The sequence below is a fragment of the Pinus tabuliformis genome, chromosome 1_2 (assembly GCF_031772625.1).
Source record: "Pinus tabuliformis cultivar Carrire ecotype Pingquan chromosome 1_2, CPIR1, whole genome shotgun sequence".
Lineage (NCBI taxonomy): Eukaryota > Viridiplantae > Streptophyta > Pinopsida > Pinales > Pinaceae > Pinus > Pinus tabuliformis.
This window is the reverse complement of record NC_142298.1, coordinates 959,607,521-959,679,609: the sequence shown is the minus strand read 5'-3', so window position 1 is coordinate 959,679,609 and position 72,089 is coordinate 959,607,521. Positions and strand designations below refer to the sequence as shown.

Genomic DNA, 72,089 nt, shown 5'->3' with positions numbered 1-72,089 from the left:
TCTCTTAATAGAAATAAGCAAGCCGATATGATCATGCAGCTTGACCTAGCAAAAGCTTATGATAAACTAAGTTGGTCTTACATCATGGCAGTGCTAAGAGCTTATGGCTTCGACCACAACTGGATAAGATGGGTTATGGCCCTTGTATCCATGGCTAGCTTCTCCATTTTGCTTAACAACTCTCCCTCTAGAACCTTTATGCCTTCTACGGGTCTCAGACAACGGGATCCACTCTCCCCCTTCCTCTTTGTTCTTACGATGGAAGGGCTAGGCAGAGCGATCAATATGGCAAATGTTGAAGGAAGAATCCAGGGTCTGAAACCTACCTCCGATGGTGCTTCTTCTACTCATCAACAATTTTTTGATGACACAATGATGCAGGGCATTCCTACGGTCAAGGAAGCTAGAGCGTTCAAACAAATCCTGAACGACTTTTATTTGGTTTCTAGTACATATGTAAGCCTTGACAAATCAAAGATGTTCTTTTTTAACACTAACATTGCTATTTAGAGGAACCTCACCAGAATTCTCGGGTTTCAAAGGGATCGATTACCTTCCAAGTACCTTGGAATGCCTCTTTACTAAGAAACCTCTAAGCGAGTGAGTGTGGGAGTCGGTAACTAATAAACTTCAGGACAAAGTCAGGAAATGGACCTACAGGTCTTTTCATTTGGCGGGGCATCTTGTGCTTACAAAGGTTGTCCTACAAGCTATACCCATTTTCATGCTTTTAGCTCTTCCTACTCCTAAAGGAGTTATGCAACAAATAATGAGTATACAACGAGATTTTCTTTGGAGCAAAGGGGAAGAGAAAAAGAAGTTGGCTTTGGTAGCTTGGGACAAGCTCTACAAACCTAAGGCCCATGGTGGTTTGGGACTTCATGACCCTGAAAGCCTCAACAGATTTTTGGGAGCCAAACTTTGGTGGAGGTGGATCAAGGAATCGGAAACCCCTTGGGCCAAGCTTTTGAAGCATAAATATGAAAATAATTGGCAGGAGAGAGATCATATCCGAATTTCATGGCCCATCAAGGGCTCCCACATTTGGAACCTTGCTTGGGAGAATAGAGCCATTGTCCAACAACATAGTTTTTAGGAGATTCGAGCTGGGAACCTTTCACGGTTTTGGGAGGATAACTAGCAGCAGTAAGAAAAATTGTTTAGAGAAGAACTAACCGCTCCCAAGAATGACACTTGTTGAGATTGTAACAAGATGATGGAGCTTAGTGAAAAGAGTCGCCTTCACTAAGTGGGCCCGCAGGCTATTTTTGGCGCAAGTCTATTTTTTAGACTATGTCTATTTTTAGACATATGGATCATGTCTCTGGATTGCAGGTTGTTGTTTATGGATGATTGATCAAGTTGGGAAAAAATAGATGGACTTCTATTTTTGATGAAAGTGTGATTGATCACAGTGTGAGTGATCAAAGTCTATTTTTAGACTGGCTGTCAAAAATAGAAAAGTCAAATATTATTATCTCACAATAATATTTGGACTATAAACTTGATCTTATTCTCTTGGAGCACTTCAGGATGAGCTACGGATGTGGTACATGCAGATCCTAGAGGGAAATACGTGGTTACCTATGGGATGACTAATATTTGCATGCAGGACTTCAGTTAGAACTCAAGTGAGTTGAGTTTAGTGGACTGGAGGTGTAGTTGATGGAGTTGTGTTCAGTTTAGCTTTGTTAAACTAGTTGTATTTAGTCTAACTGATCAATAGACTAGAGATGAGTTGGGTGAATTAGTTATTAATTAATTCACAAGTTATTAACTCATAATACAACTAATGAATACATCAGTTAACTCAGTTGCATGTCAGTGCATGTTCAGTTCAACAGGGACAGGTGGTAGAGAATCAGATTGCTATCAGTTGTGACTATAGTTGTGCACCAGATGTTGCACAATCAAGGGATTGAGTATGCCAATGAGTTTGCTCACGTATTTTCCCACATTATAGCTTGTGCTCACATCCAACAAGGTGTGAGTGACTATTTTGCAGGTGAAAAACGAGTTTGGTGAGCCATTCTCATCAGTTCTTGAGCAGGTATTGAGCAGTGGAGGCAGGCAAGCAGTGGAAGAGATTTGGAGATCGGATCTGAGCTGTATTGTGTGTAACAGAGGTGGAGATACTTGTGAGAAGTATTATTCTGTGTAATGTTACATGACTCAATCATTAATATACAGATAGTTGGGGTTTTTAGCGAGATGCTTTCCCCGGGATACATACTGTTTTAATGTGTGAATGCTCTTGATGTTTTATTGTTATTGATGCTTCTATATTGATGATCAACATAGAGGAGCTTATGTATTGTGTATGTTTTCCGCAATAGTACATGATCAGGATAATCTCCATTGAATATGTGTTAAATTATTCAAAATTTCTACATGGTATCAGAGCTAGATGATTTGTAGAAAAAGTTTCTACATGGTATCAGAGCTGCTTGATTTGTAGAAGAGATTTTTACATGCTATCAAGCGAGGATTGACCATCGGATCTATTATTCAGAAAGTGTTTACATTTTATTTCTTCAGGCAGAGTCTGTAATCGGGCCAAGTAGCCTCTGGATTCATCCTTCTTTTGGAAGGTGAGATATCCAGTGAATGCCCATACAGTCGATCTCTGTACAAGAAATACTTTGTTCTCACGAATTTTAGATCGGAAGCGGTTGAGTTTTGAGCTAGTGGAATTCGAATTTAATTCCAAAGCAAGAGATAAAACTCAGAAAAATTCAGTGTGAGAATGGAGACAGTGGGCTCCAGTATCTCACGAAGTTCATCCAATGCCGGGATGAGCTGGGAAGAGTGGGGGTGACTGTCGGATGAGGATGGTGAGTCTAGGACTCCTTGACCTTCCTAAGAGTTGGCATAGCTACCAGGACTCGGTGAATGGAAGGGAGAAACTGCCAAATTGGGAACGACTATGGTCGGATTTGATGCAGGAGGAGATTAGACGGCACAAAAGAGACAGTTCTCCATCCATGCAGGATGAGGAGAATTGTGCCTTAGCGATTAAGGCGAGGAAGGGGAAGGGGAAGGTTTCTCTTTCCAAATCCAGTTCTTCCAGTGATGGGAAGAAGGTTGACAAGTCGAAGGTGAGATGCTTTCGTTGTCATGAGATTGGTTCACGGGTCAGGAACCTGTATGCTCTTGAGGATCAAGATGCATGCAAAGCCTTGAGCAGCGAGGCAATTGATGGAGACTTGGTGGTTGAGAGGGAGCGTATATTACTTCTCAACATGCAGAGCCAGAAGAAGTCTCAGACGATTGTGCAGGAGCCACGATTGGTGCAGCAGCTTCAGGAGGTTGTGGAGGAGCCACAACAGGGGAAGCTGAGAGGAGATCGAGTAGAGACATCTACTCATCCAGAGACCTCCAGTAGGGGGAAACTTCGAGCCAGGTGGGCTGAGGAATCGCATGCAGCCATACCTCCAGGTAGGAGGTGGGGTGATGTGGATTGATTGTCCCAAGGAGGAGGGGCAGGATCCTTGAGGTAACCAACCTCTTGGATGAGACCTTGCTACGGGAGCCTCGATGTGTAGTAGCAGGAACTGACTGATTGGGTAGAGACAGATGCGGATGGAGCGGCAGAGAGAGCGACAATGCAAGGAACCTTTATCAGTTGCATGTAGATGGATGCGCAGCAATGGCAGGCAAGGCAGAAGGATTGGTGAGCCAGGATGATGGCGAGTTGTGGCACAGGAGATTGGGTCACCTTCACCATGGATCCTTGAAGATACTGCAGCAGATCACTACAGGGCTTCATAAAGGCACACTTGCACAGTCAGATCAATGCAAGGGGTGTACTTTGGGGAAGTTTGTGAAAGCCACCTTTCACGAGAAGGATAGTCGCGCCATGAAGATCCTTGAGAGAATTCACACAGACGTGTGTGGACCTTTCTCAGTTGCTTCGACAACAAAACACAGGAATTATGTGATTTTTGTTGATGATTTCTCTCGTAAGTGCTGGATCTTCTTCATGCAGAAGAAGAGCGAGACATATTCAAAGTTCTGTGAATTCAAAGCACTGGTCGAGAAGGAGTCGGGGAAGAAGGTGAAGGCTCTTAGGAGCGATAATGGTGGTGAATACATCTCGGATGAGTTCAAGGATTTCTGCAAGACAGAAGGGATTCGTAGAGAGCTCATAGCTCCCCATAACCAACAGCAGAACGGGGTAGCTGAGCGGAAGAACAAAACGATTGTGGGTGCTGCACGGGAAATGTTGCATGATCAGGGCCTACCCCTTCACTTGTGGGTGGAAGCATGCAATACAACAGTTTATGTGCAGAACCGTTGTCCTCATAGGATACTTGGCATGAGTACACCTGAGGAGACTTATTCTGGTAAGAAGCTTGATCTTTCTCATTTGAGGATTTTTGGTGCTAAAGTTTACATGCATGTGACGAAGGATGCCAGGAAGAAGTTGGAGCCGACCGCAGAGGTTGGGATATTTGTGGGGTACACTGATACGCCCCACAACTATCGTGTGTATTTGCCAGACAGTGGTAAAACTGTTGTGCGACAGGATATAAAATTTCAGGAGGAGAAAGCCATGAAGTGTTCGCTTGAGAGGGAGCTACACTTGCATGCAGATGAGGAGCTATTAGTTCCTAAGGATGAGCTTCAGGACGTGGATCAGCCACAGGACGAGGTTCATGGAGTGGAAGAGACCACTCATGCAGCGCCAACCATCAGAGGGTGAAAGCTCTTGACAGAAGCTGAGCGACTAGCTCAAGATGCAGAGAAAGTTGTAGGACCACCTACAGCCCAACGTAGGCAGAGACAGTCACCTGATCGGTACACTGGATACATGGCTCTTATGAGCAAGTGTGTTGTGACTGAGCCATCCTCTTTCGAGGAAGTTGTGGGGGATCCCGCATGGGTAGACACCATGGTGGAAGATTATGATTCTATTGTCAGAAACAGTGCATGGGAGATTGTTCCTAGACCGGAAGGGAAATCAGTGGTGGGTTCGAGATGGATCTACAAAGTTAAGCAGGCAGCTGACGGGAGTGTGGAGAAGTACAAGGCAAGATTTGTTGCCCGAGGCTTTTCACAGATTGAGGGGATCGATTATGAGGAGACCTTTGCACCTGTCGCAAGGTATTCTTCCATACGGACGATTCTTGATCTCTCAGCGCAGATGGGATGGCACATTCATCAGATGGATGTGAAGACTGCATTCCTCAACGGAGTCATTGAGGAGGAGGTGTACATTGAGGAACCCGAAGGCTTTGAAGTTTTCAGCAGCGAGTCGCATGTGTGTAGGCTCAAGAGAGCGTTGTATGGGTTGAAGCAAGCACCACGTGCTTGGTACACACGGATAGACAGCTATTTCACAGGACTTGGATTCTCCAAGAGCGAGGCGGATCCAAACCTATACCAAATTGTGGTGGAGGGTAAGTTGCTTATCATTGTACTGTATGTTGATGATTTGATTCTAACGGGTGATGAGCTGTTGATACTATCATGCAAGAAGGATATTGTTACAGAGTTTGAGATGAAGGACTTGGCCCTCCTTCACTATTTCCTAGGATTGGAAATATGGCAGCGCAGTGGTGGACTGTTTGTTTCTCAGGGCAAGTATGCTCGGGAGATACTGGAGAAGTTCAACATGCATGGCTGCAAGACTGTTGATACTCCTCTTCCTGGAGGTTGGAGGAAGGAGGATGCCACTTAGGGAGAAGAAGTGGATGCCACTGTTTATCGACAGTTGGTGGGGTCGCTGATGTATTTGGTCAATACATGACCTGATATATGCTATGCAGTTAACCAGCTTTCACAAGCTATGGTTAAGCCTACCAAGCTCTTCTGGAAGGCGGGCAAGCATGTATTGCGCTAATTGAGAGGCACATCGGGATATGGTTTGTGGTACAGATAGGAGGATGAGGTGAAGCTATGTGGCTTCATAGATGCAGATTGGGCAGGGAGCCCAACAGACAAAAAGAGCACATCAGGAGGGGTCTTCAGTATTGGATCGACAGCAGTTTCTTGGTACAGCAGGAAACAGAGATCCGTGGCACTCAATTTAGTGGAGGCCGAGTATATGGCAGCAAGTTTGGCTGCATGCGAGGCTATATGGATGAGGAAGATCCTAGTTGATTTGTTCAGTTCTCATTTGGATCCTACTGTGATTTACTGTGATAACCAGAGTTGCATTAAACTCTCGGCTAATCCTGTATTTCATGATAGATCTAAACATATTGACATCAGGTACCATCATATCAGAGATTGTGTGCAGCGGAGGATCATGTTACTTTTGTACATTCCAACGGAGGATCAGGATGCTGATATTCTGACGAAGGCTCTCACCAGGAGCAAATTCGAGTACCACCGAGGCAGGATAGGGGTTGCTGATAATCCATATCTTGTCGAGAGGGAGTGTTGAGATTGCAACAAGATGATGGAGCTTAGTGAAAAGAGTCGCCTTCACTAAGTGGGCCCGTAGGCTATTTTTGGCGCAAGTCTATTTTTTAGACTATGTCTATTTTTAGACATATGGATCATGTCTATGGATTGCAGGTTGCTGTTTATGGATGATTGGTCAAGTTGGGAAAAAATAGATGGACTTCTATTTTTTATCAAAGTGTGAGTGATCACAGTTTGAGTGATCAAAGTCTATTTTTAGACTGGCTGTCAAAAATAGAAAAGTCAAATATTATTATCTCACAATAATATTTGGACTATAAACTTGATCTTATTCTCTTGGAGCACTTCAGGATGAGCTACAGATGTGGTACATGCAGATCCTAGAGGGAAATACGTGGTTACCTATGGATGACTAATATTTGCATGCAAGACTTTAGTTAGAACTCAAGTGAGTGAGTTTAGTGGACTGGAGGTGCAGTTGATGGAGTTGTGTTCAGTTTAGCTTTGTTAAACTAGTTGTATTTAGTCTAACTGATCAATAGACTAGAGATGAGTTGGGTGAATTAGTTATTAATTAATTCACAAGTTATTAACTCATAATACAACTAATGAATACATCAGTTAACTCAGTTTCATGTCAGTGCATGTTTAGTTCAACAAGGAGAGGTGGTAGAGAATCAGATTGCTATCAGTTGTGACTATAGTTGTGCACCAGATCTTGCACAATCAAGGGATTGAGTATGCCAATGAGTTTGCTCACGTATTTGCCCACATTATAGCTTGTGCTCACGTCCAACAAAGTGTGAGTGACTATTTTGCAGGTGAAAAACGAGTTTGGTGAGCCATTCTCATCAGTTCTTGAGCAGGTATTGAGCAGTGGAGGCAGGCAAGTAGTGGAAGAGATTTGGAGATCAGATCTGAACTGTATTGTGTGTTACAGAGGTGGATATACTTGTGATAAGTATTATGTTGTGTAATGTTACATGACTCAATCATTAATATACAGATAGTTGGGGTTTTTAGCGAGATGCTTTCCCCGGGATACATACTGTGTTAATGTGTGAATGCTCTTGATGTTTTATTGTTATTGATGTTGCTATATTGATGATCAACGTAGAGGACCTTATGTATTGTGTATGTTTTCCGCAATAGTACATGATCAGGATAATCTCCATTGAATATGTGTTAAATTATTCAAAATTTCTACAACGCTGACAACAAAGGTTTACTTATGGTAAGTGACTTCTGGGATCAGGCAAGGGGAAACAGTAAATGGAGAATGTGGAAGGATCTTGGTTATAGTGAAGAGAGTCCTTTGAAGGCCCAGGCAGATTCTCTTGCTCTGGACTTGGAACAGAGGAAGATTTTGGTGTCATCCTTGTCTGACCAACTGAGATGGGGTCAAACAACCGAAGGCACCTTTAACCTCAAAGAATCTAAACAAATAGCCCTAGGTTTTGACTATCCAAACTGATCAGGTTTGGAATGAACTTTGGCAAAATTTGCAAGGGATGATAATCAAGTTGTTTATGTAGTTGGTTTACCAAAATAAAATTATCACATGGGAGAATCTTCTGGAAAGGGGATTTGTTGGCCCATCCAAATGCCATCTATGTGGATTACAGGAGGAGACGATGGAGCATTTACTAAACCTATGCCCCTTCACCTCTACCTTGTGGGATTTGGCAACCTCAGTCTTTAGGCGAACTTACAGGGACATACTCAACATCACCAACACTTTGAAGAATTGGAGGAAAGACTTCTTAGGCAATGACATCATTAACAAAGCTTGGACTCTGGTTCCAGGATTTATTATCTGGGATGTCTGGAAAGAATGCAATAGTAGGATTTTCAAGAACAAAACAGGCTTGACCCAGAACATCATCGTCCAAATTTTACGACAGCTCAAATATATAGTAGGAGCCCTTATGTGGAAAATTCCTAAGAACCCTCCTTCGCCCCAGGATGCTCACATACTACTACAGTTGGGTCTCCATTCTCTGGTTCCCCAAGGCACTGACAAGGGTGTGTGCAAAACAATTGCTGGTAAAGATATCTGGCAGCCTCTTCCTCATGGTTTTTTGAAAATCAATATAGATGGAGCCTCTAAGGGAAACCCAGGGATGGCTGGATTTGGCGGTGTCATAAGAGATGAGTAGGGGCGCATAAAGGATATCTTTCACAGTCATTTGGGGACTGCCACTAATAACATGGTGGAGCTCATGGCCTTAGAGTAGTGCCTGGAAATCCTGTTCGAGTCAAATTTACATAATGCCATCACTGAAGCTGACTCTGAATTGGTCATTAATGCGGCCAAGAAAATTTGCAATGGAATGGAACCTAGAAAAGTGTCAAAACATTGGAGCATATCCCAAGTCTTTCAGCGTATTCATTCCCACTTGCAAACCCTGAGAACCGTTAGCTTCGTTCATGTACGAAGAAAATCCAATATGTTAGTTGATCATCCGGCGAATGTAGGAGTGCTATGTAAGGAAAGCTATATTCGGTACGATTGGGATTGTATACCCTCTAGTAAACTGCGTGATGATTGTCAACGACAAGCAGTCAAAGATATGGAGTACTTCCAAATCATGAATAATGAGCAGGAGGAAGACTAGCGAAAGTAGGAGAGAATGGAAGTAGGAGAGTGCCGTAGTAAATCCTAACCGCCAATCCCACTGTAAATGCCAAATCATAGCTATCTACGGGAGATGAGTATATGGTAAACTTGTGCTAGTTGAAGGGCCACAGGCCATAGGTTTTGATGGCCTTCGTTATCGAATGGCTATTGGGTTTGAAAATGGGCGAAGGTTAAGTCTACGAGAGGACCCAAATATTTATAGATCAATCGTTTATAATATTTATTGACTCCGTAAAGCGGGTAAATGGCGTGCACGTTTCCGATCCGATATCATGGAGGACCGTCGGATCAAAAGGGGCTTGATTGAATGGATCTCGGGTTTTAAAAATGATCGGAGGTTAAGTCTTAAAGCGGATCCAAATTTTTATAGACCAATGGCTTATAATCTTTATCAGATCCATGAAGCGGGTAAGTGTCATGCATGTTTCCAATGCGATATCTTTGAGGATTGTCGGATCATTTGGGTTCTTGATCGAAAGGATATCGGGTTTGAAAATGGTCGGAGGTTAAGTCCAAGAGTGGACCCGAAGTTTTATACACCATTGGTTTTTTTCTCTGTAGGCTTCGTGAAGCGAGTAAGGGCCGCACAAGTTTCCGATGTGATTTCCTTGAGGACCGTCAGATCAATGGGGCTCTTATCAAATGGCTATTAGGTTTTAAAATGGTCGGAGGTTTTATGTGTGAGGTTTTGGGTTTTGTTGATCATGTTGACCGTTAATCATCAACGAGTCTGTCTTTTGTTAGTCTTTACAATTGTAAAGATATGTACCATATGTAATCTTTTTTTCGGTTAATTGAAGGCTCCACTCTTACTTGACCAAACAAAAAAAAAACTGTTAATAACATCTAAATACAAAATAAATAAAGTAATACATTTACCAAACTAGCATAACTTACAATCGTATAATATTACAAATTGTAATTAATAAACAATAAATATCCATTTAAAATTTATATACTCACAATACAAATAGAATAAAATATTCTTACTTTTCTTAGTTTGAAGAAATTTAAAAATTATGTTTAAACATATTAATGTTAGTCACTTTAAAATATAGACTATTAAATTTTTCAATGTTAAAAATAGTTTGTGTCAGACATTTTGATTATCAAAATTTAATTTCTAAAACAAACTAAAAACACAATTTTATTTAATTAGTCAATATTTAATAACATTTTCAATTAGACATATGACCAGACAATCTCGAAGGACCACATGAAACTGCAAACTTTGTCGTTGGGTCAGTTGAATAAAATATTAATATTTATAGTCGTGTAGAATCACAAGGAGCCTCATGTTTTAAGTTTTAAATATGTCGTTTTATTAGACACATTGATGATGATGGTGGTGGTGGTGGTGGTTAACGTCCACTGAGACCAGACTTTGGTCTATCGAACCTAAAGAAACAGATGATTTAGTTTGATTTAAGATTTTATTCCTATGCTCAAAAAGCTCGGAGAGAAGCCTCCAGAGCTCACTATAATTTTGACAACGTAAAAGGCTAGGAAGGTCAGTATTGCAACAAAGATTTTGAAACTGAGATCTAATGTGGATGTACGCAGGGCACTCTAAAAGTAAGTTATTTTCATTCTCAATGTTTGTATTCTCATAGAGATGGCATAACCTTTCCATCCATGGTGTTTTAGGCACTGCCCAATGACCCGTTTCACTATGGAGCTCATGAGAGTTCGTTCTAATCTTGGCTATATTAATTTTCTTCTTTGAGCTAGTTAAAACAGAGAGATACTTTTGATCTTCTGGGCTGTGGTTGATGACCTCCTTATAATATCTTAATTTTCTTTTAGCTGCTAAATCTTTCTCACACCACATTTTTTCTTTGAACATAGAAGTAACAATATTTTTAATGTTATTAATGTCTTGCAATGCAACATTCTCGTCGATCTCCCAATGGTTTAACCAGGCTCTGGTGTCTTCATACCAACCTCGTTTGAGCCTTAGGTGGTTTTGACTGCAATTTAAAGATAGCTTAGGAAGTCTATGGTCTCCTATGTTATTGAGTTTGTGCTTGTACAACATAAGCCTAGTCATAGCTAGGCTCTCGATAGGGGAAAGACCCACTTCTATAAGGAGAATAGGATAGGGTCTGTTGCTTTTAATTTTGAGGTTATATGTTATAAAACACTTCTAGATTTGCTCAATCTTCCTCCAGGATTCTCTAGAGATGCTACAACCCCAAACCTCACATCCATATAAGATAATCGGAGTGACTGAAGTTTCAAAGAGGAACTTCTTTCTATCCCACATTATGAGGTTTGCCATTCTACAATTATTTTCAAGACCAAAATAAGCTTTCCATCCCCCATTAATCCTTTTCTCAATGCTATAGTTCCAGTTGAGCTTATGATGAATATCAATTCCTAGGTACTTGTAGGAAGACACTTCCTCCAAGTTACTATTGTCATACATAAAATTAGCGTAAGTGTCCTTCTTGGATTTGATAATCATAGCTTTTGTTTTGTCAGTGTTAACAATCATACCCATGGTAGAGCAGAAATCCTTAAGAAGTATAAGTTTCTTATCAAGATTAGATGGGAACCTTGCGAGAAGAACAATATCGTCAGCATAGAGAAGAAGGATGATGACTATCCCAGCTAAGATTGTGTCAACACATCCTGCTTCATCTAAACAACCTTCTAGCTTGTCAATGTAAATGCCAAATAGGGTAGGGGAGAGGGGATAACCTTGTTTAAATCCAATATTACACTTAATATCTTTCGACCACCCCTCATTGCTCTTTAACTTAGCAATTACATTCTCGTATAACCTTATAGCGGAAACTCTCAACTCAAAAGGAACCTTTAGCTCTTCTAATATGTTCCAAAGGTTGTTTCTAGGAACCTTTCTAAAGTCCACAAAGCAACAAAAGAGATTGGATTTATCATTGTGCCATTCCTCCACAATGATCCTAAGCGTAATGAAGTGGTTTGTTGTTGAGTGTTGTTTTCTAAAACCCACTTATCCTTTAGCCCACTTACCTTCACTTTCAAGCCATAATAAAAAAATTATGGAATAATTTTATTTAATATATTTAATATTTTCTTTTTATATAAACAATATTTTATTTAATTAATAATACTTAATAACATTTTGAATTAGACATAGGACCAGATAGTTTGCGAAGGACCACATGAAAATGCAAACTTTGTTGTTGGGTGGGTGGAATAAAATATTAATATTTATAGTTCATCTCATGTTTTAAGTTTTAAATATGTCATTTTATTAGATATATTAATTGTTTTATATATTTTTGGAATATTTTTATTTAATATATTTAATATTTTTTTGTATAAATAATATTTTCAAACAAAATTATTTTTACCTAGTTTTTTTATATTTAATTTATTATTATTATTAATTATCATTTAAATTTCATTTATTGTTTGGAAATAGTTGAAAATTTTAAAAACCATATACTAAATATATTTGGTATTTGGCTATTGAACAAATAAAAAAATTTAAGCTGATACTTACTATTATTCCATTTAAACATTGTAGATTTAATCTAGACTCTCAAATTTACATATTTATAGGTTATTTTAATAATATCCATATCACCCAAATTATTACGGCTTAGCTGCTATTATAGAAAAATTTGTCTATTTTAATTTAACTAATTAAACTAAATAACAAGTACTAACTACTATATAACACTTCTCTCTTCCATATCCTCATTTAAACTAATATTTCATAAACTTTTCTATATTTTTATTTTTTATCATACTAATTGTTACAAATTATTTATGTAGTTTTCCTTTTAAACTAACTTTTCATAATATTTTCATTTTTTTTTATCATACTAATCATTACACATTCTTGTGTACTTTTCCTTTTCTATTAGGAAAACATTTCCCTTTTACTTTAAAAAAAAATAAAAATTTCCTTATTTAACAATTTCAATTACTTTTTCTGAATCTAATCTTTATTTAACATTTTCGATTACTCTTTCTGAATCTGGGAAAATATATTAATTTTCATGATAATTTGGTTTTAATATAAAGTTTCTAAATTTTATATTTTTCTTACATTTTTTTAACTTTACCCTTAACTATATTTTACCAAAAATTGAGCATATGAAAACATTTTTAACTCATTTCTATTCAAATTCTCTACTAAACACATTGTTCTCTTTCGTTCTACCAAATAATCCATTACTCTTCCGTATTTAATTCAACAAATATATCTAAACGTCTCAATAAACTGAAATGTAATAAAAATAAATCCATTATATAAAATAGTAAATAATAATTTTTGAATATACTCTTACACTTAATATAGCTATTTCTTTTAAATATATATATATATATATAATTACGTTATTTTAATTATAATAATAATGAAAATAATAATAATAATATACTTTGGTATATTATTATCATCAAATAACATAAATAATTATAAATAAAAATAATAAAGAGTGATATAAGGATCAAGTGAGTACTGATTATATTATTAGGCTGTTATATTTATTAGGTGAACTATTCATATGTATATACGTAATTATAAATATTATTATTATTATATATATATATATATATATATATATATATATATAATATCATTATTAAATGTAATATATACTATAAAATATTATTATTAAAGATAATATATAGTATTGTCTAATAATGTTTATATATTAAAATAATAATAATAAATTAATTACGTATAAAATTTTTAAAATATATTTAATATGATTTTTCAATTAAAAATATATTATTGAAATTGAATTATATTGTTTTGGAAAATATATAAAAATACAATTTTTTATATTAAAAAAAAAAATAGTTATAAATTTTTGAATATGTTTTTTTTTTTTAAATTAATTTTAAATATACTAAAATAAGATTGCTTTTTCTTTAGGATTTTTTTTATTATTATTAAAAATTTGAATAAAGATGTTATGGTTTAAAAATTATAATTTTTTAGTCATTAGAAATTCACTACAACATTTTGTATGTTTATAATTGTAGTAAGTTAAAAGTTTCATAGATTAAATCGATGTAATTTTTAAAACACTTGTAAAAATGTCATATTTAAAAAAAATTAAAAAAAAATGGCATTTACTGCTTTGTTGTCATTATCATCAGACAAAAATTAAAGAAAAAAGAAATTGTCATTATCATCAGAAAAAAATTAAAGAAAAAAAAAACTATAACATGATATCCATAGACTCAGAGACTTTGCCATGAATCAATGTCTCTAAGCCCAAGGACCCTAGAGGGAGAAAAATAGCTTCTTTAGAGAGCTCATTAGTTTAAATGCTCACTTTCATGTAAATATGCCTAAATGAGAGCCAATCAAAAGACCTAATATAGTCATGGATCGTCTAAAGCAATGAACCAAAAGGCAAGTTATCAATCAATGTGCTTTTGTTGGACCATTTTATGACTAATTAAGGATAATCGATGACCTGCAACTTCTTAATGCCTTTGTCTTTCATCACCTTCAGAAAAGTCCAAAGGTTTGGAAACCCAACATCATTGAATGCCTTTGTCTTTCATCACCTTTAGCAAAGTCCAAAGGTTTCGAATTCCACGTCATTGTGTGACCTCCTTCTAAGAACAACTCCTACATGATAGAGAGAGGGATCACCATCCCTATGGGATATCGCTCTCTAGATCAAGCATAACCAAGAACTTTAGTTTCTTAAATTTTGGCTTCATTCTATATTCCTTTCCCATTCTCAAAACAAAACCATTATAACTTCTTATTAGATGGAAAAACTAAAATTCACAACAAACCTTCAAAGTGAGAACATCTTTACACCATTTCCTCATACATTTACTTAAAATTTAAAAAAAAAATGTAAATTTTAATAAATTTTAGTAGTTATTAAAAAAATATTATTTTATAAATAGAAAGCATTATACACCAATTTAATATCTAACTTAACTTTATTAATTTTTTTTTACAATTTACCAATAAAATCTCTTTTATAATTTTTTTATTATATATATATATGTTTATTTATATTTATTTATTCTTGCTATTTATCAGTAAAACATCTTTTATGATTGTCTATAATCTAAACACATTTAAATTAAGAAATCAAATCAAAAACTTCTTAAAATATTAAGTAATATATAAATATATTTTACATAATATAAATATAATATATGACCCCTCACAAATGCATTTCTAAAACATCTTATTTGAAATATAATATATATCGCATCGCATAGAGACAGTGCATTCTTTAAAAAGATGCCATATGCTCGCTAATAATTAATAATAAAATTAAAATAATAAAGTAAGAGTAGTTGAAATTTTGTGTAAAGGAATAAAATAAAAATGGTTGGTATTTGTAGATAGAGTGTCAACCTCCTGTGTTACGTGTTGAACAGTCAAGTACGATAGCTTTTGTTCCATTTTAAATATAGAGATTGATTTCTACATCAATGGGTATCAATATAATAAAAATTAAATCAATGGGTATCAATATAATAAAAATTAATATGTAATTTAAGTATTTTATATTTTAATGTTGAATAGTGAGGTATAGTAGATTTATGTTGAATAGGGAGGTATAGTAGATTTTTACTTTTATAAATATAAAAATTGATTTGTACATAAATTATTATGGAGTTTAAGTGTTTTATATTTTAATGTTGTTATTTTTTTATATACAATTTTATAAAAAAAATTATGTCAAGTGGTCTTATAAAATTTTGTATGAGTAGATGTTGTTACATGATATGAGATTTAAAAATTAAAAAAAATAGAATTTTACATTAACAAAATAAAGAATATCTACCATAAATAAAAGGTTTAGTTTAATTTATAGACTAAATAGAATTTTTTTGTTAGAATTTAAAGATATAATTTCAAGTAAGAATGAGATTTTTGTTATTCAAAATAGTATAATTTCAAGTAAGAATGTGATTTTTTGTTATTCAAAATAGGTTTAGTTTAACTTATGGACTAAATAACTTTTTTGATCAGAATCCAAAGATACAATTTCAACTAAGAATGAGATTTTTTTGTTATTCAAAATACGTTTTTGAATGCATAAATGGAATCCAAAGATATATTTTCAAGCAAGAATGTGATTTTTTTGTTATTCAAAATACATTTTTGAATGCATAAATGGAATCCAAAGATATATTTTCAAGCAAGAATGTGATTTTTTTGTTATTCAAAATACATTTTTGAATGCATAAATGGATTAGCACCATGGAAAAACCCTTGGGCACTCTAATTGTACAAATTAAACAACTTAAAATTCTCTATCATATTTTAGTTAAAATTAACCAAATAAAATATCGTGAAAAATGGCCATTTGGTCTATAAATTAGACTATGCCTAAATAAAACACTTCAATTTACACCTTAAATATAAATCAACTTTATATAAAGATATAAACTAATTAAAAGTTTAACAAAAATTAATAATTTATTTTTAGTATGAGAGAGATATGTAATTTCTTCACTGCTTAATATGGAATTGACAAGTAACATGTAAAAATAAGAGTTGAAAGATGACATGTAAAAATAATATTATATGATGTGTAATTTTTTTTTTATGTTTAATGGACATGTAATATCTAAAACAAAAATATATTAATAACAAAAATTAATGTTAGTCTTAAATTAAACGATATAAATAAAAAAATTTATATATATATATATATATATATATATATATATATATATATATATATATATATATATATATCTATCTATATCTATATCTATATATCTATATCTATATATATATATATATATATATATATATATATAACAAAAAATGTGAGTCATAAATCAAATATTTCAATATGCATGTTGGGTAAAGGATTTTAACATTAAATATGGGCAGGGAGAGAAAGAGGAAGAGAATTCTTTCTAATTCAAAGTACGAAGGAGTTTTGTAGTTCCTTTGATGATATGTAACATTTAAAAAAATATTAATAACAAAAGTAATTCAATGTGTGTCTATATCTTTTTGTGTGTAGACAAAGAGACACATAACATTTAAAAAAATATTAATAGAAAAAATAATTCAATATGTGCATGTGTTTGTCTATATATGAGAGATGTTTTCTATTTCCAAATATTAGGGGGTGTATTAACATTTTAATGTGGAGATTAAAATATTTTAGTGTGAACCATGTATATGTAAGACAATCAAATTATAAACCAAAATAAATTGTATATTAATTGATGTCTTCAATCAATGATGTACAATGTGTACATATTAATACGTACATGAAACAATTAAATTAGTTTCCGGGTGTTCTTGGACTCTAATAACTACCCAAACTGACCCAGTCTTAATCCTGGGATTAGTTGTCTAACATTTCCCCCTTAGTCTGAAGAGATGTACCAAAGTCCAAGAAAGAGAGCTCAAAATGAAAAAAATGCATGTCAACCAAGAGCTGAATATCTCTCAAGAAATGGATTTTAAGGATGACCAAAAACCAATATGGGAGAACTCAAGATCTCAATCAACACCAACTCTGAATCCTTCATAACAGTTCTCAAAACATCCAAAAATGTGGTTTTAAGGTGACTACAAACTCTGGAACTATCATAATGGTTTCTTAAACAATTCCAAATATGGAAGTGCTCAATCAACTCAACTCTGACTCAGGCTCGCTTGACATCTCGAACTCGAACCTATAGCAAACTATAAACAATTCACCCCTTGTCGGATACAGGGTGAGAAGTATTCTTCATCACTACAAGGGTGGTCATCACTCTCGAATATATCCTTCGACATGACTTGTAAATATTCTTGAATGTTTCCGTCCAATTCCAAGAAGAAATCCATCTGAAATTTAGCGCTCTCTTGCAATAGTCTTCTTTTTGGAACATCTATTTGTATGGTGATTGTGCTTTCTGCAATGCTCATATTGGGTGAAGATCAAAACATTGATCTTTCACATGTCCAACTCTATTACACTATTGGAATTTATCAACTTGTTCTCGAACAACACCATCCAGAAATCCAGCACTTCAGAATTGTATAGGTTTAGCAAAATCTGGAATGTGAAAAGATACATCCAGAATATCCTTGATGTAACCCAAACCAGTTTTGTGTTTATTATGTCTAATCTCTTTCCATGGTCTTATAAATTTTTTGGTAAGAATAGGATTCACGTCTGTATGAAAATGAATCTTGCATACACTTGCCTGAACACGACTTTCTGTTGCACCCAAATTTTCTCTTGAAATGGCTTCATTACTCTAATTTGATTAATGATCAGGCTCAAACAAATTATTGTTATGAACAAGAACATATTTAGAATTCTTCTTTTGTAATTCATGTAGTTCATCTTGTTGACACTGGGACTCCAGCTCCAAGAATTCAGTTGTGTTTTTAGCATTTTGAAAACATGATTGGATGTCAAAGAGCGTGTCCTTGTTGACTTGGACACTGTTATGAATAGTATACGAAATTAAAGTGCTTAAAAATTGTAACAAATTATCATCTCGGGCCATCTTCTCTAGTTCACTATTGGAAACTCTTCTAATAAATTTTGAAAAACGTGTCAACTACCACCAAAAATGCACCTTTTACAATGAAAATTCAAAAATAAAAAGATTAATAATGTTATATAGTTGCAACTACACAATTAAGAACTTTTATATTTGGTCCATACAATGAACACCATGAAAACTCAAGTTTATTGTGAGTTATGTCTAATATGTCTGAGTTGAAAATTTATCAAATAGTGACATTCTCAAAGTCGCCAACCCATGGAAACTGAAATCATGTTCACAAACTGTTGGGTTGTGTTATATTCTTTACATGTAGTTAATAGGGGGCTTGAAGGGCACCCGTAACCCCACTTTATGGGGTCCGGGGCAGCGCCCCGGAAAATTTTGGTTTTGGACCATATGTTAGGTTGGGCGGACCCACCTATGGTTTTGTGCATGATTTTTGCACATGTTTTTTGGACGCGATGGTTTTCGGTCCATGGTATTGGACACGATGGTTTTCGGTCCATGGTATTGGATGCTTCAGCATGTATAAATATGTATTGTAACATTGAAAGGAACATAATGAAAAATCAAGCTGGTAGTCTCGGTTTTGGGATCCAGGGAAAAATCTCTGTGCATATGTGTTTTATGGGTTATGCTCTTGCATTGTTTATTTTCTTTGTTTAAGAATTCGTATGCAGGTAATTTCTGTATAGGGTTAAAACCTACATTTGGTATCAGAGCTGTTTTGGCTTCAAGGGGACACCTTTGTTGCTGAGGGGTTTCACTCGGGCCTATGGTAGACCCTATCCAGTGGGAGATCTACGAGATCGATTCTAGTGGTGAAAGAAGATGGCGAGCAGTGGAAAGATAGAGATTGAGAAGTTCAATGGTCAGAATTTTGAGTTGTGGAAACTCAAGATGGAGGATCTGTTGGTGGATAAAGATCAGTGGATCGCGGTAGATCAGGGTACTAAACCATCGGGAGTGACTGATGAAGAATGGAAGAAGTTGGATCGAAAGGCAAAGAGCACAATACGATTGTGTGTCTCAGATTCAGTATTGCTGAATGTATCAGGGGAAGCTACGACAAAGGCTTTGTGGGTCAAGTTAGGGACTTTGTACCAATCTAAGTCTCTGGTGAATAAACTGTTCCTATGAATGCGTTTAATACTGTGGTAAGTCAGTTATTATCTGTTGATATTAAAATTTCAGATGAAGATAAGTGCATCAGTCTGTTGTGTTATCTACCAGATTCGTGGGATAGTTTGGTTATTGCAATAGGTAGCAATGCAACTGCTTTGCAGTTTGATGAAATAGTCTCAGCCTTGCTGACGGAGGAGATGAGACGGAAAAATATGGACAACCAGAATGGTGATGCCTTGTCTATACGAGGACGGTCCCAGAACAGAAACAAAAATAAGTCATCGAGTGGGAGATCTAAATCTAGAGGGAGATCTAACTCTCCAGGAAAACCTACAAAGGTGGTGTGCTGGAAATGCGGAAAGGAAGGGCACTTCAGAAGGGATTATAAATCTAAAGCTCCTGATAAAGGAAAGGGATCTGATGATGCTCCTTCTGTAGAGGCGAAAACCACCTCAGATGAAGGTGGGGATGTGTACATGGCTTCTTCAAGTACACATGTAGATCATGAGGCATGGTTGATTGACTCAGGTGCATCCTTTCACTTCACTCCCCATAGAGAGTGGTTCTGCGAGTATGAGAAATACGATGGTGGTGATGTCTTCTTAGGAGATGATAGGAAGGCTAGAATCATTGGTCGGTGAAAAGTAAAGTTGAAGTTGCAAGGTGGAAGGGTTAGAACACTTCCGGGTGTTCTACATATTCCTGCATTAGCCAGAAATCTGATTTCTGTAAGCAAGTTGGATGATGCAGGTGTAAAGACAGTGTTCGAGAAATATACCTGCAAGATGGTTCGAGGAGGACTGATATTAATGCGAGGAGTTCAGATTGGAACTCTGTACAAGCTGCAAGGTAGCACTGTCGTTGATGGGTGCAATAGTTCTATGGTTCCTGAAAATGGAGTAGAGAATCTAGTGGTCTCTAGAGAGAAGACCATGTTGTGGCATCAAAGGCTTGGACATATTGGAGAGAAGGGCCTTCGAATACTTCATGGTAAAGGTATGGTAGAAGGTATGAATAATAGCTCTCTGGATTTTGATTTCTGTGAAAATTGTGTATATGGGAAGCAGAATCGGGTGAGTTTCCCCTCTGGTGGTAAGAGGACGAAACAGATATTAGAGCTTGTGCACATTGATGTGTTTGGACCTGTGAAGGTTCCATCACTGGGTAAGTTTGTGTACTATGTATCATTCATAGATGACTTCTCAAGGAATACATGGATATATTTTCTTAAGAAGAAATCTGAACTCTTTGACAGGTTTAAAGAATTTAAGGCTCTGGTGGAAAATCAGACAGAGAAGAAGATAAAGGTGCTGAGGACAGATAATGGTGGAGAATTTTGCAGCAAGGAATTTGAAGAATTTTGTAAGAAGTGTGGTATAGCATGGCAGAAGACTACTCCATATACACCTCAACAAAATGGAGTTGTAGAAAGAATGAACAAGACGTTGATGGAAAGGGCAAGAAGCATGCTCAGTGGTGCTGGGTTAGGACAGGAATTCTGGGCAGAGGCGGTGGATATTGCATGTTACCTAATCAACAGATCACCTTCATCAGCGTTGGAGGATAAGACTCCAAAAGAAGTATGGACTGGTAAGAAACCCTCTCTTTCACATCTAAGGGTATTTGGATGTGATGCATATGTACATGTTCCAAAGGAGAAACGAACCAAGTTGGATAGTAAATCTGAAAAGTGCATCTTTATTGGGTATAAGGATGGTTTAAAGAGTTATAAGCTTTGGAACCCAGTCACACAGAAGGTTGTGTACAGCCGAGATGTGTTGTTCAGAGAGGTAAAAGATGTTATTCAACATGAAGTCCAACCAAAGGAACCTGAGAAGATAGTTTTTGAGCCAAAGGAGGAAGAATCAGACTCTGCAGCAGAGGAGGAATCAGAAGATGAAGAGCCACAAACTCCGGCTGTGAGAAGATCAGTTCGAGAAAGAAGGCAGCCAGAAAGGTATAGTCCATCTGTTTTCAGTTCAAATTTTGCTTTGTCTGTTACTGATAATGATCCCAGAACTGTGAAGGAAGCAGTGGATTTAGAGGATGGAAAACTTTGGAAAGAGGCCATGGTCGATGAAATGGCATCTTTGCACAAAAATGAGGCTTGGGATCTAGTGGAGTTTCCGGCTGGAAGGAAACCCATTGGCAGCAAATGGGTGTTCAAGAAGAAGACAAATGTAGAAGGAAAGGTGGAGAAATACAAAGCTCGGTTGGTAGCAAAAGGTTATTCCCAGGTGCCGGGAATTGATTTTGGTGATATTTTTTCTCCTGTTGCCAAGGTAACTTCTATTAGATTACTTTTATCTGTTGTTGCTGCTTTTGATTTTGAGGTAGAACAGATGGATGTGAAGACAACATTTCTTCACGGGGATTTGGAAGAGGAAATCTACATGAAGCAACCTGAAGGCTTTGCGGTGAAGGGTAAGAAAGAACTAGTATGCAAGTTAAAGAAGTCTCTGTATGGGTTAAAATAGTCACCAAGGATGTGGTATCAGAAATTTGATACATTTATACGGGGACTTGGCTTCACCAGAAGCAAAGCAGATCATTGTGTGTATTTTAAATTAATTGGTGACCGTATTATTTATCTGGTCTTGTATGTGGATGATATGTTGCTGGTTGGAAATGACAAAGAAATTATGCAGGATTTGAAGACCCAATTGTCCTCCAAATTCGACATGGAAGATCTTGGTGCTGCAAACTATATTTTGGGCATGGAAAATAAAAGAGATCGATCAAAGAGGAAGCTCTAGTTAAACCATAGGAAGTATGTCGAGACAATAATCCAGAGGTTTAATATGCAGGATAGTAAACCAGTGAAGGTTCCTATTCATGTAGGTGTGAGGTTATCTACTGAACAGTGTCCCAAGACACAAGAAGAGGAAGAGGACATGTCCCGTGTTCCATATGCAAGTGCAGTGGGTAGCCTGATGTATGCAATGGTCTGTACTAGACCAGACATTGCACATGCAGTGGGAGTATTGAGCAGGTTTATGTCAAAACCTGGGAAGGAGCACTGGACAGCAGTGAAGTGGGTTTTCAGGTATTTGCGTGGCACTAGTGATTATGGTTTGTACTACCAAGGAAGACCAGGATTGGACAGAGTGTTGGATATTCATGGCTTTGTTGATGCAGACCGGGCTGGAGATCTGGATCAGAGAAGATCTACAAGTGGGTATGTGTTTAACCTATTTGGAGGTGCAGTTAGCTGGATGAGTAAGAAGCAATCTGTAGTGGCACTATCAACTACAGAGGCAGAATACATGGCAGCCACTCATGCAAGCAAGGAAGCAGTTTGGTTGCAGAGATTGTGTTCAAGTATGGGGTTAGTACAGGGAGCTATAAGAATAGACTGTGACAACCAAAGTGCAATTTTCTTGGCAAAGAACCCTGCTTATCATTCAAAGACAAAGCACATTGATGTTCAATATCACTTTGTGAGGGATATGATAGAAGACAGAAAGGTGTTGCTGGTAAAGGTGGACACTTTGAATAATATTGCAGATGCATTGACAAAATCTGTGAGCTATGAGAAGTTCTCTTGGTGTAGAGAAGCAATGGGAATCTCAGGGCTGAAAAAATGACTAAGCTCTCCTGTGGCCCCCTGTGGAAAGAAAACAACAAGTGGGAGATTGTTGGGTTGTGTTATATTCTTTCCACGTAGTTAATAGGGGGCTTGAAGGGCACCCGTAACCCCACTTTATGGGGTCCGGGGCAGCGCCCCGGAAAATTTTGGTTTTGGACCATATGTTAGGTTGGGCGGACCCACCTATGGTTTTGTACATGATTTTCACACATGTTTTTTGGACGCGATGGTTTTCGGTCCATGGTATTGGACGCGATGGTTTTCGGTACATGGTATTGGATGCTTCAACATGTATAAATATGTATTGTAACATTGAAAGGAACATAATGAAAAATCAAGCTGGTAGTCCCGGTTTTGGGATCCAGGGAAAAATCTCTGTGCATATGTGTTTTATGGGTTATGCTCTCGCATTGTTTATTTTCTTTGTTTAAGAATTCGTATGCAGGTAATTTCTGTACAGGGTTAAAACCTACACAAACTCCATAAAATATTTCCGAAAATTACCTTTACAAGGTTTTGAACTATTGACCTCTGCCACACTGTGTAACTTTATGAGCTTGGCTAACCACAATGTCCTTTTCCATTTTACATTCATAAATGCTATAATTTGATCTTAATAAAATCCAAATCAAAGCTGAATGAATATTTTGATGCTAACTTCTTAGTTATCAGAGCATTCTAATCCTGACATGAAAGACAAAATTCTAGACATTTTTACCTAGTGCATGGTGCGGTATTTTCTCCACCAGCCCTCTGACATTTCCCATGATTTCAACGACAGTTCTCCTAAAACTTTACTTTCTTCCATGGTTTGTAATCAACGTGTGAACAGGAGTGGGATGCATGTGGTTTTGACAAATTCTCCAATGGTGGATTTACACACAACAAATGTTATCTATTTTTTTGGTCATGGGTTTGACTGCAACATTGCCTTTGCATTCCAATCCGTGCGAAATCGACCTCATAGTCTCAAATGACGCCCGCTCTGCTACCATAACACCAATCTTTGCCTTCACCTTAACCTTTAACAAGTTATTTCAATCAATGTTATTCGGTACACTTTGATCGATGCGTTTAATTAAACTGGCAACGATAGTTATAAGTACTTTGGCTCCTCCAATATTCAAATTGACATTATTCACCTTGTCACAATTTTCCCCCATGAGCACAGATATACATGATCACAAAATTATTGACTCACTCCATTTCCACAGAACAGATAAACTGTGCTCTGATACCACTATAAGACAATCAAACTGGAAACCAAAATAAATTGTATATTAATTAATGTCTTCAATCAATGATGTACAATGTGTACATATTAATACATACATGAAACAATTGAATTAGTTTTCGGGTGTTCTTGGACTCCAATAACTACCCAAAATGACCCAATCTTAATCTCGAGAATTAGCTATCTAACAATATATATTATATAAAATTACTGAAAATAAATAATTTCTTATAGCTATAATATTTTATTAGTTTTTTTCCTCAACCTAACATAGATCCATCATAAGTTCAAATCTATCAAAAATCAAATATATTGAGATGCAAATTTTTCCTCGAGATTTACACTTGTATTTTAAGAAATTTAATCTTTATCAATAATTAGTAAATCCAAAATTAAAATTAATTTACACTGATATAATTTATATAAATAAATATATTAAAAAAAATTCAAAACTTAAATTTATTTATTCACTTAAAAAAACTTGAAATCTAAATTGTAAAGCTTAAATTGGATGTATACACTTTAAAATTTTTGAAATCTAAAACTTAAAAATTGTCATATTCAATTGTGCCATGAATTTTTCATAGCGTTGTTTAATTATTATACTTTAATTTAATTTTTTTTTATACTAAAATCCAATAAAACAATTTTTACATTAGTTAACTATTTAATAATGTAAAAACAGTTAAACGAATAAAATAAAAACGGCTGGAATTTGTTCTATTTTAAATATAAAGATTCTTTTCTACATGAATAGAGTATTAAGGTATGATAAATTAATATGTAATTTAAGTATTTTATGTTTTAATGTTGTGATAGATGTTGAATAGTTAAATATGATAGAGAAACATTTAAGTATTTTATGTTTTAATATTGTTATGGATGTTGAATACTTAGGTGTCATAGGATTTTCTCTATTATAAATATAGAAATTGATTTGTATAAGTATGATACATTAAATTAGAACTAGTATGTAGTTTAAGTGTTTTATATTTTATTTTATAAGTACTTTTGTTTAAAATTTAATACATTTTATAAAAAGTTTAAATTTGAATTTTATAATTTAAAAATACAAATTTATTTATATTTTTTAAAAATGGAAAATCTAGAAAAAATAAAAAAAAATATAATATAAATATAATATACAACTATGCTATTAATTTCTCACTAAGTCGTCTTACTATTATACATTTTAAAAATTCACAATTAATTTTAAGAAATCCCTGTCTGACTCTGAACAAATTACACCCAAAATATATATATATGTCAGACTCTGATACCTGGAAAAACTCATAGTAGGTAAACTCCTGCATTTCTGTCGTTCCAAAATTTGTAATAATTAAACTGCGACCCAAATTAGTTTAGGTGCCACGGGAAAAAACAAAATACATAACGTGTATAGATTCCACTTCCGGAAATTATCTGGTGGGTCCCAGCATAGTCCACGGAAAAGCTGGTGGGTGTCGGCAAACCCACGTGGCCAAAGTTGGCGTGATCAAAAATTTTCACCGTAAATTATGTGGTGGGTGTCTGCAGACGAACGTGGTCAAACTTGGCGTGGTCAAGAATTTGACTGCCCAACTCGAGGTGTATAATTGAGGTTCAGAGTTCATGCAGCCCCATAGTTTTGAGTCAATCGATGGCGCAACTCAGGAAGGTGATCGATTGGTGGGCATTCATTCTTATAATTTCATTGCAGGCCTATCTTTGCTCAGCTGCATGTCCGCCCCCACCTGTTCAAATCGTTTCCAAGGGCTTCCAACTCACAAACTATCGCGGGATATGGGAGGGTGAAACTACCTGCAAGGTTGCAAAGGCCGTTTTCCCCAAGACTGAGGATGAACTCCTCCGAGAAGTTGCAGATGCAGTAAAGAAAGGGAGAAAGATGAAAGTTATAAGTGTTGGAGCTCATTCCCTCAATCGTTTTGCCTGCCCAGGGGGAGATGGAGGGGTTGTTATCAGTAGTCGGGACTACAATTCTCGTATCATGGTGGACGAGGAATCGATGACAGTGACTGTTGATGCCGGGGTAGAGTTGAGGGTACTTATAGATACGCTTGCGTCAAAGGGTCTTGCATTTCCTCAAGCAACCGACTGGGATTTTATTTCAGTGGCCGGCATCGTTAGCACTGCAGCCCACGGGAGTGGATTGTGGGGTAAGGGCGGTGGAATCCACGAATATGTGGTGGGCATGAGCCTCGTTGTTCCTGCGCCTGCGAATAAAGGATATGCAAGACTCCTCCATTTGACAAACAATGACGAGGATCTGAAGGCAGCGAGAGTGTCTCTGGGAGTGCTGGGGGCCATCTCACAGTTGACGTTTCAGGTGGAGAAAATGTTCAAGCGATCCGTCACTTTGGATCTGAAAGACGACTCGGATCTAGAAGAATCGTTCGTGAAGTTCGCTGAAGCCCATGAATTTGTAAATGTGTTAGAAAACCTGCACAGATGAATCTAGCTAGTAAAGGTTGAACACACAGCTTTGCAGAGCAAAAGCACTAAAAGAAAATCGAAAGAAGAAAAGAATGATTCAATCGAAAATTATGTTACAATGCTCATGATATAGCATTACTGGGTGAAGATCCCAAGGTAATGACTATAGTGGTGATCAATGAGAAGACTCAACACCTACAACAAGTTCCAGAGATAACTAGTCAGTTGCGGAGTTAAAGAAGGAGCAAATCAAGGAGTAAATCATGCAAAAGGAATTTTGCATGCAATCCCATGCTCTAACTAAAAGTCCGCATGTAGATGTGTAGTAGTTCCAACATGCAAAAGGAATCTTGCATGCAGTCACATGCTCTAACTAAGAGTCTACATGTAGGTGTGTAGTAGTTCCAACACCCCCCCTGAACACCACTATGTGGAAAAATAGAAAATGGGCCCTGGCAACTAAGGCAAAAGGTCACCCAAAATACAATGCAACTTGTACTAAAATGGAGGAAAGAGGGAAAACCTCGTGGGAAAACCCCCCCCTCAAAATACAATGTAATCAAAAGAGAAGAGGAAGAAAAATACAATTGCTAAGCAATCGTGTCCTTCACTCCAAGACGATCACGCAAAGAGCGAAACTTCTGCTCAACGAATGTCTTGGTGAAGATGTCTGCAGTCTGTTCTGCTGAAGGACAGAACTGCAAATCAATGACCCGATCATGTACTAAGTCTCTGATGTAGTGCATATGGATCTCTATGTGCTTTGTCCGCTGCCGCTGTACTGGATCCCTGCAAAATTTGAGAGTGCTCTGGTTGTCACACCAGATGACAATGGGCTGGTGGAACTGGACGCCCAACTCAGTGAGGAAGTGTTGTAGCCACAGAGCCTGAATGGTGATGTTGACTACTCCTCGGTACTCAGCCTCAGCTGAAGAGAGAGCAATAGCAGCCTGCTTCTTGCTCGACCAACAGATAGGGCCAGATCCTAGACTGAGTGAATATCCGGAGGTGGACTTGCGATCAATGCTGTCTCCCACCCAATCAGAATCTGTGAAGCCAAGGAGATTCAATGCAGTGCCTGCTGCATAGTGAATCCCGAAGGTGATGGTGCCCTGCACATATCGGAGGATGCGCTTGGCAGCATTCCAGTGTAGCTCATGCGGCTCCTGCATGTATCTGGAAACTGCCCCTACTGCATATGAGAGATCTGGTCTGGAGTGGGTGAGGTACAATAAGCTCCCCACTAGTTGTCGGTAGAGAGTGCTATCAACTAATGGAGTGTCACCTCCATCCTCAAGGTGGACCCCAGACAGAAAAGGAGTCGGTGCTGGCTTGCAGTCAGTCATGCGAAATCTCTCGAGGAGATCCCGTGCATACTTAGCCTGAGAGAGTTTGATGCCTGTGGCATTCTGGCTAATCTCAAGACCAAGAAAGAAGTGTAATGGACCCATGTCCGTCATCAAGAACCTATCATGCAAGGCCCTCTTGACTGTAGCAATGGCTGAAGCCGAGCTGCCAGTGATTAGGAGATCATCTACATACAAAACTAAGATAAGAAGAGAATCATGTGTCCTAAGCATGTAAACATTCGGATCAGACTTACATCTTTCAAAGTTTTGTGATAAGAGAAAAGAATCCATCTTCGCATACCAAGCTCTCGGGGCTTGCTTAAGGCCGTAGAGAGATTTCTTCAGTCTGCAGACCAAAGATGAATCCTGAATGAAACCATGTGGTTGCTCCATGTAGATCTCCTCAGATAGGTCTCCGTGAAGAAAGGCATTCTTCACATCCATCTGATGTACTTCCCACCGCTGGGCAGCCGCAATGGCAAGTGTAAGGCGTATGGAATCCATCTTTGCTACTGGAGCAAAGGTCTCGTCATAATCAATGCCATGCACTTGTTGGAAGCCTTTGGCTACTAGCCTTGCTTTCCGTCTGGTGATTTGCCCATCTGCAGCACTCTTGGTCCTGTAGACCCATTTGCATCGGACAAGTTTCCTTCCTGAAGGAAGGGGGACCAGATCCCAAGTCTGGTTCTCGAGGAGGGAGTTATACTCCTCCTCCATGGCGGACTCCCAAGATGGATGCCCAGTAGCCTCAGCATAAGACTGTGGATCAGAAGATTGAACCAAATGACAATGCCAGGAGGGCGATGGTTCAGCGGCAGTGAGGACAAGAGGAGGATCAATAAACTCTGAGCTAGTCCTCTGTAGATCAGAATTGTCCCCCACAAGACCATTTCTAGCAGCTGGTTGGTCTTGTGCATATATCTCACGTAAGCTCCTTGTTCTCTGATTTATGACAGGGGAATATGATTCACTGCTGGAAGCCCGATTTGGGCTTGGATGTGGATCATCATTTGCATGCATTAGATTTGTATCTGAAGACTCTGTCTTTGCATCTGCATGCTCTTCCTCGGTATCTGAATGTACTGAGTCATCATCTCGAACATGAGGTAGATAAAAAGTGTCTGCATGCGGCGCTTGAGGTGCATGCGAGAGACTTTCCTCAAATTTGACACTTCGCTCAATGATGAGCTTGTCCGTAGAGGGAATCAAGAGTCGATATCCCTTCACACCATCAGGGTATCCAACAAAGATGCACTCAATGCTCTGTGGATCAAGAGCTTTCCTCTTTTCAGAGGGGATCCGGGCCCATGCTCGAGAGCCGAAAACACGGAGGTGAGTGACCTCTGGTTTAGTGCCGCTCCAAGCCTCAAAGGGGGTCTGGTCCTTGACAGACCTATGAGGAGATCTGTTCTGGATGTAGTTAGCACAATTAAGTGCTTCGGCCCAAAGCTTATGAGGCAGTGACTTGGCATGCAACATGCAGGAAGCCATCTCTTTGAGAGATCGGTTCTTTCTCTCAGCAACTCCATTCTGCTGCGGAGTGTATGGAACTGTGTACTGCAACTGTATGCCGGACTGAAGGCAAAGGTTATGAAGTGCTGTGTTAACATATTCCCCCCCATTGTCTGTACGGAGGGCTTTGATCTTTCTCTCTGACTGTGTCTCAACTAGTGCTTTGAAATCTTCAAAGTGCTCAAAAACTTCAGATTTGTTCCTGAGAAGATACACCCAAGTATACCGTGAGAAATCATCAATAAATGTAAGCACATACCTTGCTTTGTTGATGGAAGGATGAGGAAAAGGCCCCATGAGATCACTATGGATCAGATCTAGAGGAGAGGATGCTCTGTGAGTCTTGCCGGTGTCAAACTTTTCTCTGGGATGTTTGCCAAGAACACACCCTTCACAAACTCCTTTGGAGAAACTGATATTTGGCAAGCCTTCCACCATCTCATTCTTGCTTAGCTGCTGCATATACCTGTAATTTAAGTGACCAAACCTCTCGTGCCAAAGCCTACTACTATCATCAGCATGTGTAAGCAATAAGGAGGATTCAGATTCAATAAATTCAGAAAATGTATACAGTCTGGCTCCATTGTTTACCTCACCAGTTGCAATTTTGGCATTGCTATGTAGATCATATATGTTCACTGCATCTGGAGTGAATTCCACTCTCTTTCCGGTGCCGGAATGAGTGATCTGATAAACTGAAAGCAGGTTTACCGAAAGTTTTGGAACATGAAGCACATCTTCAAAGCTTCCGTGTAAAAGTTCCACTCTACCTTTTCCGGTGACCTCAATAGGTGAGTCATCTCCCATGAGGATGGGAGGTCCTTTGCATGCATCCAAAGAGGAATATACTTCCTTTGCAGCAGCCATATGATGTGATGCACCAGAATCTATAATCCATGCATCAGGAGAAGAATTAATTGCAACTAAAGCATGAAAATTGTTACCTTTTCCGTGTGGCGGATCCTCAGTTTTCTTCTTGGCGCCCTGAGGGATGTGGTCCCCAAGGTTATGCTTCTGAAGGATTTCTGCCATTTGGTCAATTTGTTTCTTCATGCAAGAGGATTCTGGATGGAATCCTCTTTGACAGTAGGTGCATCTGTTTCCTTTCTTCCCTTTCTCATTTCTCGAGCCGGAGGAGTCATTGAAGGGCTTGGTGTACCCTTCCTTCTTTGGATGGGAATGTGCTTTTCCTTTGTCTTTCTGCTGCTGATTTTTCTGATTTGAATCAGATCTGTGAATTTTATTGTGGCTGCCATCATGCACAGCAAGTGCATGTGCTTTTGGAGGTTTGATTTTCCCCATGCCAATGAGTTTATCTTGCTCAAAAATAAGAGACTCCATAAATTCTTTGAGAGAAGGCATAGTGTAGGATTTACCTGTTGCGAGCCTTACTGAATGAAATGTAGACACAAAGACGAAGTATTCCGGTCCGAGCTTTGACATAATAGAGAGAACTTGGCGACTCTCCTCCTTGGATTTGTCAATTCCACAACCCTTGAGTTGCAGCAATAAATCATTATATTTGGTGAAGAAATCTTGAATTCTGTCATAGTTCCGTGGATCCAATGATAGCAGCTCCACTTCGAGCAGATGTCCTTTCATCTCATCCTGTTTCCCGTAGAGCTCTTCAACCTTTTTCCAAATCTCATTGGGAGTATTGCAGGCAGATAGATGAAACTGCAACTCTGGAGAGATGCACATGCATATGGATCCGTGGGCCTCATCCATACGGTTGAGGTACTTGGATTTCTCTATGGCTGAAGTGGGTTCCACTTCTGTAGCCATGGTAATCCTGTACAACCCTTTATGACAAAGGTATCGAGCCATTTGATCCTTCCATTCATGATAGTTGTACGGTGTTAGGATCGATGCTTTGGGAAACTCCATTTTTCTGTCAATCTTCGATCTCCAAGCTGTAATACTTGCAAAATAAAGTACTGATGCGCCTTTTATCTAGCAACCTGTGGGCTCTGATACCATGTAAATGTGTTAGAAAACCTGCACAGATGAATCTAGCTAGTAAAGGTTGAACACACAGCTTTGCAGAGCAAAAGCACTAAAAGAAAATCGAAAGAAGAAAAGAATGATTCAATCGAAAATTATGTTACAATGCTCATGATATAGCATTACTGGGTGAAGATCCCAAGGTAATGACTATAGTGGTGATCAATGAGAAGACTCAACACCTACAACAAGTTCCGGAGATAACTAGTCAGTTGCGGAGTTAAAGAAGGAGCAAATCAAGGAGTAAATCATGCAAAAGGAATTTTGCATGCAATCCCATGCTCTAACTAAAAGTCCGCATGTAGATGTGTAGTAGTTCCAACATGCAAAAGGAATCTTGCATGCAGTCACATGCTCTAACTAAGAGTCTACATGTAGGTGTGTAGTAGTTCCAACAGAATTTGGGTCGATATCTTGGTATCCTTCTCTGCGTCAAGCCTTGTACATGATCCAGGACAGAGTGCCCATTGAGGTCGCAGGAAACGGGAAAGTTTCCAACCCAACCTTTCAACCGTTGACAGTGCAAACTGTGGTACAGACGAGGGCAAACGGTGAGAAATTAGTCTGGATAATTTAGTTTAAACTTACAAATTATATGTTTTTAATTTATAAATATTTGGGGACTAGTTAGAGCATCTGTGTTTTTTTTTTTAAATTACGAAGTCTTTAATAATCAATAGTTTGTCCAGAAAATCATTTCCTTCGCTTCCTCATTTTTCAATAGATTTCATCATGCGTATTATATATATGGAGAGAGACATAATATTATAATTTTGGAGAGGCCGAAACTTAAAAACGGAAAAGTATAGCTTTTTTAGTAACTCTTACATGAGTAAAATTTTGTTCACTAACTCAGCATCCATTTCCATCTCTCTCGGTCTTTGAGATAGTCCATCTTGGAAATCAATGAAGCGAAGTTGAATGCTAATTTTCTCAAATAGTGTGAATCATGATGAAGCAATTCCATAAAGGAAGTGTGATATGCATTTTTTTTGTTAGGATCAATTGCTTCCTGCCATGGAAACAACTTTTTAGTTCCTACGCATGCTTACAGGGATATCATGGAGTTTTCAAGAACACTCCAAGGACATTGACCTATGTGCATTAGTATCTAGTATATTTTTATGAAAGGGTTTTTTTAAAATACTGTAGTAGCAAATGGAGTGAGGTTACATTGGTTGTTGGCATCAACATGTTATCCTCTTTGATGTCAACATAGACTTTTTGCACTTCTATCACTTTGATGTCAACATAGACTTCTTGCACTTCTATCACTTGTTGGGCATCTTCTTTTCCTTGAGTTGGAGATGTCGTGAGGTATTTATCTTTATTAGGATTCACTTTCTACACTCATCTCTTGGTTGTGTAGTTCTTAGGGTGAGCTCTTAATGAAGTCACCAACATTCACTTCTCAATGTCCACTCATATTGCGGTGGCAAAAAAAATTCTTGATATTGCTACATGGATTGTCTAATGCAGTGCTCCTCTCTTATGTGCCTTTGAGTTCATTATTGGATTTGGGGTGTTTTCTTGCCATTCCTCCTCTTCTTGAATGTGGCTTACTTCTTTAGAAAATGTTATATAATGGCCTTCCTTCACATAGAATGAGAATGCCTCTAAACACCAACACATAGCTTTATTGCCTCTCTTCTTGCAATAGTGACAAACAAGGGATGCCTTGTTTGATGCAGACCCGTTAGTCTCCTTTTCTTTCTTTACTCAATTAATTGACTTCTTGTTTTCTTTAAGTGATGAATTAGCATGTTCCTTCACACTTTCTTCATCAATTCCCATTTTTAATTTTCAATAAGAGGAATGAGGTGGTAATGGGCTTCCAACTTCCTTCTTCATTTATTATTTCTCTTCCTAGTAATGAATAGGCCAATTCTACATTTCCTTTTCTTTCACAAATGCAGTCTTTTTATTTGTGTCCTTTTCATTTCTACCATCAAAACTGTGCAAAACCTACGCATTCATGCTTAACCCTTTATTCAGCTACAATGGTGATTAGGATGCCTTTTCTACTCTTTTCTATCATTGCCTATCATATCCCACTTATTTTAGTAGTTTGAGTCAATGCCCTTGGCATGCTTTTCAAATTCACCAAAATGTTGTTAAGAAAATCTTAAGGGAGGTTAACTTACTAGAGTTGTCCTAGTCACAGTGTTAGCGTCAGCATTGGAAATGGAAGGTGGTTTTGCTTCTCAGTTCTCCTGGAAATATACTTAAAGCTTTGTTAATGCTTCTTCCTTCTCTTTCAACTCTTTTTTTAGTTGAGTCTTTATTCGAGTGAGGCTATTTTCTTGTCATCTATTCAACTAAATGACCTTCTCTCCTAGGTATACATGTTGAAATTCATGCTTGTCCCAATATGCCATTACCATGGAAAGGGACTATGGGCATTCAACAAATTACTTCTCTAGAAATGACCATAGTACGATAAATATTTTGATATTCTCCATCCTTTCCATCTTTGGGTTCAACAGTTATACCTATTTCTTCAAGTGTTGGTTTGCTTCTCGAATATGAGAAGTGATGGCTCATAGGTCTCCCAACCCCTCTTTATTTTCTTCACCCATGTTAGGTCTATAACATTCTAGAAATTGTGTCATGGTCTAAAATTCAACTACTCTGATATGTTATGATTTGTAAATGAGGGACTTACATATCCACTCACTTCACAAACACTAACACTATGTGGAAATGATGTTCTGGTCCCTATTCTCAGTCTCACATAGATACTGTTATGCTCTTAACCTGCAAAGTAATACCGAACATAGAATATGCGAAGAAAAGATACCCAGAACACAAAATATGCGAAGAAAATATACCCAGAACACAGAATAGCAATGATTTTATTACTCAGAGAGAAATGTTCACAGGCCTCTTCGAGGGGGCAACCTCCAATAGAGCAGAGCTCGATTACAAAACAAGACACGATACTCCTCGCAGGGAGTCTCTATCCTTTATATATGACTCATACATGCAATGCCATGGGCCAATACCGTGGGTTTTATTAATACCATCTATCTAATACTACCGCCCATTTACCATCTATCTAATACTACCGCCCATTTGCAACTAACTGTGGTCCCGTCATTAATTGCGGGTTAACCACTTACAAATATTAATATGGGCTTTATTGACTCTTGACTATGACGTGATCCCATGACATAAATAAGGGGGTTAGGGTGGGACCCTAACATGCCCTCCCCCTTAAGACTAGCCTTGTCCTCAAGGCTGAAGCTGCAGAAACTGCTGAAGAATAGTGGCTTGTTCCCAAGTTGCATCTTCCGGAGAGGTGTCTTTCCATTTGACGAGGACCTCCTTAATCATGCGGCTGCGCAGGTGCTTGTCACGTGTGTCTAGAACCTGTTCAGGTTGAAGCCAGATTGACCCTTCTTCGTCCAATTCAGGTAGACTGGTTTGAACTCGGCAATTGTTCCCAATCACTTTTTTGAGGCACGATACATGGAAAACTGGGTGGTTTTTGCTGTAGGTGGCAAAGCCAACTTGTAAGCCACTTCTCCAATGCGCTGAAGTACTTGGTATGGTCCGTAAAATTTTGGAGAGAGCTTTTGAAAACCTTTGTCTTTGAGTGATGTTTGCTTATATGGTTGCAGCCTCAAAAAGACCTGATCCCCTTCTTGAAATTGGCGCTCTGAGCGATGTTGGTCAACTTGTTGCTTCATACGGTTCTGAGCTTGATGAAGATTCTCGCGCAGATGGGCAAGCATGGTTGCGCGGTGTTGTAGGAGTTGTTCCACGACTTGTACTTTGGAGCACCCCGTGAGATAAGAAGTAGGGGAAGGCGAAAGTTGACCATAGACTGCTTCATAGGGAGTCATTTTGGTGGTGGCATGATAGTTGGTGTTATACCACCATTCCGCCAGAGGTAACCACTGTACCCAAAGGTGTTGCTTTTCTGAAGTGAAACACCTAAGGTAGGTTTCTAGACATTTGTTGACGGCTTCAGTTTGACCATCTGTTTGTGGATGATATGAAGTACTAAGTTTGAGTTGAGTGCCTTGTATTCTGAAGAGCTCCTGCCAAAAATTACTGGTGAAGATGGGGTCGCGGTCGGACACAATAGAAGTGGGCATGCCATGCAATTTGAAGATCTGATCCATGAAAGTTTGAGCAACCAAAGTTGGTGTAAATGGTTGGGGTAGGGCGCAGAAATGAGCATACTTCGACAGTCGGTCCACAACCACCATGATGACTGACTTGTTCCCAGACTTTGGAAGACCTGTAATGAAATCCATGGAGACCTCCGTCCAAATTGACGCCGGAATGGGCAATGGTTGTAATGTGCCTGGTGTGTTGACGGTTTCCCCTTTGTGGCGTTGACAGACATCACATTCTGCTGAGAAAGTAAGGATGTCCTGTTTCATGCCGGTCCAAAAAAATGATCTTCTGGTACGAGCATACGTCTTCTGAAAGCCCGAATGTCCTGCAATGGGAGATGAGTGCAATTCTACCAAAATGCGACTTTTGAGGGTGGATGTTGGTGATATTACGACTCGGTCCTTGTAGCGAAGAATATCATTCTGCCACGAGTAGCCCTTGCTGGAATTAGGATCTACCTGCAATTGAGAAATGAGTTGGGAGAGCTCGGGATGTGAAAACCATTCCCTGCGAGCCTCTTCAATCCAGTCTGGAATGGGGAGGGAAATTGCGAGCATAGTACTTTCCTCCTCAAATTCGCGCGACAATGCATCTGCTACACAGTTGTCTTTCCCTTTCTTGTAAATGATCTCATAATCATATCCCAGCATTTTGGCTAACCATTTGTTTTGTTGTGGGGAAGATAGGCGTTGCTCCAAAAAATATTTAAGACTGTGATGATCTGTGTGGATTTGGAAACGTCGCCCCAACAAGTAAGGTCGCCAGGTCTCGACTGCATGTAAGATGGCCATCATTTCCTTCTCGTAGGTAGATTGGCCCAGATTCCTCCCACTTAGTTGTTGGCTGGTGAAGGCCAATGGTCGCCCTTCCTGTATTAAGACCGCTCCAATACCTGTTCCCGAAGCATCACATTCAATTACAAATGATTTGGTGAAGTCCGGTAGTGCTAAGACGGGAGTGGAACACATGGCGGTTTTGAGAGCGGTAAATGCCTATTGTGCTTCCTCGTTCCAGAAGAAGGAATTTTTCTTTAGGAGTTGTGTTAGGGGCTTCGCTATGCGGCCATAGTTGCGGACAAATTTACGATAATAGCCTGTGAGACCCAAAAATCCTCTCAAGCTTTTCAAGGTCTTAGGTTGAGGCCATTCTTGCATTGCCTGGATCTTTTTGGGGTCCACCTTGACACCTTCACGCACCACAATGTGGCCCAAATACTCAACTTCTTCCATGCCAAACGAACACTTAGACATCTTGACAAATAATTTATGCGTGCGGAGTAGTTGCAAGAGTAGATCTACATGCTGAAGATGTGCCGCCCAAGTGCCACTATAGATGAGGATGTCATCGAAGAAGACAAGGACAAATTTTCTGAGATATGGTTTGAGGAGGTGATTCATAAGGCTCTGAAAAGTAGAGGGGGCATTACAGAGACCAAATGGCATGACCAGGAACTCATAATGGCCTTCATGAGTTCTGAAAGCCGTCTTGGGAATGTCGACTTCCTTCATGCGAATTTGGTGGTAGCCTGAGCGAAGATCCAACTTAGTGAATAATTGAGCCCCATTGAGTTCGTCCAGCAAATCGTCAACCACCGAGATGGGAAATTTATCTTTGACTGTTAACTTATTGAGGGCCCTGAAGTCGGGACACATTCGCCACTCCCCATCTTTCTTGAGGACCATGACCACTGGGGATGAATAAGGACTAATGCTGGGACGAATGACACCTGCTTCCAACAATTCCTTGATGATTTTTTCTATTTCATTCTTTTGGGTGAACAGATATCTGTATGGCCGAACATTTGGGGGTTGGGCCCCTGGAACCAATGTGATGCTATGATCATGTTCCCCTCGCGAGGGTGGAAGCTCATGAGGCTTGTCAAAGACCGTCCGATGTTTATCTAAAATCTGTTGCATCTCAGGATGAATTGGCAGAGACATGGTGTCGACTAACTGGATGGCATTAAATTGAGATACCACTCCATGATGGCCCTCTTTTAACAATTTTTCCATCCTATGCGAGCTGATGATAGAGGGGGCTCCCGCCTGTAGTCCACGGAGGGTATGTGTGGAGTTGTTCTGCTTAAAACTCATATATAACTCTTGGAAATCCATTGTGATTGACCCAAGAGTGCGGAGCCATTCCGTGCCTAGGACAATGTCGCAACCCCCCATGTGTATTGCAAACATGTGGGTTTTCAATTGATAATCCCCCATTTGAAGTTTGACATTTTCACAGCGACCTTCACATTTCATTGTGCCCCCATCTGCAATCTAGACTTGGAAGTTAGAAACTGCCCGGACGAAACAATGTGCTGCTTCAGCGATCTTTTGATGGATGAAATTATGGGTACTTCCACTATCAATCAAGACTACTACTGGGCGATGTTTAAGAAAACCCCTGATTTTGAGAGTTTGAGGAGAAGAAATTCCTGCTAATGCATTTAGCGAAATAATTGGTTCATCAGACACAATCTCCTTTTGGTTATCTTCTTCGATCGCCTCCGGTTCCTCAAGTGGTGGATCTTCCTCGGTGGAGCTATAGTCAGTGGCATCTATTTGAAAAAACTTGGGCTCTTTGCATTTATGACCCGGGGAATATTTTTCATCACAGTAGTAACATAGTCCTTGCTTCCTTCTTTCGGCCATTTCCGCAGGTGACACCTTTTGAATCTTAAGTGTCTGAGTCGTATTGGGAGCCTTTGAGGGACGTCCTTTAGCGGTGAAGTTGGGGTAGCTGGATTGGGCTGTTAATGCACGTTCCACCTTACGAGCTACCTGGCAAGCCTCTGTCCATGTGGGAGGGTGGTGGAGTAGAACCTGAGCTTTGATGGCTTCTTTAAGACCGCTGATAAAGCATTCCATGTAGAACTCATCTATGAGACCCCTAGTGCGGAAGGCTAAGGCTTCAAAAGCAGTAATATATTCCTCCACTATACCCGTCTGTCAGAGCTTAGTGAGACGCCCCAAAAAAGAGTCTTCCTGTTCAAAGCGACTTCGAAGAGTTTTGGAAAATTGGGCCCAATTCTGAAAATGTCCATTGCAACGCTGATGCCATTCCTTCCATTTCCATCGTTCATTGTCCAAGTACATGGTACCCACCATAAGCTTAGTCCCCTCATCTATGATATGATTCAATTGGAAATACTGCTCCATTTGTGCTAGCCATGCGGACGTGTGAGAACCGTCAAATTTATGCATATCCAACTTGGGAGGTCGCTGACTGGGTGGTGGATGGGTGTGCCAGACGTGATGAGAGTGGCTAGATTCATCGTCATGGTATTCATGGCCATTATACGCCTCCTCGTGGGCTGGCTCCTTGCTCTTTGGGAGTGCATCATGTATCTGCTGACTTATTCCTTTAAGCTCAAGTTCAATATTCTTCACCGCAGTTTGGAGGGAGTTCACATGGTCTTCAATTTTTTCTATCCTTTCATTGGCCATCGCTTGAGCGCAAGTTTCTACCATACACCAACCTGATGAAAAATTTGGACCGCCTCAAATTTTTTTTACTAAGAATTGAATGGTACCACCTTGCTCAGCTCGTCGTTCTAATTCTGATGGGCTAGGTCACCAATAAGCACCCCGGAAGATCTCAGACTTTTTTTTTGACTTTTTTTTTTTTTTGGAAAATTCCTAACGGAGTTTTACTCCTTCCTAATCAATACTGCAGTCGCCAAATCCTCAGAATGTCAATGCCGCCAAAAGTCCTACGAAAATTATATCTAGGGACAGGAACCCTTCACAACTACTCCGATCTGGTGGATCTGAGAGATCTGAATGGTGGAACAACTGCTGCTGCTGATCTGATGGAGCTGCGGGACTGATGTCGACTGCTGCTGCACTTGCTGATCTGGAATAGGTGATGTGTGATCCCCCGATAGAAAGGGAACTATGGTCTTGAGAAGTGTCCGGTGCTACAGATTGCAATATACATAAGGGTCTGACAGTAGTACTCGGCCCAATGTTTCAGGACTCTAACTAAGGAGGATCGACCGTACCCTTAGCCGTACAACCCGACTACCCTATCGTACGGGCGAGTAATCTCTCCGAGTGCTGTTCTCGGTGTACTGTAGCCACAAGACGGCCGAAGGTTTATCTATGGCGAGGTTTCAAGGGAGCTAGGGGGCTTCCTATATACCCAGAGGGTATGTGGAAGACAGTCCGTGCGCAGTTCTGTCTAATGCGCTACTACTCGAAGGGGTACCCACAAGGGTTACAAGGGAGTCCAACAGACGTGACCACCTCTTGTATTTCCTGCGTGCATGCCTCCCCAAATCCGCAGGTTTATGCGCTTAACGACAGATCCCGTGGTTTAAAGATGCCGGAACACGTCTCTAGCCAAAAAATTTTGCTAAAAGTTGGAGATCCCACCGAGCCCTGGAAAGTGCTCTGATACCACTTGTTATGCTCTTAGCCTGCAAAGTAATACCGAACATAGAATATGCGAAGAAAAGATACCCATAACACAAAATATGCGAAGAAAATATACCCAGAACACAGAATAGCAATGATTTTATTACTCAGAGAGAAATGTTCACATGCCTCCTCGAGGGGGCAACCTCCAATAGAGCAGAGCTCGATTACAAAACAAGACACGATACTCCTCGCAGGGAGTCTCTATCCTTTATATATGACTCATACATGCAATACCACAGGCCAATACCGTGGGTTTTATTAATACCATCTATCTAATACTACCGTCCATTTACCATCTATCTAATATTACCGCCCATTTGCAACTAACTGTGGTCCCGTCATTAATTGCGGGTTAACCACTTACAAATATTAATATGGGATTTATTGACTCTTGAATATGACGTGATCCCATGACATAAATAAGGGGGTTAGGGTGGGACCCTAACAGATACCGTTGTCCTCATAATGGCCTATTATTGAGTGTAAATTGCAAACACCAAGTTGTTAGTCACACAATAGCAATTAGACCAATAAAAGTTAAGACCTTGTTCTTACAAAAAAAATTGTGTAGCATACTTCAAATAAGTAGTGGCTAAGTATGAATGTCACTTCATGAGTGTCGTTCTCTTTTCATGTTGTATGATATTGAGTAATTTTCTTTGATAATGGGCTTTGGGAGTGTAGTTCTCTATTCATGTTGTATGATATTGAGTAATTTTCTTTGATAATGGGATTTGGAAGTGTTGTTCTCTATTCATGTTGTATGATATTGAGTAATTTTATTTGATAATGGACCTTTGTGGCTTCTTTGATCAATGTAATTTTGATTTGTTATGAAAACATGCTTATATACTCTAGTAAACTAAACATGTAACAACCAACTAGCAATGTATTGGTACTTTGGTTTCTGAGTTGCTTTTTTCTTTCTTGTTGATCCTCAAGAAGTAAAATGTGTGTCTTTGTTTTTAAACACTATGCAAGTATACACAAAATGGTTGTGTTTTTTGGTTTCAAGGTTTATGTTCCTTCTTGTTTACCATGCTTAGTCACTTCAATGCCAATTGAATGACACACACTCCAATACAGTATGTGAGAAACTCCATTAAGGATCTAATCGAGTTTTTACAAATGTCTTGGAGATATGAACATACATATTCAATCTCTAATGGTTTATGTTATATAACATTATTTAAACTAACATTTAAGAGACTAAATTCCTCTTACTTCGGTTTAAAATTTGATTAATAAAACTATATTGTGCTAAATAATTTTAGCACTTTAATTTTCATTATTTAAATATTGAAAAAGAGATGATCATCTACGTAAAAAAAAATATACAAATTCCAAATATAAAATTTTGTATAAAATTAATTCATAGGATGTTAGAAATCGGCTATATAATTACTCCAATAATCCACTTTCCTCGGATCAAACATGCCACTAACAAGACCTAGCTCTAATTATGAGGCCAAGAGGCCAAGTAACTGTAGGATAAAAGGTATTGAACCATGCCTTTCAATACGAAAAATGACCAAATTTATAGATATACATTAGATTGTTTGAGCAGGATTAAATGAGTAAACAACTACAACCACAACAACAATACAACATGTGACGAGGAAAACGAGTGTTTATAGCTATGTATGGCCTATGGGGTACAACCACCCTATGGGCATGGATGTAACCTGCTCTACCATTAATGGCCCTTTGCCCAAGAAAGTGGCAATGACTTGTTTAAGAACTAAGCACCTCGGTATGTAGGAATTTAACCCACGGAATGACCAATAGGCTTTGGAAAATTTGGAATTCACTAAAAGAGAGAAAATATGCCTTTCTGAAAAGATAAAACCACGTAGAATAGTCTTGATATAGAGAGAGAAATTCTAAGAATGAGTGAGGAATTGCAAGTGGAGCAATAGCTCTTTGATTTGAGCAATTGATCTCACTTCGGTAATATAGACAGATGGATTGAGTATATTAGCTATTGTAATCAATGAATTAATTGTAGTAATGAAAGTCAAGCCGGAACAAATCGACCTAACAACTTTATTATATCTTAGATCCTTTAGATGACTATTTAGATGGTACTTATTACAATCAGGATTACTATTTCTAGGCTAAAAGAGGCGGAGGTAATGCTGAAAAGCGAGGAAAGAGTGGGAGGTAATGGTGAAAAGTCAGATTTTTTCATTAGGGTAAAGTTGGGTTTCCATGATGATTTAAATAAGTTAGAGTTATGGGGCATTTTGACCCATTAATTGAATGTGTAAGTTGTGTAAAAATTGGGTAGAAAAATATTTGAAAATATCAACAACAACTTTTTATTTTCATTTTTTTTTTATTATTTTTTTCAACTTATTTAATTATTTCTGAATTTATTTAATTATTTTTTTTGCTTCTTCATTTTATATTTGTAATATTTTTTACTCTTGAACCCAGTATGCAAGAAATGTATAAATAAAAAGATTTATGCAAAGTAATATAAACATTTGAACTCCATCAAAATAAAATAAAAATGACTTTATGTTAACATAAAAGTTCTATGTTATTATTATTTTTAATTAATTTTTGTTGAGTAGTTAAGGTAAACTTGACTTGGTCAAGTTACCAATGGTTTTGATCTCCAGGTTTATGAGAACCCATGGTATTCATGTGGAATGTAGCCTATTTAAAATGAGTTGAAAATAATGGAAAAAAATTGTTTAAAGGTTGTGTGCGTGTCTTAGTTTAGACTTAGTTCTTATTTTCTAAGAGATAGTTTTGATCTTATTTATGATTTGAAGTCTCTAGGTGTAGCTTGGCTCACCTATGAGCTGCTAATTTATATTTCCATTTTTTAACAAAAAAAGAATTAAATCAGCCTAAATCTATCTTAACTCTCAATCTTCAAATCTCTTGAAATAAAAATATCTTAAAATACATTTAATAAATCCTAAATTAAAATAAATCTAAATTAACTAAAATCTTTATTAATTATTAAATTAATTTACAAACATTAAATCTTACGATCATGGATTAGTTTTAACTTTTTAATTCATTTATATTTACATTATTTTTCATAATTTACTGAACTTTATTAATTATCAAATTAATTTACATTTACATGATTCTTTTAGTTATCGTCTTGGAAATAGGAACGTTAACATTTTTATATTATTTTCGATATTAAATGCTAGAAATTGATTTAATTGCTCTTTAACCCATGAGATTGGTGTTACTGGAATCCATGTAAATGTGTGTGAGATAGGTTGGAATCTATGTAAATGTATTGGATGCCCATTTTAGACTATAATAAAGGCAAGCGATTGACTTATTGCCTCGGTTTTGGAATAGGTGTAAGGACTCCATATCCCGCGGGCCGCGATGTTTGTAGTTGATTGAATATGAGGAAAATTTTGTTGTTACAGTAGCGTTAACTTTTATTGATTGGCTTTGTATGTCCCTTTCTCTCGATCTAGTTGTTGCTGCTTTTCTTTTACTAATGGAGATAAAATAACAATGTGCATGTGATGTGCAGAGGAAGAGATCTATGCGACAAGAGACGCAAGCAAGCTCTGCAACATATCTAAAACCCAAGTAAACCAAGGTGTGCAGACGGGAAATGGATATCTCAATGACGGGCTAACGTTCGAGAAATACCCTGTGATAGGTTACAACCATCTCATGCAGACTTCCTCCGGATGCCAGGGCAATCCCCGCAACACTTCATGCCCATGGAAGGCAAAAGAGTTGAGAAGTAACAGCACTATCTGTCTGTGGGACACGCAAGTAAACGGCAACTTCTTTTTCCATACGTCCATCGCCATTCCTTTGTCGAGGATAGCAGAAGCCATTCGCGACATCAAGCGCCTGCGAGACATTCACCACAGTTTAATGTGCGGGATAGACTATTATATCGGAGTTGTTATGAGATATTTTAAGAAATCTGAGGATTTTTTGTCCCACAAAGAAGATAGCGTGGACGTTGAATTTATGTACTTCCGCTATCGCGAGCCCGGCAGGCCGCGGTGGAATGAGCACGTAATGGAAGAGATGGAGCAGATGCTTCTCCACAAATACGAAGGGGTGCCGCACTGGGGCAAGAACCGAGTCGACACCTTCCAAGGCGCTGCAAGGCGGACAGTCAATTTGGGGAAATTTTTGGAGGTAAAGAAGCGGTTGGATCCACACGGATTTTTCTCCAGCGAATGGTCGGATGGAGTTTTGGGGATCGGAGAGCATGGCGTAGAGATATGGAGAGATGGATGTGCTGTGGATGGGCTGTGCGTTTGCAAAGAAGATCGACACTGCGCTCCCGAGAAAGGATTCTTCTGTAAACCAGGAAGGGTTTGGAAGAAGGCCCGTGTTTGTAGACAACTCTGACAATAAAGTATCTCTGAAAAGAGCAAATTTAAGATTGAGGTTTGCTTCAAATTAATGTTGTGCCAACAAAATACACCGTAACCTAAATAAGAAATGTCGGGGTCTGTAACCGGATGAGGGAGAGTGAAGCCACATACCATGGTGCATGCGTTAAATATTGAGGATCCTGATCTGTCTTTGGGCGAATCGGAAAGTAACACAATGAAACCGATTTGTAATGTCCAGAACTAATAATGCTCGTGATAGTCGGTCTAATGGTGCATTTGACCGTTACACATAAACCATGTTTCACTTACATTATAATAAACTGACTTGGAAGAACCTGCCATCGGAGTTGGAATTTAGATTCAATGTTTTAGGTCTTTATATTTCTTTCAAGAAATTTATGTTTAAATTTTTTTATTGTTTTGATAATATATTAACTTTTTATCGTGAAAGTTTTATTAAAAAATTATTTTTCAATAACATAATTATGTTAAAAAAAAAAAATTCAATAACATAATTATGTTAAAAAATTTCACATATTTGTCATAAGTAAAAAAAAAAAACGAAATAACTATAACACACAAATGACTTATTGAATTATGAATCTTGGTTTGAAATTGTATGGAACGCCCATAATAACATCTCCATAACTCTGAAAGCAAATGTCTTTGACCTAGACATGCAATAGCATTTGCATATATGAGATATAACAAAGGAGATCTTATGGGACATATAAAATGTCCAAAAAAGTAAAACTATAAGATGGGATACCCTCTACGTCCTTTCCATGATCATAATCACATGGAACCAATGTGTTTTAATATGTCATAAGTGGTCGTAGATGTTATTATCATAATCACATGGATTCAATGTGTTTTAATATTTTATAAGTGGTCGTAGATGTTGTTATTCATTCATGAGCTAGATCTTTGAGAGCTTTTAAGTGATATGTTGGGATAGCTTTCATGAGTGGGTCGTGAGTCGGTGATATTGTTACAATCCCTGACCCAAACAATCCAATAAGGGTGGGTAGCCAATACACTTAAGGAGAGCAAGTGGCAACATGCAAGATTGTGGTCCAAATTCATTATGACAAGGAAGAAGTTTTCTGCTTTCAGCTATGTAGGTTCGATGATGCACTAGCACACTTATGGATTGATTGTTTGTTTCATTCATGTGGGATTTTTAATGATGTTTGCATAAGAGATAGATGCATATTCATTGGATTTCAAGGAAACTATTTGGACTTGGATTCTAATCCAACTTACCTTGATCAAATGAATGAATTATAAGTTATTGAATGACATTCCTTCCAAGGAGTATGAAATATGTATGTTTTTCCCCTTGTCCCAAAGGTGAACTAGTGAATGTCTAAGTGACACCTATGGGAATTCAGTCATACTAGATAGAGCACATGATGAGATCCCATCATGAACAAAATGTTTTAAATCAAGCCAAATTTGTTGTGTTGTGTGCATTGTTGGGTGCAGGAATTGCAGTTCAGCAATCTCATTTCAACACTTTATTTGTCAACCTGGGGTTTCATACACTTCGAGGCATAGCACAAGAAATGATATGAACCTTCTCTAATTGTATTCTTACTTCTTTGATTACAACTTGCAGGATCAAAAGGAAATATCACACGGCAATGAATACCAAGAAAACTCTGGTGTTGAATGAAAAGAATGCGCTTTGCAAAACATAAAGGAAACTCTCATTTCGTGATGAACAATCTGAATCGATAAAATAACTATTTGAGATTCTCTTCAGTATGTTTGTAAGACAAAAGAATGATCCAACTAGTCAAGATGTTTGTCTTTCTCAAGATTTTCCTTCCTCTACCAAGTTGTCATTCTTGTACCACAACAAGGTTCCTATACTGGAATGTTGTTCCTGTACTAGAGTGAAGCTTCTATATTGGAAGTATATATATTGGGCCCTTACTAAAGATCTTGACCTGCATACAAGAGCTCTGAGCCTTTGTACTAGAGCACTATGTTCCTATACTCGGAATGTCAATTCCTGTACTAGAACAAAGGTTCCTGTACTAGGAAACCAAAGTTCCTGTACTTGGTTTCCAAATCGGTTGCAAGAAATAAAAGTGTGTTAACTAAGAAAATAAATGCAAGGTGAAAATAGAACTGTAAAGTGAACCTCTATAAGCAAAATGAATCATTAACTAATCACATGCTTGGAAATGAAAGGTGCTTTCACAGCCAAAGGGAATTTCTATTGAAATAAGAAATTGTTTTACTTGGAAACTACTTTGACCCAAACATCAGCAAGCTCTTTCCTGAGATGACTGTTCATTAAGTAAATTAGATCTGCACCCTTATAAAAATAATCGTTTTAACTCAGGGAATCCTTCTGATAAATTTAGTATTAAGTCCAGCAACGAGTGCAGGTACAAATCCAAGTAATGCAACAGTGTTTTAGTGAAAGCTTATTGACATTAATCAAATCTAAATATGAACTTGAATATTGGAATATGCTTCACTAAAAAGCCAAACACTATTTGCAGAAGAATAATAGACCTGCAAAAATAAGAATGACTGGCTGCAATGAGTAAAGGAAACTTTCAACTTGCTGAAACGAAAACACACCGGTGCAGGAAGCTAGATGTACATTTACTTTGTAAAGAAAATGGCAGCACACATTTGCAGGAAAGAATGGAAGGAAATAAAAGTAAATGCAAATGAACCACACACACACCTGGATCCAGATCACACAACTTGCAAGAAATTAAAGTCCATCAGCTATAAAAGAATCCAAACATGATCTGCTTCACTAACCTTGCATGAAAATAAATCTAACACACCTTTAATGAAGGGAGAACGAGATGGGTTGGCTGGGCCCTAACCAACCAACTCGTTTCCTTGTAACAAAATGGAAAACTTCAAGCGCTCAAATGGAGCATCACAACAATATCGAGCCAAAGAACTTCACACTCGTATGTTCCTTTGTATTAAGCTTCAAAAAGAGCAAATACACATCGTGGATCCTTTATCTAGCCCACAAACGGCAATACTCAGAAATTATAGTTGGTAGCAAAGTTTAACAAAACATCGCTCCCTAACATCTATGAAGAAAACCTATTAAATACATGCTTCGGCTCTTGGCCGCAAAAAAAATATAACAACATGATATGTTAAGCTTTCGACTGTTCGCGAAAGTCTAAACAAGGGTTTTGTAGCCAAGGTCCAGCCTTCATATCCTGCCTTCTTCTCTAAGCGCCAAGCCCAACAAGGAAATTGATCTCTTAGACAAGAAATCCGTGCAGTCTACTGAGTTTTCCCATCCATAAGTGATGAGTCAAACAAAAATCGACAACTGCCTCGAAAGTGCGGGACTGACCGGTACAAGCACGATTCCTGCACCAACCTAATATCTCACATAGATTAACACTTTGGTTCCATCGAATTACTTAGGAAAGGAATATATTAGTTGCAAAGACATTTTAAGATATAAAACCTGTAAATTTAATGATTAAGTACATATATAACCTTTGAATATGAAAAACATAAGAGGAGTGTAGGAATGTGTGCTACAGGAAAAAGTACAGGAATGGATAGGCCTTCAGGGTTAAAACAGGGGTCGAGATGGTGTGTTTGGGATAGGATAGAGACCAAAAAGTAGGACAATTCTAGCCACCAACATCCTCCCATCCCTATCCTGTTGTGTGTCCTCACACAACCTTACCCTTACCTCTGCAAAAAACACATGGAGACCTTCCTTTAGTCCTGTATCTATATGCTAATTCATGTCTTCATCGTCCTTTGCTTCTTAGTTCGAGCCTTCTTGACCTGTTTGACCAATTTCCTGAGTCGACCATAGCATTTCGAAGCTCGGAACTTCCACACTCTTTCTTTTCGTTTTCGTTCTTGCACTTCCCCTACCAATTCAACATTCTTATTCTGCAACACTACACCTTGTTCTTTCATGGCCTAATTTAAAAATTCAAGTCCATAAATGTGTTGCTTCATCTCCTCGACCTGACTATTCAAATTGAGAGTGGAATCCTCCTTAACGAATTCCTCCTACATCAAAATCTTCTCAGCAGTTGACTCGAAGCAAGTGTTGGTGTTATCAAGACCAATATCATCTTGTATATCAATATCTAACATTTTGACATCACAGGGTGTCTCATCACCCTTCATTTCATCATCACATTGTGTTTCATCATCCTACACTTTGTCATCACATTGTATTTCATCTCCCTATACTTCAGCATTACATTGTGCTTTATCACCCTAACCCTCTGTTGGACCCTTCTCTGCACTAACATCTAGTGTCTTAGAGGTCTTCCTCTTCTTCATTCTTCCAACTAACACTAATAGAGGAGTAACATCTTCCTCTTCGAGGTATCCTGCACTAAACACTGTGTGAACCGTAGCATCTGCAAGGAGCGAGAGATTGTTCTCATTCGGTGAACTAGGCTGGGAATCATCTACATTTATCGGAGAGGTTGACTGAGTATGGCCCTCTCTCAAGGAGGCAAACCTCTTCTTAACAGAACTTCTAGTTATTCTCTTCAAAGGGTGAGGGGTTTCGGTTACGGGTTCTTGTTTCTCTTCTTGCACGGGCTCCTTCAGCATGGTCTTTTTCTTCTTACTAGTTTGCGGGGTGAGGGTTTTATCCGTCTGTTCAGATTCTTCCTTCCTACTCTTACCCTTCTTCCCGGGTGACTCCACTATGTTTCCTCCTTGTAATTCCTTCAAGAACCCTCCCCAGGTCACATTTTTACTCTCTAATTCCTTCCTAACCAGAATTGAGATCAACCCGTAATGACATAGCTTGAACCCAACCTGACTCTCTTGACTTTTATGAACACCCTTCAACATTTTTTCCAAACTTTTAAGCAATAAGCAAGGAAAATTAATCAACTTACATGACTCAAAGTGCAACAAAAAACATATGTGATATAGGAAGGTTAGGGAATATCATCCCTCATAGGTGATGAACTTCTGAAAAATGTATAGCAGGTGTTTCCATTTCTCGATCATAACAGTTTGTTGCAACCCTTGTTTCCATTCCACTTTCTACTTTATATTGACTACAAATCTACATCAAGCCCCTTTTTCAAGCTCTCCTTTCTTGAACCATTGTTCACCTATGGCCACTAGCCTTGTAGCCTACGAAATAGTTTGCTCTGTCACTTCAAACTCTAGAGACCCCACCTTGGCTCTGCATCCATCAAAGGTTTGGGAAAATTCTAACGCCACGACCGAATCAAAACCATCAAACTTAAGCAAGAATAGGAGGAATCCTGCTTCCTGCATTATGGATAGACTATTCTTGTACTTTTCCATTTTCTCTACTTCCTTCACAGACCATGGTTCAATTCGAACATGTGCCATTTCTTGTTCAAATTCACTCAACTACTCAGAATTTGAGAGAGTTAATTAGCAGGGGGTTCAAGACTGAGAAATTTGAAATTGCCGAATGAACTGGACATTTCTATATTGATTTTTTTCTTTAACGGTCACACTCATGAAAATCTCAGTTCCTGGGAAAGGATGTGATAGCCTGATCTAATCGTGCATGCAGTAATAATGTATTGTGGTGGGAGGCGTTAATGGAGGAAGTTATGTGAGAGAATGTGAGGTGTTATATATGAGTGGGTCATCATTTAATTATCAACAGGCTTTTCAAAAATGAACATTGGATTCTGGGAGATTTTCGCACACATCCTTTGATCAACTCATGATTTCATACAAGGCACACATGTTAACTTACATAGAGATAGGTTTTCATAATTAAATGTCCATGTACTTAAAAAATATTTCCTAATTAGTAATGATGAACAAAGTCTAATCATCTATGAAAGAAAATCATTGCATGACATCATTTTAAAGTAGTGCAGTCAGTTGTGCTTGAGTGTGATTTTTGTACCAAACATAAAAATAAATCCCCTTTTATCCTTGGACTGAACTTTGGCCTCAAGCGTGCATTCCTGCACCAGACATTCCTGTACCATAACATACATTCTTGCACTAAGGAATTGTTGGTTCCTGCACTCGAACATACATTCTTGCACTGAAGACTACTATTGTTCCTGCATTGGGCACATGTTCTTGTGCTTAGGGCACACAGCAGTGCGTGTTCCTGCACCTAAGATTTAATGTTCTTGCACTGGAACATACATTCTTGTACCAAGGGACATCATTGTTCCTGCACTAATTGATGTTGTGGAATATCTGAAAAAGGTTTCTAAAAAAATACAATCTGCGGGCTGAATCTTGAAAGATTTGCGAGATTTCCAAAGGATTTTTTATTCACCAATTTCTTGGTAGTGATACATGCCTTTCGATCTAATCCATGAATTTTGATCAGATCTTGCAATACAGTCCATGAGGGAGAAAAGAAGTGGGAAAGGAGTAAATTTTAGAATGGGAAGGAAATTCAACAGGGAATTCAAGTGTGAAACCACCAAGAGGGCGTATGGAAAAAGGGAAAGGGAAAATAAATTCAGGGGAAAAGAGGGAAAAACGAAATTGGATAGGGGAAATTTCTTTAGAAGAAAGGGAAGGTTCATTTCCATAGGACGAAGAAGAAAAAATAGAAGGGAATTTACGAAAAGGAAATAGAAGAAGGGCAGAATTTCACCTCAAAAATCTGCCTGAATAGTGCCGAACCAAAAGTAAATGCAATGGGAATTGAGTGTTGCTTGCATAAAAATTTCTATGTCAGTTGTCCCAAACTTGGATAAGGGCTTGATTCCCGCACTTAAAAACATGCTTCTTCTTGGTGACAGTTAGCACATATAAAGATCAAGCAACATTCCCATTTTATTATAATTTAAATCTTCCTGCCACCCTGCTGGTTTTTAGGTTGATCCTTCTATGAACATGTCAGTAAACTGATTTTCACAATCACAGGAAAATATTTTTTCTTGTTTTTTTTAGTTTTTGTCATCCTTTTTCATTATTCTTTTTATTTTCTTTATTTTTGGAAAGAAAGAATCAGATCTGTAATAGGTTGGCATAACCACCTACCATCTCTAGCTCAGATTGTTGTTGCACTTGTTGCATGAAGTCTTCCTTTGTGAGGGGTTGAAAATATACCTTGAGTATATGCCCGTTCGCAAGGAATACTGAATCTTGCCCATCAATAGTTTTTATCTCTACAACCCCATTCTAAAAAATTATGGCTACTTCATAAGGTCCCATATAGCGTGTATGGAATTTTCCTTTGAAATGCTTAAATATAAAGTCATAGAGAAGTACCCAATCACCTAGTTGGAACTTCTTCTTCCTGATAGAATTGTCATGCCACTTTTTGCGTTGTTGCTATACTAACACATTTTGTTGAACAAAATCTCTTCGAAATTCATCTAACTCATTTAACTATAATAAACGATGATGTTGTGCTTCTGAGAGATCTAGTCCCAACTAAACTGTTGTTCGAAAAGCTTTTATCTGGAACTCTACTGGAAAAACAACTTGTTTCCCGTATACCAGCTCATATGGTGTATGTCCTGTGCTATTCCGCCAAGTGGTTCAATAAGCCCAATCTTTATATTAAAAATTTTGAATATAGATGTCATTGTCCAAAAAGGACAGTGTTTAGAAATTCATTGCAACATTTGCATGTATATAATTGTGGCAAGTCAAAAGCTACATAAACTAAATAGATATAATTCTAAAATCACTTGTAAGAATGCTATATTCTAGAAAAAAATGGCATATGTTTTTTTTTGTCATTATCATCATATAAAAATTAAAGAAAAAAGAAACAATAACGTGATATCCATAGACTCAGAGACTTGCCTCTAAACCAAAGGACCCTACAGGGAGAAAAAGAGCTTCTTTAGAAAGTTTATCAGCTTAAATGTCCGATTTAATGTAAATATGCCTAAAGGAGAGCTATTCAAAAGACTTAATAGAATCTTGGATGATCTAAAACTTGGAAAATATAATTCCTATTAGTCTTAATTGTGATGCCTTCTATGTCCAGGAGTTTGTTTCTAGTACCGAGTATTTTGGAGTTTGTTGAGATCTAGTTGTTTGAGAGATTCTCTCCAACTAGTTAGCTTCCTCGATTGGTTTGTGGTTGAGATATTCACTCAACAAAGAGATTGTATGTCCAAGATAGATTAGTTATCTCAAGATACAGTTTCTTGTATTTATATTATATTATTATTTGATGTGAATAATAAAATTTTATGTGTCTTATGCTAATTAAACTTGGTATCAAAGCGTGAGGGATGAGTATGTGGAGTCGTTGACTGTGCCACGTGAGTTAGATTAGTTTGTTATCAGCGTTGGGCACCGAGTGTGACTGCAAACCTGAGCGTGGCTGTTGAGGCTCATTTATTCTAGCTCACTGATCCGCGTGGGTGGACCTACGTGGACATTTGTGGACCTAAGAGTGGTCAACTATGGCAGTTGGTGTGTGTGGGCTTCTGGAACGTTTGATGTGAGTTTAAGTAACTCAATGTGTAGTGATTTTGTTAGAATTGGCTACTCTAGCAAATCACTCGTATGTAAATATGGAAATCTAAGACAATTAATTGAGAGTGACATTGAAGATGCCAAAGACAATGTTATGGACAAAATGAATGATTTCAAAAGAGGAGGTAAAGGAGTAGCAATAGAGATTAAAGGATGATGAACAACCAAGTTTGTTTGAGTTTGTAGAATATACTCATGGTCATGATAAAGTACGAGTCACACATTGTAATTATAGAGTATTTGCATGTCATATATTTCTTTGTAAGGGTTCATTGTGGTCCTTGAAATGATTTATGTACCTAGTAACTTCTTAAGGTTGCAGTATATTAAAAGGACATATGGTTGTAAGACCTAGAGAGGCATTCATACCCCTCTGTTATGTGTTCCCTAGTGACATCAAGTTGTGGAATCAACCACTCGGTGGGTACGAGGGTGGAATGTGTACTCATATCTAGATTGATATGCAATCAAAGAATTAAGTCTTCGATTGGGGGGGCGAAGAGGTGGGGGAATTGTGAGATGGAATAATGTCAGAATCCCCCCCCTTAATCGAAAACTCAATTCTTTGATTTCATATCAAGCTTAGATATGAGTACACCTGTCACCCTCGTACCTACTAATTGGTTGATTCCACAACTTGATGTCACTAGGGAACACATAAAAAAAGGGGTATGCAAATGAACCAAGAGGCAAGTTTTCAATCAATGTGCTTTTGTTGGACCATTTTATAATCACCTAAAGATCACCGATGACTTGCAACTTTTTAAAACCTTTGTCTTTCACCATCTCCAGCAAAGTCCAAAGGTTTGCAAATCTAATATTATTGTTTGACCCTTTTTTAAATAATTATTTTACTTGTATATAATGAGTTTAGAAAAATAAATAACAACACCTATCTGTCTACCCAAAAAAACAAAATAAATCACCATCTCAAAAAAAAATATCACCCTTTAAATCAAGATAAAAAATAACCATCCATTATATATTCCTTTTCCATTCTCGAAACATTTCCTCATGCATTCACTTATTTCTACCAAATGCATGTGTAAACCATCTTCATAGAAATATTATATATGCCACCATCACAAATGCATCTCGAAAACTTAATTTCTACCAAACGCATTTTTAAAACATATTCGTAGAAATATAATATATAACGCATCACATAGAGACACTGCATTCTTTAAAAAATTGCCGAGGAAAAATGCATGAAGCTCGCAAATAATTAATAATAAAAATAATTGGAATAAAGTAAAAGCCGTTGAAATTCTGTGTAAAGGAATAAAATAAACGTGGTTGGTATTTGTAGATGGAGTGTCAACATCGTCCGTTAATAGGTGTTGAATAGTGAGATATGATGGACTTTGTTTTATTGGTCCCCGCCACTTGCGGCATAGGATTATAGTAATGGATGGGAATCTAGTCTAATAATTTGGCACGAAAATTTATATATTTTTAAATTTTTTTAATTATGTTTTCTTTGTCCTATGATGTCTTCATCACATTTTTTTGATTAATCAAATATAGAACTTTTTTCTATTGACGAATGAGTGAAATTTTCATTTTATTTGGCCTCATATCGAGACAAGTATGAGGTTAAACTTAGAATAAGTATGGAAAACGAGAAAAGTTCATGTTTACACAAACTAATGTTAGCATTAATTTTTTGAACATTAGATGCTATGATATATTTGAAAACTATGGTTCCCAAATAGCCTAAGATAAAATAGTGTCCATTGCTTTGTACCCACTGGTTATGTCTACATAGGTTATGTCTGCATATAACAGGTGTCATATAGGTTAACAGGTTGCATTCTAGGTTCCACAGGTGCCATACCAGTCATAAAACTGCCATCGCATAGCACTGTCATTGTTGCAGAAGCAAACATGAACAGCTCAAGAAAACAAGAATGGTTATCCAAACAATAATTGCTATCAGGTTGTAGTCGCTCTAAGGCTGTGGGTGATCTCTGATCTCTGCTGAACTGACACTGTGGGTGATTTTCGAAAATGAATAATGATAGACTACTCGGCCTGAGTTTTGTTGAACTAATCCCTTTGCTCAGCGTGAGTTCAAAGCGGATTTCTGTCAAGTATTTTGCATTCGCTCTGCAATTCTCCATAATCAATTTGTATCCTTGTAGCATCCACAACAATTTTAGCTTAATAAATCCCAGGAATATGATGCTACAAAAATTATAGGTCAATTGTTTTGAGTAAAGCCAAGGAATATTGTCACCATTCAGACTTCAAAGCTGGTTTCCGACTGAATTAGTATGAAAATGAATTTTAACAGCGGTAGCATAATTGTTTTTCTACATAATTAAAGAGAAGAACTTTAAACTAGGACCAGGTTTCTTCTCTATTTCGTTGATGCTACTTACGATTTCTGTAGACGATGCAAGGCCAAACTGGATGCCTGTCAAAGGTGCCTACGGGAATCGAGCAGTGTCTTCCATCTTTAGATGATGCACCTCAACCCTCATTCCTTCCCTCGACCCCATATTTCTATTTCCTGCAAAAGTTTCAAATTGTTGGATAGGAAATTATCGAAAATACTTTCAAACAGATGGATTCCTTCTGTCAACACCCCACCGCAAGATTAATTCCCTTCGAATCGAGAGGGTTTCTAAACATTAGAGGGTAAATGAGAATCAATCCGTCCCAATATAAGCCAATATTCAAATATGCATTCTTTAATATATATCTGGATTAAGTTACACAGTAAAAAATTCAAAATAATCAAGAAAGCAAGAACACCCTACTGCTACTTCCTGCACCTTCCTAAAAACTAATAGAATCAATTAATATGAGGCATTGATAAAAAAAAACATTTAGTCACTTCACAATAAGTACTTTCCCTTCACCCCATAGAGTAACCACTTGAGGTCTTTGCAAAGCACCGTATTCTTTTGAGTCAAATACAAGGATCTTTGTAATTGCAGAATACCACTTTCTTTGCTTTCAGCTCTTGTGGTGATTTGTACCCTCAACATGTCAAGGCCAAGAACTCAATTACAAATTGTTGCCTCATTTAGCATACTAAAGATCAATGCTAGAGATCGACCTGAAGATTTCTGGGAGAAATTTCAATATCAACCAGGCACACAACCTTTTAGTTAGCTGTGATTCCCACCGTCTATCCCCCATTTTCAGTCGTCCTACTTTTTGCATACATTGGGCCTTCTGCATGGGCATTTACACGGCTACCACCATTTCACTGTGAGCAGGGGCATTGCACAGAGAGATATTGACATGCTTCTTTGACCTTGCTGGCATGCTAGGTTTTGCATCTACATCTAATGCACTAAACCCTGACCCCCCTTCACTTGATTTAGTAGTGCATTGCTTTGCCCCCTTTCGCTGGATTTAGTAGTGCATTTCTTTGCTTCATATCAATTCATATATCGAATGAGATTCATATCAATTCATATATCAGACAAGATTAGGTAATTGAACGAGGAAGGGTCTTAAAGGTTACAAAGAATATTATCACATCTCAGGTTGGTTCGTTAAAGGATAGGTTAATAGGTCATAAAGAGGCCTGTGTCATACATGCAGGTGGGTCACACATATGGCACTGCGCATGGTGATCATGGCGACAAGTAAAATGGGGCCCACAACAAGTGGAATGGTAAACTAAATAAATATCATCAATTGGTTACACGGTTAATCATATCATTTTATTCTGTTTCTAGATCTGTTGAGACAGAAGTATCACCTATAAGTTTTGGGTGAGGTTTATTCATCATTTTTTAATATCTATAGTTAGAGTTCATCTGCGTTGATTAAACTTTTCATGATTTCCTGTCCTCATGCAACCAGGCAGTTAGCTTCGAGGAAGGAGACCAACCTAAATCTTTTCTTTTCAAGTTACGTCCTCTACTGTGGGCCATCATGAACAGATCAAGGTCGATACGAAAGCGGAATCAAGATTTGGAACTGAGGCTAGTGCAGTTTGAGTTAAAAAAACAAAACACATTGTTGACTAACCAAAATGTTCCATTGGGCAACTTCATCGTTGTTGAAGATGATGGCGATGAAGTTCAGCTATCGTCCACAAGAATATTTGGTCATTATGGAGTTCGGCTACCATCTTCAAGGCTCTTTGTACAAGTATGTTCATGTTATGATCTAGTTCCATATTTTGTATTATGTAGTTGATTTATTCTTAAAGCATTCTTCTGATAGTGCTAGATGGTCATCAATGTTTTGCAAGATTGGAACTCTGTTATCTTATATGTGTCTTCATTTTGAGGTTAAATTTGTAATTGTATTAACAGAAGTTAAAAGCTAACATTAGGTACTTGAGAATGATATAAGTAGCCATATTTTTTAGTGTTATATGTGCTAAGTTTGTTTTGAAGTTTTGTTTTGAGGAGCCTATTTATATATGAACTAAGTGTATGGCACTAGCTATTTATATTAGTTTATAACTTATGGGTTGGAACTATATATTTATGGAAAGCATTTGTTTCTTTATTCTGTGGTCATTCAAGAAATGGAGTTTCCCGAAGGACTATTCGGGTGCCAGCGATAAGGGAGAAGGATCTGGAGCTGCGACTTGGACTTGGAGAACCAGAGCTCTGTTTATAGTGTCAATGATTTTATGATCTGTGGCTTGTAGTGTCTCCCATGTTTTCAATATACAGAGCCATGTTAATGCTGTTAGGATTGTGAAGAATTCCTCCATAATCTGCTTTGTCTTCATTTCCCTTAGATTTTCCTTCAAATTTTTCTTTGATTTGCCCTACTTTTGTATGTTGTCAGATCTTCTCCTAGTATTGGTTAGCTGACCTTTATTGATGAAGTAGAGTTGTATTTTTTTTAATAGAAAAAAATTATATTTGTATTGTTGAGGAACACACCTTAGCTATATTATAGGTTGTTGGAGCAAAAGCAAAAATGACATCCTATCAATAATCTTGTACCTAAAAAAGGTAGGGTTCTCATATAACAACTTGAAATACGTAGGATGATATATTTTCCTTATGACCAGAGCTCTCTTTATAGTGTCAATGATTTTATGATCTATGGCTTATAGTGTTTCCCATGTTTTCAATATACAGAGCCATGTTAATGCTATTAGGATTGTAAAGAAATTGGTTACCTCTATTGTTTAAATTTGAACTGTACTCAAATGATATAACATCAAAACTCATATATGGAAAGCATCTTACTTAGCTCACCCTTTTCATCAATATCCTCCCTAATCACATTCATGATGCATGAAGAGTGGCCCTGCAAACAGGGATTTGTAAAGTGTTTGAAAAAACATATGCATGGTCCTAGAGGTGTGGAAAAGACCTATATTGCATCTTGTGTGGCATTCAACTGCAAAGTCAAGAGGCGTTTTGTTGGAAGAGTGTATTGAATCATTGGTGGCTACAAAAAAGACGTTGTCTTCATATTTGTGGAGGAAGGGCTTACTTCAGTCAAGAGGAAATTCTCAATGTCTTCTACCTTCCCTCGTTATTGTTGAAGACATGTGGGAAGCTTCTCAAGTTGAAGGGATCCTCTGTTTTGATGGTAAGGAGCGTAAAAGATTTCTTCTTGTCCCAAATGACCCAAAAATTCTTTCATCCACAGAGGCATGCATTTATAAACTCAGTTGCCTAAAGGAAGGAGATGTAGTACACCTGTTCCAATGGCTTATAGGATGGAACAAAATTTTTGGCATCAAAAAACATTATTTAGGGAGCTGAATGTACTAGGTACTTACTTCCCAAAACTTTCCCAGGACATGTAAACTCTCTTTAATTAATGGTTACATATCAACAACTTACATAAGTAGTTGGACAAAGTAAATTAACATTTGTTTATAGGTGCATATTGAGAATGTAGTTACATTTGAGACTTAAGCTTGACTAGTTTGAAATGAAAATTTATTTTGCTCCATTGTGGTACAATACATTGAAACCAAATAAGAAAACCCAATAACCGAAATATTTGATGCTCTAAAGAATCTAACTAAGGTAAGTAGAGAGTTGTTGAGCTAGTTGTGGGGTCAATGATCTTTTCAACCAGGGTTCAATGCTGTAGTCTGCTTAAGCAAGTGTCCTAGGGCGAGGTGAAAGTGAAATGGGATTAGGTCTTAGGGGGTTTCCTCGTTTCAAGTTAGGCTGGGTCGTTAGACTAGTTCAACATACCCCCTTATGAGTTACATTCAAGACCTGGGCCCAAAGAAATCAGCTCTACATGTTTTAATTGTTTAATTTACTTATTGAATCACAGATCTATCACACCAAACCTTAATTCCAATCACAAGATTTTTCTTGGTCTATTGACTACTGATCAAACAAAGGAGCCTCATGATGAAATTACAAGAAGTGCACAGTCTCTCCTTGCAAGAAAATGAAGTCATGTTTAGTAAATAAATTTTTTTCCTCCATGATTTGAATTTTAATTGTACTCAAATGATATAGTGTCAAAACCCAGATATGTAAATCATATTACTTAGTTCACCCTTTTTTTCTTGGTCAAGTAAGAGTGGAGCCTTCAATTAACCGATAAAAAGATTAGATATGGTACACGTCTTTACAAGTGTAAAGACCAAAAAATGACATACCTATTGATTATTAACAATCAACAGGGTCAATAAAACCCGAAACCTTACACATAAACCTCCGACCATTATACAACCCGATAGCCATTCGATAAGAACCCCAATGATCCGACAGTCCTTAAATAAATCGCATCGGAAACTTACGCGACCCTTACCTGCTTTACGGAGCTGACAGAGAAAATAAACTATTAATGTATAAAACTTTGGGTCCATTCTTGGACTTAACCTCCTCCCATTTTGAAACCCGATATCCTTTCGATCAAGATCTCGTATGATCTGACGGTCCTTAATGATACCGCCCTGGAAACATGCACGACTCTTACCCGCTTCATGGATCCGATAAGGATTATAATCCATTGGTCTATAAAAGGCCGAGTCTGTTCTAAGACTTAACCTCCGATCACTTTTAAAACCCGATATCCATACGATCAAGCCCCTTTTGATCTGATGGTCCTCAATGATATCAGATCAGAAACTAGCGCGACCTTTACCCGCTTTACGGAGCTGATAAAGATTATAAATCATTGATCTATAAATCTTCGGGTCCGCTTGTAGACTTAACCTCCAATTATTTTCCAACTCGATAGCCATTTGATAATGAAGGCCATCAAAACCTATGGTCAGCGGTCCTTCAACTAGCTCGTTGTTTACCATGTACTCCTCTTGTGTAGTTAGCTCTGACTTAAGCATTCTTTGCGGGATCGACGGTTAGGATTGACTCCTACTTCCACTAGTCTTCCTCTTGTTCATTGCTCATGGTCTAGAAGTGCTCCATGTCTTTGGCCGCCTGTTGTTAACAATCATCACACAATATACCCAAGGGTGTCGAATCCCAAGCGTACCTAAAATAATTTTCCTTACAAAGCATTCCTTCATTTGCCATATGATCAGCTAACATATTGGCTTTTCTTTGCACATGAATGAAGCTGATAGTTCTCAAGGTTCGCAAGTGGGAATGAATATGCGGAAAACCATGTGATAGCCTCCAATGTTTCGATACTTTTCTAGTTGTCATTCCATTACATATCTTCTTGGCTGCATTAATGACCAATTCAGAGTCTGCTTCAATGATGGTGTTGTGTAAATTTGACTTGATCAGGATTTCCAGGCACTGCTCTAAGGCCATGAGCTCCGCCATGTTATTTGTGGCAGTCCTCAAATGACTATGAAAGATATCCTTTATGTGCCCCTGCTCATCTCTTATGACCCCGCCAAATCCAGCCATCCCTGGGTTGCCCTTAGAGGCTCTGTCTATATTGATTTTCAAAAAACCATGAGGAGGAGGCTGTCAGATATCTTTACCAGCGGTTGTTTGGTTCACACCCTTGTTTATGCCTTGGGGAACCAGCGAATGGAGACCCAAATGTAGCAGTATGTGAGCATCCTGGGGCAAAGGTGTTGTAGGGAAAAGTATCCGACTCGGATGACCCTATCCCACTCTAAGGGTGAAAGTTCCTTAGCAACAACTGTAAAACAAACTACTTAAGGTTTAATTCTTTATGAAAGAAAAAGAGAATGGAGAAAGCACTAACCATTGCCTTGCACTTAATGTCGAATCCAAAATCTTCTTTTTGGCCGCTTGCTCCTAGCTCTTTGTTCTTCTGCTCGCCCAGCTACAATGAGATCCTGCACAATAACAAAGAAGGAAACTACAAGAGGCATGCAATCATAACTGGTTCATGGATTAGCGTAAACCAAACATGCAATCATCACAATACATAATTGAAACAAGAGCACATAGAAGAACCTCAATAGCTTTTATTAATGAAGAAATAAAGGTTCTGAGAGTATTACAACCATTGTAGGCTCCAACCCAGCAACACCTCCCACCAGAAAGAATTGCTCTTCTTCACCTCTCTCAAACAATCACCCAATAACTCAATAATGAAACCAACAACATATCATTACTTTGCACCAAATTCCAGCCTCCTGAGCTCATAGGATAGAGCTCAATATATAGATGAATTGAGAAAGGATGAGTCAGCTTGCAACTGATGTGTAGCTGCCTTGTGTCCTCTCTCTCTTCAGTTAATCTTTAGTTGATCTTCAGTTCTTGAGTCCACTTGGTGAACCTTGCTTCCACTTGGAGAAACAAAGCCTCTGACTCATCACAAGGCGAAATACCTGATCCAAGTGTCATTTTTGGAAGATTCCAAAGCAATGACTCATTGTGCCACTTGTCCTTTCTCGCTCAGCGCAGGTGGCCTTTGTTCCACTTGCTTTGCAACGTAGGTACACCATGGAGCAACTGAGTTTCAGCGCAGAACCCTAGTGGAACACCTGCTTTGATTTCAGGATTGCTTGTTTTTGAGTGTTTTCAGGTGGAGAACTGATCTGAGAGCTGTTAGTTTGCTGACCTTGTTCCTCTAGGGGTAGGAACATCATGTTTAGGGAACTTTGGATCCCTTGGATTATTGACAATTCATGCTTGTTGCTGTAAGGCACAAAATTGTCTATAACAGATGCCCCCTAAAGTATGAGGTCGTTTATCGGGTGAAATGCTTTATTGAGAGGATCCGAAGTTCATTCAATCTGCTGAGAAGTGTCCTGTAATAAGATACAATACAATACATTATTTTTCATACATTTTTCATGATCTAGCTGAGGCGGGCATTCCCATGCTCAGCTTTATAAATACATTTTGGTACATAGAACAGACGATCGTCTGATGGTAGACTGATAATTCTCTGTTGAAATTATCATCCTTTGAGAAGAATGATCATCTGCTGTAATGATGTACATATCAAATGTCTTTATGTCCTGAATATATATCGCAGCTCGGATGGATGAAACTAGATCCGGGGTCTTCAATCTCTTCCGATCTTCACTCGATGTACAAGTCGATCCATGTGAGAATTTCTTGAAGTCGAACATGGAAAGACATCGCTTGATTACCGGTCAATGATGTAAACCGTTAACAAGCGCGAGAGGAGTCACCGATAAGGATGATGACCTTCAAGGTACGACAGTACAATCCACATGGTGGGAATAAAGGACTTGGCGTCGACCACCATGCAAAATCTTCTGGTCGAAGGTCATTGATGTATACCTGTCGCCGGAAGTGAGAAACTTGCCATTGAGGCATGCAAGCTTCAAAGTACTGAGGGGGGTGTTCCTAGATCAACTCCTTGGATAATGAGCTGATGTCGACAAGGAGCGATCCGTCAAAGGAGGGCCTTAATGAATCCCACATCAGTGACACGGAACGGAGCTAGTGATTGTGATGAGGTGAAAACAAACTGTGATGTATGATTCAGGGTGGCGGTCATGAAGTGGATGAAGGATAATGTATGGCAGTGGGTGGAACACGGTTGACTCTTTACAGAACCACATCTCTTGAACATATAACAACACTGATGTGATGGATCGGTAGCATTACCCCAATTTGTGGATGGTGTGGCGAGGACCATGGTTATGAGACCGGTGAATGAAACAACCCAACCCGATGTGATACAGAGGACAAAGTGTCATGTTCAAGAGCGACTTGCTACCATTAATGCTGTGAGGTTCTCCCAATTTTTCCCCAGTCATTGCTGACCAGTACCTCTTTATTGTTGTCAAGCTTGAGGAGGATAACATATGCTTGTTCTATAACCTGCCCTTCGAGCAAGCCCATCGCTATGTTTTAACGAGCCTAGCGATAGGGAAACTCGTTCTCGTCTAAAGACAAGTTTGTCGCTATTTAATCATTTTAACGAGTCTAACGACAAAGAAAACTCGGTCCTTTTCATTTTTAGAGAGTCTGAAAAGGTACGAAAAGTTAACTCCAGAATTCCTTTTTCGTCTTCTAATCCCTTAAGTCCGAAAAAGTATAAAACAATACAGAAGGGATGAGTTTTCGATTGCTTTAACGAGCCGAACAAAACAAGCGCTCGATCTTTTTGTGTAATAATCCCTCAGGTCCAAAAAGATTAAAATCTAGAGGAGGGATAGCTCTTCTGGTCCTTTTAACGAGCTGGAAGGCCAAAACTCGGCAAACTTTTCGTATTTTATGAGTCAGTGAAAAGAGCTCAAAGAAGACTCGTCTTTTGAGGAACGAGTGATGAACAGGGATAGCAGCAGATTCCAGGTACAGGTTGGAATTCTCCAATCACGGCAGTGTCACAAGGATGGCTAAGTGAAATCACTCTTCGCAGCTGTTCCTCAAAATGGGTAAACAAACATATGGAGGTGAACGATTGGCCAAATGAACGGATGGAGGTGATGGCATATAAACACGACCAAGGGCTTTTAATATGGCTTTCAAAGGTTACATTTCTCGAGGTTGTTTACCGGTTCATTTTTTCTGGATGAGCTTGAACTGTAGGGAAAGATTGCTCACAACTTGTGTTTATTTTTTAACGAGCATGAACTCTGTACAAAACTGCTCGATTCTTGCGTTTATTTTTTAACGAGCATGAACATTGCTAAAACTGCTCAATTCTATACCAGTCTTAATACAAGGAATGCTTTAGGTGAGGTAATCTTATTTAAGGAGCGATACCTCACTAATTACTCCAATTTGGCAGGTTTTAACTTTTTCCCTTCATCCTTTCTTTATGCAAGCTGGAAACGGCTAATCCTACGAGTTTAACGGGTTAGACCTACAGGTTTAAAGGGAGGACCTAAAAATTTAAAAAATAAATAGTCGTCCCATGCTCGCACTCCAAAAGGTTTGCATGCCCCCAGGTATAAAGTATAATTTCAAGGCTGCTTCCTCTTACTTATTATCCGAAAAATGGTTTTGTTTGTTGCCACAAACTAAACTCTCTTTTCGGCGATGTCTATCATTAGGTTGCTAAGGATCGTGACTACTTGTTGCAGCAATTTCCTCTCTTTCTTTGAAGACTGCCCCTACTTCTCTTTTAAAACATATTGTTTTAATGGGTGAGGCTTGACATTCAAAGATGGTGCCTTCTTGCTGCCACAAATAGATCCCCTCCTTAGGAGAGCCCACTTCTTTAGACAAAGGGAGCGATTCTTCCACTTCAACATAACTTTGACAAAAGAATTTTATCCTAGAACAACCCTCTCTTCCTCTGCCGGACGGGGTACGGACTAGTCCATCCTTCTGCGGAAATTAACTTTATACCTAAGGTTTTCTCTGCCCGAGGCAGGCCAGGGTGCATGCCCCCTGGGTCCCCATTCTTTTCTTCTCGAATTACTCGCATTCATCGGGAAGTAGAACCGGGGGCGGTGGCATTCCTTGAGTGAATAAACCGTTAAGGGATGGTATTTGACTATTTGCAATGCGTGATCCTGGAAATGAAAGTTGGTCTACGAGCTTGACCATTCTTCCTTCGTGCGGAAAACACATGACTCTAAAGAGCGAGGACACTATTGCCTCCATGCAATATATATAGTCTCGTCCAAGGAGTAAGTTATATGCCAAGGGTCCCTGGACGACCATGATGTTCATGCGAACTGTCTTCCCTTTAAATGTAACCAGAACATTGGGGAGAATCCCTAACGGGTGACTGGTTCCTTTATAAAAACCTGATAGATTTCTCATCTCAGGTAAAAGCGCCGGGCAACCCAGTGCTTTCCAAGCAACAGAGGAAAGGATACTCACAGATGCCCCTTCATCAATGATAGTTCCAGCCATCACCATTCTGTAGATTTGGACTATGATTCTAAATGGGATACTGGCTGGTAACCGGGGTCTGCCTAGTTGATTCCAATCAAAGGATACAACTAGGTTGCTTGGTGGTGGGACCGAATATACGGCCGGATACGACCCTGACGATGTTCCTTCCTGCGATAAAGGAATGGGCGCATTGCCCTAATGCTCATCAGAGTCTGTGTTGATGAAAAGAATATGGACGGTGTCATCCTTATCCTCTTCAGTGAGGGTGTCATTTGAAGATGGGTCTTCAATGACGGAGTCATTGGACGATGAAACCTCTGAAGGAAGAACCGGGTCAACTGCCGTTTCGACCTTTAGACTTTCGTCTGGTCTGGATTCAGTAGGTTCATTCTCAATGACCGACACTTCAGCTGACCACTTGGGCGGGCCAGCTGGATTTTCAACTATTGAGGGATTAGGCGCGAGTTCTTGGTATCCAGGAGGAAGTCATAACAGTGAAACCGGACGATCTTCTAAAACTCTCTTTGCCTCATCTAAGAATGGACATTTGTGGATGGCGTGGTCGCCTTCACACAATATACAGGGTGATCTTGGCCTTCCTCTTCGTCCTTCACTCTCGCTAGTTGATGGACTGCAATCAACATGACTACCAGAGGTTGATGCTACCGGATTGTGCAACCTTGGGGACCAGTCCCTTAGTATCCGGGGAATACAAGGACAATCACGATGGAAGTGAGCCCCTTTGCAAATGACACATGGCGATTTAGGCCCGGTCGATGCAGTGTGTGGGTTTTTGTCAGCTGTCTTTTGCTTGCCCCCAGTCGCCTTCGCCATAGGCCCCTTCTGCTTCTTTTCCCTCTTCTTCTTTTCCTTCTTCTCCATGGGAGGCTGACTTTTGCCGGCTCTACCTTGTGAAGATGAAGGATCAGAGGAAGGATTGTAAGAAGTGGAAGGCTGGTGGGTAGCTCTAGACTCTTCTGACTGTTGACTCGACTGCTCAGGATTAGTGGCGATCTGGACTACATTAGTTGAAAAGAGCCATACAGGTAGGCCAATTGTCAATCCTGGAAGTGACAATGTTGCCATATGAGGCGCGCCAACATCTCCCCAAGAGGAGAAGGGATTTGGACTTCCGCCAAGGTTACTTCCTTGGTTGGTGGGCCCCATACTTTTCAACTGAAAGATCAACGTGGGAATAACAGGTGATTATGTTCCACTTAAAATAAATTTTATTAACGACGCTTTTAGACACAAACTTGCTTTTTCATGTTTTAAGAGTCGAGAAAAAGCTAAAGATGACTCTAGTCGCCTTCGATGTTTTAACGAGCCCGAAGTGACAAATGCTCGGATGGACTTTTTCAGTTATAGAGTTTGAAAAAGGCCAAAAGAAACTTCTCTGGAGTTCTAGGCGGAGGGTGTGCCAAACTTTTCGCGAAACCACAGAATACGTTTTACGGTACGGGTGGTCGATCTTCGTGAATGCTGTGTTCACTGCATCGCGATCAGTAGGGCGGTCGACACGGCTTCCTATGGATAAAGGATAATTTCCTATAGGGGTCTCCCAATATATACGCGACGGTACGTGGGAGCACAAGTCCGTATTAGTGCCACCGACTCTCAGGAGGAATCACCCACCTTCGTAGAGATCGACAGTCACTATGTTTAATGACGCCGGAACACGTCTCTACCTAGACCTCTATGTGTTTGCGTTATGTTACAAAGCGTTGTTATGTAAATTGGATTTATTTTAATGTTGATCTTGCTTAGCAGTTTGTCTTTAAGGATCACCACGAGATGTATATAACAAATTCTTGAATGCAGTCTAAGATGAGAAGCAAACTTTTCAATCTTTCAACTTTGAAAACCTTAACTACTGAGGGAAAAGAAAGGCAAATCTTTTCACACAGATCATAGAGCACACACTAAAATGCAAATTTTTCCTAAATCGTCAAGCACACAGTCAAATGCAAAATGCACAATGCATGTATTTTCTTTTCCCTTTCTTAATGTGGATGGATTACAAAAAGAAAGTGGTTATATAACTTTGATTTCGATTTAAAGCGACATTAAACAAGTTTGTCCAAAATCAAAATACACCTTAAGATTCACTTGCTTAATCACTGGAAATACATGAAATCAAACCATACTAACGAAAGTAAAATGACTAATCAGCTATGGACAGCAAACAAGCTAACTCTTTAGACCAGCAAAATGCCTAACACAGGTTCAGATCTAAGAGGCCAAAAGCATGACTAATTTACTTTTCGTTATGGGAAATTGTAAATGAGTAAGAAATACAAAGAACAAATACAATTTCGTTATATAACAGAGGCGGAATGATGGCAAGTAATATTGGTTTCAAAACAGGCACAAGACTGACACCTAGCAGCAAAACTAAGTGAAAACAGGCAAGAGAAAGGAGGAAACCCCAAATGCATTAAGCAAAATTGGGCCAATGCAGGTGCTGCACAGCCAAACTGGCTCTCAGCGCAGGTAGCCCCTTCGGGACCTGCGTTGCAAAGCAGGTAGCCTGTGTACTACCTGCTTTGGAAAATGAGAATTGCGTTTTCACAGTTTCCGGGTCATAATTTTCTAAAAAATGCACGGTTTTTGCTCAAATCAGAAGCAATCAGTCAAGCACACTCAAAGGGATGATTTAGAAGGTGCAAAGCTATCACTAAGAGCTTACAAGGATCCTTGTAGATCAGCTCTTCAAATCATGAATTTGCTCAGAAAATGAGCAAGAGTAGCTGCCCTCTACTTCGCTTTTGATATAGTCAAAAGCTTTTCGATTTGGTACTCTTTTGTTCAGGAAATGAATAGCAAAATACTACAAACACAATCAAACATATACGATCCCCAGCGGAGTCGCCAGTTTGTTGTAGGGAAAAGTATCCGACTCGGATGACCCTATCCCACTCTAAGGGTGACAGTTCCTTAGCAACAACTGTAAAACAAACTACTTAAGGTTTACTTCTTTATGAAAGCAAAAGAGAATGGAGAAAGCACTAACCGTTGCCTTGCGCTTAATGTCGAATCCAAACTCTTCTTTTTGGCCGCTTGCTCCTAGCTCTTTGTTCTTCTGCTCGCCCAGCTACAATGAGATCCTGCACAATAACAAAGAAGGAAACTACAAGAGGCATGCAATCATAACTGGTTCATGGATTAGTGTAAACCAAACATGCAATCATCACAATACATAATTGAAACAAGAGCACATAGAAGAACCTCAATAGCTTTTATTAATGAAGAAATAAAGGTTCTGAGAGTATTACAACCATTGCAGGCTCCAACCCAGCAACACCTCCCAGCAGAAAGAATTGCTCTTCTTCACCTCTCTCAAACAATCACCCAATAACTCAATAATGAAACCAACAGCATATCATTACTTTGCACCAAATTCCAGCCTCCTGAGCTCATAGGATAGAGCTCAATATATAGATGAATTGAGAAAGGATGAGTCAGCTTGCAACTGATGTGTAGCTGCCTTGTGTCCTCTCTCTCTTCAGTTCTTGAGTCCACTTGGTGAACCTTGATTCCACTTGGAGAAACAAAGCCTCTGACTCATCACAAGGCGAAATACCTGATCCAAGTGTCATTTTTGGAAGATTCCAAAGCAATGACTCATTGTGCCACTTGTCCTTTCTCGCTCAGCGCAGGTGGCCTTTGTTCCACTTGCTTTGCAACGCAGGTACACCATGGAGCAACTGAGTTTCAGCGCAGAACCCTAGTGGAACACCTGCTTTGATTTCAGGATTGCTTGTTTTTGAGTGTTTTCAGGTGGAGAACTGATCTGAGAGCTGTTGGTTTGCTGACCTTGTTCCTCTAGGGGTAGGAACATCATGTTTAGGGAACTTTGGATCCCTTGGATTATTGACAATTCATGCTTGTTGCTGTAAGGCACAAAATTGTCTATAACAAAAGGGGGGTTCTCAGGAAGTTTCCACATAAGGGCTCCAACTTTGTCTTTGAACTGTCGTAATATTTCTGCAATGATGTTCTGGGTCGAGCCTGTTTTGTTAAAAATCCTACCATTGCGTTCTTTCTAGACATCCCAGATAATAAATCTTGGAACCAGAGTCTAATATTTGTTGATTATTTCATTGCCTAAGAAGTCTTTCCTCCAATTCTTCAGAGTGTTGGTTATGCTGAGTCTGTCCCTGTCAGTTTGCCTGAAGATTGAGGCCACCCAATCCCACAAGGTAGAGGTGAATTGGCAGAGATTGAGTAAGTGTTCCATCATCTCCTCCTCTAAGCCACATAGATGGCATTTGGATGGGCCACATTGATTTTCATCTAATGCGGATTCTGCCAAAGGTCCTTCCGTACCTGATCAGGGTTTTGATAATCAAACCCTAGGGCCATTCATTTAGATTCTTTGAGGATAAAGGTGCCTTCAGTGTTTCTTCCCCATCTCAGTTGGTCAGACAAGGATGACACCAAAATCTTCCTCTGTTCCAAGTCAAGAGCAAGATAAACCGCTTGGGCCTTCAGAGGACTCTCTTCACTATAACCCAGATCCTTCCATATTCTCCATTTACCATTGTTCCTTACCTGATCCCAGAAGTCACTTACCATAAGTAGACCTTTGTTGTCAGTGTCATTCTTGAGAGCGGTTAGTTCTTCCCTAAACAAATTTGGTTCCTACTACCAGTTATCCTCCCAAAACCATGCCAGGTTCCTAGCTCGAATCTCCCAGAAACTATACTGTTGGACAATGGCTCTATTCTCCCAAGCAAGGTTCCAAATGTAGAGCCCTTTATTAGCCCTGACATTCGCATATGATCCCTCTCCTGCCAATTATTTTCATATTTTTGTTTCCAAAGCTTGGCCCAAGGGGTTGTTTATTCCTTAAGCCACCTCCACCAAAGTTTGGCTCCCGAAACTATGTTGAGGGTTTCAGGGTCATGAAGCCCCAAACCACCACGGGCTTTAGTTTTGTAGAGCTTGTCCCAAGCTACCAAAGCCCACTTCTTTTTCTCTTCCCCTTTGCCCCAAAGAAAATCTCATTGAATACTCCTGATCTATTGCATAACTCCTTTAGGCACAGGGAGAGCTGAAAACATGAAAATGGGAATAAACTATAGGATATCCTTTGTAAGCACAAGACGCTCGACCAAATTCAAAGATCTACATGTCCATTTCCTGACCTTGTCCTCATGTTTATTAGTTACTGGTTCCCACACTCCCTTGCTTAGAGGTTTGTCCGTAAGAGGCATTCCAAGGTACTTGGAAGGTAACTGATCCCTTTGAAACCTGAGAATTCTAGTGAGGTTCCTCTGAATAGAAATGTCAGTGTTAAAAAAGAAAACCTTTGATTTGTCAAGGCTTACCTCTGTACTAGCGGCCATAGCAAAGTCGTTCAGGATTTGTTTGAAAGCTCTGGCTTCCTTGACCGTGGGAATACCCTACAGCATTATGTCATCCACAAATTGTTGATGAGTAGAAGCGGCACCATCTAGGGTAAGTTTCAGACCCTAGATTCTTCCTTCAGCATTTTCCATTTTGATCACTCTACCTAGCCCTTCCATCATGAGAACAAAGAGGAAGGGGGAGAGCGGATCCCCTTGTCTGAGACCCCTAGAAGGCATAAAGGTTCTAGAGGGAGAGCCATTAAGCAGGATGGAAAAACTAGCCATGGATACAAGGGCCATAACCCATCTTATCTAGTTGTGGTCAAAGCCATAAGCTCTTAGCACTGCCCTGATGTAAGACCAACTTAGCTTATCATAAGCTTTCACTAGGTCAAGCTGTATGATCATACTAGCTTGCTTATTGCTCTTAAGAGAGTGTACCACCTCGTGAGCTTGTATGATGTTATTGAGAATCTGTCTTCCTTCCACAAAACCAGTTTGCTCCTCTGAGACAAGAGCTGGAAGAAGGGGCTTGAGTCTGTTAGCGATCACTTTGGAAATAATTTTGTACACCACATTACATAAAGTCATGGGTTTGAATTTGTCTAGTGTCATAAATTTTTCCTGGTTTGGAATCAAAGCTATGAAAGAGGCATTAAGAGCCTTCAAAACTATTTTGGATCTTCTAGAGTCTTCCACAAAATCAAGTATATCTTGTTTGACTATTTTCCAGTAAGCTTTGAAGAAGTCCACATTAAACCCATCTGAGCCAGAGGCTTTCCCAATTTGCATCTCATTGATAACTTCACTAATCTCCTCTTCAGACACTGGCCTGTTAAGATTGTGGTTGTCTTCCCTGGTTACAAGATTAGGAATGTACTTTGTGAAATTGTTAATGAACCGAGATCTGTCGACGTGAGGCTCCTTTGCTATGCTAAGGAAGTGTTGACCTAGGACAGATTCCATTTCTTTGTGAGAGACGATCTCTTTCCCTTGAGAATCTTTAAGTTTTGAAATTTTGTTATGTGACCTGTGATCCAAGGTTGATTTATGAAAAAGCTTCATGTTTCTTTCTGCTTCTCTAATCCACCGCACCCTCGAATTCTGTCTCTAGAAAATCTCCTCTTGCATGCACTGATCCTCCCATTCGTTCTAAAGAGAATCAGCGTGAGTTTCCCATTCCTCGGTAAAACCTTTTGTGATGATGATTTGATTAATCCACTGGAGTTTCTGCTCAACTTTTCTTTTGGCTTTAAAAATATTACCAAACTATTTTTTCTTCCAATCTTTAAGCCTAGATTTGATGTGTTTAAGTCTCTGTTGTAACATGAACATTTTAGTGCCTTGAATGAGCATATATTCCATCCACCATTTGTCAATATTGCTGGTGAAGTCACGGTGAGAGAGCTAGACATTTTCAAACCTAAAAGGTTTGTTCCTCGGTGTACCCATAAAAGTAGCTTCAAGCTAGATAGGCCAGTGGTCTGAGCCTCCAAAGGGAAGGATTAAAGCTGACATATCAAGGCCTGTGAGAAGG

The 72,089-nt window shown here is 38.6% G+C and overlaps 1 pseudogene across 1 annotated transcript; it reads left to right on the top strand.

The window, feature by feature from the left end:
* The first annotated feature begins 26,062 nt into the window (after positions 1 to 26,062).
* LOC149209158 (L-gulonolactone oxidase 3 pseudogene) lies at positions 26,063 to 44,844 on the top strand (annotated as a pseudogene). Its single transcript, XR_016253081.1, has 3 exons — positions 26,063 to 26,839; positions 32,119 to 32,272; positions 43,785 to 44,844. The product of XR_016253081.1 is annotated as an L-gulonolactone oxidase 3 pseudogene (transcript).
* Positions 44,845 to 72,089: the final 27,245 nt, after the last annotated feature.